This window comes from Lepisosteus platostomus, chromosome 5 (genome assembly GCF_059453375.1).
Source record: "Lepisosteus platostomus isolate fLepPlt1 chromosome 5, fLepPlt1.hap1, whole genome shotgun sequence".
Lineage (NCBI taxonomy): Eukaryota > Metazoa > Chordata > Actinopteri > Semionotiformes > Lepisosteidae > Lepisosteus > Lepisosteus platostomus.
Window position 1 is genome coordinate 62,112,777 of NC_142615.1, and position 52,464 is coordinate 62,165,240.

General features: G+C 42.3%; 2 long non-coding RNA genes, 1 other non-coding gene and 2 pseudogenes across 3 annotated transcripts; 3 read left to right on the forward strand and 2 right to left on the reverse strand.

The window, feature by feature from the left end:
* Positions 1-7,077: 7,077 nt before the first annotated feature.
* Positions 7,078-7,196, forward strand: LOC148670758 (5S ribosomal RNA; annotated as a pseudogene).
* A 535-nt stretch (positions 7,197-7,731) lies between these two features.
* LOC148670759 (5S ribosomal RNA) lies at positions 7,732-7,850 on the forward strand (annotated as a pseudogene).
* Positions 7,851-18,801: 10,951 nt separating this feature from the next.
* Positions 18,802-19,947, reverse strand: LOC148670760 (uncharacterized). Its single transcript, XR_015937169.1, has 3 exons — positions 19,887-19,947; positions 19,664-19,750; positions 18,802-19,193 (listed from the first exon to the last, which is right to left on the reverse strand). It is a non-coding gene; the product is annotated as an uncharacterized LOC148670760 (long non-coding RNA).
* Positions 19,948-20,152: 205 nt separating this feature from the next.
* LOC148670761 (uncharacterized) lies at positions 20,153-22,850 on the forward strand. The gene is made up of 4 exons (XR_015937170.1): positions 20,153-20,235; positions 21,529-21,686; positions 21,774-21,887; positions 22,567-22,850. It is a non-coding gene; the product is annotated as an uncharacterized LOC148670761 (long non-coding RNA).
* Positions 22,851-27,808: 4,958 nt separating this feature from the next.
* trnal-uaa (transfer RNA leucine (anticodon UAA)) lies at positions 27,809-27,891 on the reverse strand. Its single transcript has one exon. It is a non-coding gene; the product is annotated as a tRNA-Leu (tRNA).
* Positions 27,892-52,464: the final 24,573 nt, after the last annotated feature.

Here is a 52,464-nt window from a genome sequence, read left to right on the forward strand (position 1 = left end):
GTTAGTGTGGTCCCACTAATGCCAGGGTTGCTGGTTCAATCCCCATAGGGGCCAGGAGATTTCCTTATCCTCTGCCGACACTGTTTGATCTTTTCGTGGTGGAATCTGATGCAAAGATGCCATATACGTGTACTTCAGACGAAACGAGGGAGTTGCAGGTTAAAAGGAAAGTGCGAGGCAGCGGACTGCCGCTATTGCGCCCAGTGGGAGCAGCGTGAGGAGGCCTCCCACAGCCACGTCCCTGAACCTCGACATTGGGCAGGTGCTGCACTGGAAGGTGGAGCTGAAAGGACACCAAGTCCGTGAAGGCGCTCTGTCTCAGCACTGTGCACACTGTGGGAGGCCTTGGAGGTGAGGGAGGGGGTGCTGCGCCTGGGCTGGCGGGTGCCCTCCAGCGGCGAGTTAAGGTGGCAGTTTGTGGTGCCGCGGCCAGGAACTGCGCGCCCCGGTGGATTTGGCCGCTGGGAGAAGTGCTGGTACAGCCAGCAGGGACGGATTATGAGCGGGACCTGCAGCAGTGGATGCTGCAAGTACACAGCTTCGCTTGAAGCAGCCTGACTCAGGCGGGGGTACAGCAGAAGCGATACTACTGTATGATCTGCACTGCAGGGGGACCCCTCTTAGACCTGGGGACCTCATCTGGGTCTACAACCCACGGTACCGCAAGGGCCTCAGCCCGAAGCTGGTTCTGGCCTGGAAGGTACCCTGGGAGGTCCTAGAGGTCGTGGGGGAGGTCTGCTACTGTGTCTGGTTTGGGAAGCAGGGGAGGGTGGTGGTCCTGCACCGAGACCACCTGGCACCCTTCAGGTCTCTCGAGGGGGCGCTGGAACCTGGAACAGGAGGACGCAAAGCAGCCTTGGGAGCAGCCAGGTCCAGATTTCACCGGGCCGGGGGGGGCTGAGGGGCCAGACCACCAGACTCCACCTCAACGCAGTGGATGCACTCGTTGGGTGCCACAAAGGCTGCAGGATTGTATGCTTGATGTAGACGGGCTATAATCATTAATAAGTCGATATTACCATGAATCTTTAATAATGACTAACAGCTCCAACTTCCAAGAAAATTATTTTCACCTGTAAAATTTTATCTTCGAATGGGTGGCAGGATAATTCATTTATAGACCTGTTACATCCTCAGTTAAAATATTTCCAAAATACAAAAGAGATTATTTGGAGAATTTAGAAGTAAAACAGACAGATTGCAGGCATTATTAGTTTAATGTAATGCAACAGGGTTCAGGTGGGCGCCCTTGCCACATTAGGTCGGCCCCGCACCGCCGGGGGCTCGAACCCAGGACTCCCACATCGCTCAGCAGGGACCCAGACCGGTGAGCCAAAGAGAAACCTCTCTACAGCCCAGTAGCTGTAGTCCTGCTATCACAGGGAAGGGCGGCAACGTCACCGCTCTGGTAAGCCGGCTCTTACACAGTGCCTGTCGGCCATATGCGTTACATTAACATCTGATTGCGCCGCAGGGTCTCTGACACATCACTTTTCTTAAGTCAGGTTTTTTGGTTGAAGAATAAAATAAATGCTGGATTTGTTTTGCCAATTGGCAGTATGTCTTCTGTATTGATAAGGAAGATTTGTTTTTCATCTTTGCAAGTTGTATGAATTTCTTTAAAATTAATGAGTGCTTGCGTTAATCTAAACCAAGACAACTGCCCTTAGCAATGAACTCTGTACCATGAAACACAAAGAAAGGCTAGGATAGCATTCGGACCCACGATTTCCTGTCTACACCAAGAGAAAAAAATGAGAAATGGCTTTTATCTGGCACTTTTCATGTGCAAGGAGTTCAATGTGCTTGACATCTCCCGAGGGTGACAGACCTGTGGGTTATTTGCGAAACTGCCTTTCCCTCCATTCGAACATCAGCAAATGTTGTGTTAAGAAGAAATGAGTTAACATGGTATGTGATCTAATTTACCAGAGCATGTGTTTTTCTATTGGCATTGTAAACTCTTGTGAATGTGTGCATAGATACCGTTAGTGGTTTCAATATAAGACTATAAAATGTCTTCTTTGTGTTATTCTGTATTAATTTGTGAAAAGATAATAAAGTTCTGCATTCTGTTATGGCTATAACGGATAACTTTGTGCTTCAATTTTGAGAAAGAGTAACAATAAAAGACATTTTGCAAGTTACTTGAAGATCTAGATAAAAAAAAACATGACGGTGAATGGAGGCATAAACAGGGCTCAAACCCTCAACAGACAAGTTATGAGACAGATGCCTTACCACTTGGCCATCATGCCATCATCATGCCATGATCTCTAGCTAGAAGCCAACTATATATGTTGAATCAACGCAAGTAATATTGTTGTTGTAATAGAGGCACAATCGGTAGAGCTCGCAACCCTTAAGTTCAAGATCAGGGATTCAAGGGTCCTTTTGTTTGTGTCCTTTCTGATCCCTTTTAATAGGACAGTGCAGGCAGGACGTGATAGCGTACAGTGACCCCCAATGTCTTATGACTTTGCGGGATTCAGCTTTCTTTCCACTTTGAGCCTCGATTCAGATATTTTTCTGAAATCATCGGGCGAGCAGGAGTTTGTCTAAATTGAGGGAGATCTGCTCAAAAGTATTAAACACTTCAGCGTTTATTGTTCAAACACCACACTTTGTCAAAACACTTCTACTTCTTAAACTAATAAGTAATGGTTTTTGAGCACGCATTGTAATTTTAATGCTGTTATTAAAAAAAACTTAAATTCACATAATGGAATTTGGACGGCGCAAAGTAGTCTAGCCCCTGTACAACTGTACATGCCCACTGATACGAGCTTAAAACTACAGTAGCATGAGTAGCACTAATAGCAACAACGTGTTCAACATTTCTCATGTCTTCTGCAGAGCCATCTTATCGGAAAGCGCTGACCGAGATAAAAGAGGACTTGTGGCTTCAGATCTGTTTTACAGACCGCTGCGTTGCTCTGTTCATGCAGACTATACGCTTTAAATTTATGTCATTTACTGCGAGCGTTCCTTTTCCAGGTTTTTCTGAAATTCCTCGCATTTGAGCCAGCACTGAAATATTTCATTCAGGTTCGTCGAATACATCATGGAAATGGTATTTCCAACGGAATGCTGTCACACATGAAACCTTTTTGTTATTTGGTTCTGCAAGTTTGAAAATTAGAATGAAATAGCAGCATCAAACCCGCTAATTCTCACAAATTGCATTGTGCTGCACCTTTCTTCTGCTGCTTTTATAATTCGGGCTTCAACATTTGAATGCATACCTTACTTTTGCTACTCACATTCAAGTGTTCATGAAGCTTTTTCCTGTCCATTGTGTTCTTGCTAAACAGTTTCTCTGTTTTCCTCCTATTGTGATTGTCAGTGAGCACAACAAGAGCAGTGTCAAGACAATTAAAAAAGACAGGGTAAAACGCTTGACTGTGGGGAGTGGGATTTGAACCTGCACCTCTATTTGTGGTTCACTGTGGTTCACTGGAGTCCCAAAGCTTTAGAAATGGCTTTATAACCTTTTCCAGACTGATAAATCTCAATCACTCTGTTTCTCATTTGTTCCTGAATTTCTTTGGATCGCAGCATGATGTCTAGCTTTTGAGGATCTTTTGGTCTAATTCACTTTGTCAGGCAGGTCCTATTTAAGCGATTTCTTGATTGAGAACAGGTGTGACAGAAATCAGGCCTGGGTGTGGCTAGAAAAATTGAACTTTCCAAAGATGTGATAAACCACGGTTGATTTATGTTTTAACAGGGGGGCAATCACTTTTTCACACAGGGCCATGTAGGTTTTGATTTTTTTCCCTTAATAATAAAAACCTTCATTTAAAAACTGCATTTTGTGTTTACTTGTGTTATCTTTGTCTAATATTTCAATTTGTTTGATGATCTGAAACATTTCAGTGTGACAAACATGCAAAAAAATAAGAAATCAGGAAGGGGGTGTACGGCAATGCTTGTTAATAAGACAGAATTAAGTGTTGCTGTGCTTTCCTAAATGAGGCCCCATCTCTCTCTTCATCTCTGTGGTGCAGCCACAGAGAAGCTATTCATGCAGGCTGATTTAAGATGTTTTCTTTTGATAAGGGACAGCTCCCAAGTGGGGATGCACTTAGCTAAGCCTGGCTATCATGATCAATGGTCATCCATTGGCGCCTATCTGTCTAGGGAGTGCCAGATGGACATCTGGACTGCATTCCTAAGTGTCAGGAGTAAGTGACTCATATCTCACCTTGATCAACCAATCAGGGACTGGTAGGGCCGAGTAACCCACGTGGGACTCTGGTGCCCATAGAACTTTCAGCCAATCAACGAGCTGAAGTTCCTCCAGGTAAAAACAGGCAACACAGAGAGCCTGGGAGATTCAGAAGAGATTCAGTGGAGAATTCTGTGGACTTTTCTAAAGGGAATTCAAAGGAGAATTCCAGGGCAGGATGGCCCAGGAGCAGAAGGCTCCCAAGGGCAGGTCATTCTCGCAGCGCGCCTCCTGACCATCCTGAGACTCAGCCCGGACAACCACGGAACAGCCAGTGTGTCCGAGTGCCAGAACTTTCCTTTGTTCGAAGAGTCTAGAGCGGAGGTTGCCAGAGAGTAACCAGAGGATCCACCCGAGGTTAGCACCAGCAGCAAGCCTCGTGAACAGGTCGGAAATGTGGACAGCTGAATCACTATTCAGAACTAGCTCTTCATCAGTAACGAACCGGTCCTCTTCCTGACTTGCTGGGACCCACAGTCATCTTTTCTCCTGTGCGCAAACTGTGCTAGTTAAAGCCAACACTAACTAGCCGGTCAGTGAGCATCAGCAGCGCACCGTCACAAGCCGCACAGCACAGCCTGGCACACAGCCAGAGAGCGCGAATTGGACTGCAACATCCTGAAACTGTTTCTTTGTGCCCGCAGGAGATCTGAATCCCCAGAGATTGGATGAGTATTCAACTTCACTGCATTACAGCTCGAGAATTAAATTGTTATCCCAACCAGTTGATATCAATTTAATTCCTAAGAGTTATGTACTTGTTTTGAGTATCTAATCTAGAAGTTATAACCAAGTTCATTTACGAAACGGTCTAAATGAATGATATACTGAACGTATGTCCTCTTGATATATGTAACACTTCGTAACTGACTGAATATATACCTTTTGTATTCTGATAACCCTCTCGATAAGATCTGTTAGGTTTACATGCATATTCTATGTATTAATAAATGTATCCTCATGTATTAGTACCTATCTGTGTGTGCGTTGTTTGAGTTATATCGCATGGTTGGATTCTAAAGCCATCAAAAGAATCAATTTTGTGATTTACTGCTACACTTAATAATTGTCCCAGTAACTGCCCAAATCCTACAGAACTGGTGCCTTCAGAGAGCACACTACACTAGCATTGAACTGTGTGTTGGATGCACATGAATTGAAGGAATGGGCAAACATAGCTGATGCGGATCCACAGATCCAACATATTAAGATGTTTATAATTAGAGGCAATTTGTTTAAATAATTGGGTATGGATACTGATGTGCAACAGAGTTGGAAAGGCTGTTTCCTTAAGCCAGCACTATAAAATATTTTATTCTCAGTGAGATGCTGCCATTTCATAGTGGGTTTCAAACACTGTGTATAGTTCCATCCACACAGTGCCTTTACTTCCATCCGTTTCTAATCTCTTTATCCAGTACAGAGGATTTGGAGCCTATCCCAGTAAGCAACGGACACAAGGCAGAATACACCCTGGACATAGTGCCAGTCCATCACAGGACAGACAGATACAAACACACACACCAGGGCCAGTTTTCCCATTAACCAATTAACTTACCAGTATGTTTTGGAGTGCGAGAGGGAGTCATATCACACATATGGAGAAAAACCATGTAACCCAGAGAGAACATGCAAACCCCATACACACAGGATGGCAGGAATTGAACCTAGGACCCCAGTGCTCCAAGATAGCAATGCTAACCACTTTGCCACCATTATAAATGGATGGACATCTTAGTTATCTTTCTAGTTCACAGGTTTGCATGCATAATTAAATTTTGAAAGCCACTGAGACATCAGGTACTACTGTTGTATTTATGAAAAAGAAACAAAACAAAAAGCATACTAACAACTGTGCCATCCTACTCTTTAGTTAATACAATTTATTATTTATAAACAGTTAACATTGTTAGCAAAATATTTTGAATTATATTTAACCCTATTTTTTCTTTAGTGCAACAACTTATTACAGTGCTAAATTTAATATTGATTGCTAATAGTTTATGCTAACACCTAACGTTCTTAATTAGATGTATTTAACACAGTGAACTAAGTGTAACATACCATTCAGAAATACAATCGAGAATAGTTTTGTGGTGTTTGTATGGATGAAATGTTTCTAAAATGTATAACGTAACAAAATTAAAGACGTTTAAAATCTGTAATCTTTCCACTTGTAATGTCATTAGACAGAACAAGAAGTTTCTGCTTTGTCTAAGGATGGTATCAAAAAGTAGTCTAAGTGGTGAGAAAGCTGTGCTTAATGATAATTAAGTGACTTAAAAGTAAAAAGAGATGCTTCATATTGCTTGATTATTTTAAAAACTAAGTTATAAATGCAGACGCGATTGCTGCCATAAGCACTCCAGGCAGGAGAACGTTCGTTTTGTACTGGTGCGCTCCACACCTCCTCCTTCTTTCGGTGCCGCGCCCCTCTCTGACGGAGCGCAGTGGGCGGTACGCTATTTTCAGAGCCTCCGATTGGGAAAAAAAGACCTGCTGATCACTTTCACACAACAGGAAGAGAAAAGAATGGGATTTTTTCTTTTCGAAACGTGTGTTGTCTTTATGAAATTCGTGTATTTTAAACGTTTAATTAAGAAGTAAAAACCTTACAGCGTACACAAAGATTCTGAGCTGATCACGAGGAAGAAAAATCACCCATTTTTCGCGCATATAAAGTGGTTTTTAACTCTCTAAACCTGTTTTTATATGTTTTAAAGTCGTGCAATGTCTAAGTTAAGCAGGAACACATCATTATATCTCATTTTTTATTTATTTTTTTTAAAATTTAAAAATCGTTTGCCCAGCCTACTATAAGAAGGGTGCCAGCGAGCCTTGCTCTCACTTACGGCCACACCCCCTTGAGCACGCCTGATCTCGTCTGATCTCGGAAGCTAAACAGGGATGGGCCTGGTTAGTACTTGGATGGGAAACTGCCTGGGAGTACCAGGTACTGTAAGCTTTTAAGCGCAGGAGGCGCCCTATCCCCGCTCGCTCGCTCATTCCCCTGTTCACACGTGCAGTGCGGCTTTTCCGTCTGTTTATTTGTCAGCTTTGGCGAGACACGGGTGCTTGTGTATTAGCGTGAGCGTTTTTTATTCTGATCATGAACAGTTTTACAAGTCGCAAAGGATCGAGGAAAGGTTTATTGCCAGCTGAAAAGAGACACAGCGCTTCGGCTGTGGAGACTTGTTCGGCTGGCGTTCGGGGAGTCGCGGTTTTCAGAATTGTATTGAGATCGTTTTCCACAGAGCTCAGATGTCAAAGCACAGCAGCAGCTCTCCACAGCGATCCTCTATAGCGCCCTTTCTCCCGCAGCTCCGTCCTCATTGGAAGGAAGCAAGAGTGAAAGGCTGAAGTGAAATAGAGCGTGGACGAAGGCAGTGAAGAGAGAGAACGTGGGAAGAAGAGAAAAACGCAAGGGAAAAAAGCAGCGTCGTAAAAGAGGTGACGGAGCTGTCCTCTCAATAAGAAGGGTGCTAGCGAGCCTTGCTCTCACTTATGGCCACACCCCCTTGAGCACGCCTGATCTCGTCTGATCTCGGAAGCTAAACAGGGATGGGCCTGGTTAGTACTTGGATGGGAGACCGCCTGGGAATACCAGGTGCTGTAAGCTTTTAAGCGCAGGAGGCGCCCTATCCCCGCTCGCTCATTCCCCTGTTCACACGTGCAGTGCGGCTTTTCCGTCTGTGTATTTGTCAGCTTTGGCGAGACACGGGTGCTTGTGTATTAGCGTGAGCGTTTTTTATTCTGATCATGAACAGTTTTACAAGTCCGCAAAGGATCGAGGAAAGGTTTATCGCCAGCTGAAAAGAGACACAGCGCTTCGGCTGTGGAGACTTGTTCGGCTGGCGTTTGGGGAGTCGCATTTTTCAGAATTGTATTGAGATCGTTAGCAGTATAAAGCGACACCTTTCGTCAAACTTTTGACAGGTACCACGCCCCCTTTTCCAGCCAATGGTCGTCCGCAGTGTTTGGTTGTCCCGCCCCCCAGCCATCCAATGGCGTGTTGTTATTTGTGCATGTCCTGCCCCCTCAGGAGCCAATGGTGTGGGTCGGAACCCCCACCGGCCGGTCGCCCCGGCGCCTCAGGGTCCCAAAGCCCCAAGTCGGCGCATCCCTCGCTTTAGGTGTGTGCAAGTGTGTATTGGTTTGGAAGGGAGCCATGTCTGCCGCGGGGTTGAGTGCGCTCTATTATAAAGCTAGGAAATCGGGCAGTTACTGCGGCGCGGGGAGTCTGTTGCGGGCCGCGAGATCCCGGGGTGTGAGCGGCGCCAGCCGCGGCCGGGTGGTCGAGTGGTTGTCCGGCCAGGCTGCTTATACGCTGCACAAGCCGGCGCGCGTACGTTTTAAGAGAAACAGGACGCTGGTGTCCGAAATGGACTGGCAGTGGCAGGCCGACTTGGTGGACATGAGAGAACACCACGAGTTCAACGACGGTTTCTGTTACATCTTAATGTGTATAGACATGCAGTCTAAATATGCTTGGGCCGTGCCGCTGAAAACCAAGACTGGTGGGGCCGTGACAGACGCCTTCCGAAATATACTGCAAGAGGGGCGTGCTCCTAAAAAGCTACAAATGGACGTGGGTAAAGAATTTCTTAACAGGACCTTCCAAAATTTTCTCAAACGTGAGAATATTGAACATTTCGTTACGGCCAGCGATGTGAAGGCTAGTGTGGTCGAGAGGTTTAACAGAACTATTAAAACAAAAATGTGGAGGTACCTGACACACAAAAACACCTTTCGATATGTCGACGTCCTTTCAGATCTTATTTACTCTTATAACCATAGTTACCACACGACTATTAAACGAACCCTGGCTTCTGTTACGCCCGACAACTCCCTTGAGGTGTGGAGAACGTTCTATGACGAGCACTTTAAGAGAAAACCGTCAAAGTTTTCATTTAATGTGGGTGATCGCGTGCGGGTTTCCAAAATAAGGGGAGTGTTTGAGAAGGGATATGAACAGACCTTCACAGATGAAATTTTCATTGTCAAAGAGCGGTCCGCGGCTCTGAGACCCTATTACAAACTGCAGGACTACGCAGGCGACGATATTAAGGGTTCCTTCTATGCCGAAGAGCTACAGAAGATAAACCCAGATGTTGAGAACGTCTACCGCATCCAAACAATTTTAGCAGCCATTTTGTTTTTGTGGCAAAAACTAACAGCTTTTGGTAAAGTGGCGCGGCTGGAGCGATAAATTCAATAGTTGGGTGAAGGCTTCTGAGGTCCGAGACATATAGAGGTGGTGAAAAATGAACCCCAATGGTTTCTATGTGACGCTGGCTAGTAATTCATCCTCAAAGATGTTTCCAAAGAACACAAACACGTGCTTCACAGAGCATCTGGCAAAGGCGATTGACCTGGACGGGGGCTGGGAAGTGGGCCTGGTCGAGCTGCACTATCCGCATACACTAAACACTTTTGATGAAGATGAAGTTTTTCTGTTCGTCAGCGAGGAGCTCAAGACTATCTGGACCCGTACCTTACCGAGAGGGTACTACGGCAACATCGAGCAGCTCTTGCATGAAATGAAACGGGCTGCTGAAAAATCCAAGTTAACGGCTGTAAGTCTTAAATACAACCCCATTAGCCGGTCGGTAAGGATTGTTAGTGATAAACGGTTTGTTATGCAGGTGCGTAACCGCCTAGCGCGGATGTTGGGTTTCAATTCGGGTGTCACGGGTGTAAAATCACCGCACCCCGTCGATATGACTGGCGGTTTTAACACCATGTATATATACACCGATATCATAGAACACCAGTTAATAGGTGACGTCTACGCACCGCTTTTGCGTTGTGTGCCCTTCAGAGGCATGGATGGTGAATTCGTCACAGTATTGTACGACAAACCCCATTACGTGCCGGTGAGCATCGACCATTTTAACAACATCACTATTGAAATAAAGACAGATCAAAACGAAAACGTGTAATTTGCATTTGGAAAGGTCATCATCAAGCTGCATTTCAGACCTGTGAAAGCGACAAACATCTAAAAGGATGACGGTCATCAAGAGCTACGGGGATCCTTCTCTGTATACGCACTACTACAAACAACAGGCTGGTTATGGATTACCAGGATTTTCAGGGCTACCGGTTCAGTACGGTGCTGGTATCGGGGGTATTTTCAGAGCGCTATTTAGAAAAGCTGTGCCTTTTCTGAAACGCGGGTTAGAAATAGCTAAGCCGCACATGGCATCGGCAGCTAAAAACATCGCCAAAGACGTGGTTGGCAACGATACAAGCGCGGTCATGTCTAAGGTGGCTGCACATCAGCAGGAAGGTTCGGGTCTAGCATACATCCGCAGGGTTGTCAAGAGAAAAAGACAGACGTCATCATCTCACCGTCGGGGGCCTCCGAAACCTGATAAAAGAACGGCTAAGCGCAGACAGGCAACTCATAAAAGCTTCAGGTCGACCAAGAAGAGCGTGACACACCGCAATCAACGAGACACGAAACAAGACATATTTTAAACATGGCTTTTGTTCATGGCGGGTCTGCAGAATGCGCCAAGTCGGAGCTGGACATATTTAAATCAGCACCTACCCAAACAAGCGTCAAGAAAAGCTTGTACATAGAAGTTCCACCCCTCACAGCCCTAACGGAAAACGCACCTCTGGAGTTCTACGTCGCAGGCAACGGAGAAGATTATTTAGATTTAAACAACACGCTGCTCTATTTGACCTGTAAAATAATGGAAGAAGACGGTCGGGACATTGATGCGGCAGCCCGTGTGAGCCTGGTGAAGTACCCCATCGCAGCCATCTTCAGCCAGGTTGACATCACCGTAGGAGACCGATTGATCAGCCAGACTAACAACTGCTATCCTTACAGAGCCTTTATAGAGTCGGTCCTGAACTACAGTGAAGAGACGCTGAAGGCGCAGTATTCAACAGGGCTCTTTTACAAAGACACAGCCGGGGAACACGAGTCCACAATTTTGGATGGTCCCAATCAGGGGTTCCGAAAAAGAGCATCATACACGACGCAAAGCCGAAAACTGGAGCTCCTGGATCACATTCACGCCGACCTGTTTTTTCAGGACAAACTACTACTGAATGGCGTAGACCTGAAAATAAAACTCACACGAAACAGAGATGCTTTCTGCTTAATGAACAACGCCAGAGAACACAAACTGAGCGTACTCTCTGCATCTTTGTTTGTGAAAAGAGTCAGAGTGTCACCCGGGGTCAGACTGGGACATGCCGAAGCACTCCTGACGGCCAACGCTAAATACCCCATAGACCGCGTACAGATGAAAGTCTTCAGCCTGCCTGCCGGGAGCCGTGTGTGTAACCAAGAAAACCTCTTTCTCGGACAATTACCCAAAGTGGTCATTTTGGGGTTTGTGGACAACGCGGCATTCAGCGGCAGTTTTACCCAAAACCCCTTCAATTTTAAACACTACAACGTTAACTTTCTGGCTCTCTACGCGGACGGTGAACAAATCCCCACTAAACCGCTTCAACCAGACTTCCAGAATGGACATTGCGTCCGTGAATATTTTAATCTGGTGGAAACAGCCGGGAAGCCTCTGAAAGACAAACCACTTCTGGTGGACCGCGAGGAGTACGCGCGCGGTTACACATTGTTCGCTTTCAACCTCAGCCCCGACGACGAGTGCACAGGACATTATTCACTTATCAAAACGGGTAATCTGAGAGCTGAAATACGCTTCGCGCTACCGCTACCCACTACAGTTAACATGGTTGTGTACATGCTGTTCGACAACGTGATAGAGCTAGATATGAGACGTCAAGTCATTTATGACTTCAGCTAAAAAGCACTGGAGGCCACACAACCTGCACATAAAGATGAACACCAAACAGCTGGAAGACATTCTAACCCGAGACCGCTACACCCGAGACAGTTTTCTAGGCGTGTTCCCCAGTGATGCCCTACCACGCGAGAGCCTGGCGTGGCCACTCTGAGTTTAATAGTTAATACTCACCCACACGACCGCCCCGGTGAACACTGGCTGGCTATTTACTTACCCGACGACGAGGGCGCAGAATTTTTCGACTCCTACGGATTTTCACCCGAAGCCTTTTCTTTCCCAAGAACATTATTGATTTCTTAAACAGAAATGCTAATTCCATATTTTACAACAACAGACAATTGCAAGATTCTTTTGCGGTGACCTGCGGTCTACATCGCGTCTTTTTTCTATACCATAGATGTAAAGGTTTATCTTTTAGAAACATTTTAGAACTTTATTCTACGAAAGCAATCCAGAATGACCGCATGGTGGAAATGTTTCTGAAAAACCGACGCCGTGTGAGACGGAGACCCCGATACCCTTTTAAGCCATTTGAAAATACGAATGTTCAATTATGCGGGTGTTTACGACAATTTAAAACGTCATAAATGTTAATCGACCGTCTAAAATAAAAATGAAATCGAACCATTTCGATGTCTGTGTGGTTATTATTTAAAAAGAACACAAAACATGAATTAAAATCAATACAATATTTTTATTATACATTCGCTGTTATAGCGCTCAAGCTTTTTTTAATACATGTTACATCCAAGCCATTTTCTTACAAACATTTTTAACTATATTGCTCACGCTTTTTAATATACATTTCAAGTCATTTATCACAAACACACATACCCAGAGAAAAAATGTTACAAAGACAACCATGTGGGTCTAGGTATTAATGATCGTCTCCTTTCAGCGGTTATCTTAGAGACCGGGTCGACCGTCGACAACTCTACTGGTTGTTTTAAAGTTTTGACTGACGCTGCACACCCCAGCGGGTCAGCCTTGAGTTTTTCAAGTAGCTCTCGGTTACCAGCGTTGGCTAGCAAGGTGCCCGGCACGTTGGTTTCTGCCATAGCCTCCATGAACACATCCCAACCTTTTGGCTTCTTACCGACCGCAACTGCTTGCTGCTGCGTGACAGCCCTGACAAGACCAATCATGTGAGAGCCCTCAACGGGTGCCCCCTTGTACACAAATTCCCCCTTTTTCATTCCAGGCTATTAATGGTTCATTGCGGGCCATGGTCTTTAACAATATCTTGGCATTTCTCCGGAACCGCTGAGACACTCTGTCCAAAATATACCCAAAGTCACTGTCGCTCGATGTCGGCGGTTGTGCTAACGTGAGTGATAGCTCGGCGGGTGCATTTTCCGGTAGTACAACAGTTAAAGTCCCCTTTTCGGAAGTCTCCTGGCGTACTAATGTCAAATACCGTTGTAACACCTGACTGTACAATTTCACTTTTTCATATTCGGCCAGATGCGAGTTCTGAAGAATGTCTCGCATTTCATCATCCAACCGACGGGTTGTTATTTTTTCGAACCCAGACCGCTCTCGGAGTCGATCGAGCTGTTTCTGAGGTACCAGGTGCATTTTTTCAGCGTGCTCCAATATTGACGTTGTAGAAGCCCCGTAATCAATGGTACTGCAATACTCAACAGGGTCCCGATAAAACCGCCGGACTGGTTCACCAAGAGTCTCTTTCTTTTAAGAGAAAGACCCTTTCGACTCAAAGTCTTTATAAGCTTACGCTTTCTCTTCAGGGTCCCAAACTGCTTAGCAGATAACGGTATGTTCCCTTTCAAGGTATTCAAGGCGATTTCAGCTATGGCCTGTACAAGATCATTTGTAGCCCTGCAGAGAATAGCTTTCCACTGCTTGGGGGCGGCTTTTACCAGAAAATGTAAGAGAGTCAGGTTTCTCCGAACGCGTGAAGACATGATGACGCCCCGAACGTGTTTTTTCGACTGAGTCTGTGGTTGTGAGATCACCGACTTTTAGATTTTTTAAATACATAAGCCGTGGGTACATCTGGGGGGAAAAGACCTGTTCGCAAGCGATAGTCATCTGGGGTGTCGGCATTTAAATCCACCAACAAGTAACCGAAAGGTTTTTTAGTAGCGTCATCGAACGCTTCCAAAAAAAATTTGGCTTTACCGGGGTACATCTGCCGGGACAGGGTTGTAATCTGTAGTTTATCTCTAGGGTTTTTAAACAGCACCATGTACTTTGTATTTAACGCGATGGTTCTACTTTTCCAGCCTTGACAAAACACATTTTGGACGATATACATGATGCTGAGGTTTCGGTGGTGTACGTATTTGGTAAAAGCTTTTTCTATCTCATTATTTTCACACGCAGACTCCATCAAATCAACAAATTTACTCTACCCGGCGGCAGTAGCTGGTCGTCGGAAAACGACGTCGGTAGTCCTTCTATAAACTGAATGTATGGAAATTTCACAAGCAACTCAGCGTATAGAGGTTGCCAGCAGCTGTAACACCAGACTGTGTTTTCGGGTTTAAGAGTCATAACGGTATCACCGTTCTCCAAGAGCTGTTTTATAAAATAACTTTTACCGCAATTCGAGGGTCCGGACAAAATGCATGAAAAAGGGTGTTTTAACCTGACATCCATCGTGTTAATATCCGTAGGGCAACGATGTCAAATTTTCTTGCAGCACCCGCTTGTCGTACACCACCTTCTGGGTTTTCTTTAAGGTCTGGGTCTCAATGCGCCAATCCTTTTTAACACGCACGATCATCGGCTGTTGAATAGAAATGTGTTTAAATTCCCGGCACTCTGCATAAGGGTTAACGCCATAGTCAAAAACCAAGTCCCGCAGACTCTTAAAGTTAACTTTTTCACAATTGTTCACATTGAGCGTAATGCCTTTTACCTTTAAACAGGCTTTCCCTCCAGACAGTTTGTAACCGTACGACTTGGGTCCTGTTGATACAAACTCGGTGATGTGTTGTCCAGCAGCGATTTCGCTGGTCAGCTCACCCAAGTAGTCACCCAGTTCCGGATTCCACTCACCCTCCCGGCTCACAAAGATAACGGAATCTGTGTCGTGGTACAGACAGCGGCCTTGCAAAGCATTTAGCAGATTGTATAACTCCAAGCGGGCATAGGCGGTTGTAAAGCTAGCGATGAAAATGTTAGTGTTTGAATGGCCTGTATAGTGGTGTTTAGTGTTTCCACGTAACACAGGCTGTGTTTTCATTGATAAACTCGCAGGCTGACACCTCATGATATGGCGTAAATAAGTACCTAAACAATTAATCGGGGTTTCTCACAATGGTGGTCTGTGGTACATTGTCTCTTTGTCCATACTTCCCCCACAAACTGTTCAAGGCAATTTTTGAAAGCTGTCTTTTGGCCGGATTCTTTTTAATGTTGACGGGGTCCAGCCGGACACCCTCTTTTTCATAATATTCGCTGATATATCTTTGTTGTTTCGCGACATCTGTACACCCCTCTGGAAACCCCAAAGCTTCCTGTTTCCCTTTCAGATGCAGTTTGATGTAGTCGGTAAAAAGATCGTGTGAGGTCTTTTCGAAATGCCAAATTTTGTAAATTTTACACACTCAATACCCCAGATCTAAGGCCATCTGTAATTCAGGGGTGCACCAGACACCAGTCAAGGCGCGATCTTCATCACCGTGCTCACAGGGGGTGGTCTGTTTTGTTTCAGCACATGTACGACACAGTGTGAAAAACAGTTTTTTGTCAATTTTGGTTAGAAGAACTGGAAAGTACAAATGTCTGGGTGGGTAAACTTTCACCTTCGCAAAACCGAAATACTGTTTTAAATCTCCAAAGTTGTTATAAATTATTCGGGGGGTGCCCTAGTAGGTATTTTTTAAGCTTTTTCACAAACGGATACAGACTGGTGAAATCATAGTAATGAATTTTTTCACCGGGTTGTGCAATGTAATGTAAACAAATAGCATTTGTTCTCCCCCTAAAAAGCGAATCGCGAGGTTGCAGAGGCATAACCATTTTCAACAAGCATGTCTCTGAACTCGTGCTCCCACAAAACACGCACGTTAAAACCTCTCATTTTGAGAAAATTAATTTTCACCATCGTCTTTCTGTACAACTAACCAAAAGTAGTGTTTGTCAGAGGATTAAAATCGTTTTCACAATTTCAAACGCTACAACCGTGAAAAAAGCAACCGTTGAACTCAAAGGCTGTCTGCACTCCGTCATTTACGGCATAACCATCCAGAAAATATGGCCCTACCTTGAACTCACCGGGTGTGGTTAACGCGTGTTGGATTTTAACGTGCTCTGTGTGATCGATGTGCATAAGCCACTGAATGCTGGGTGTAGAAAATCATTTTTGCTGGCGGTGGTAATTGTCATGGGGTAGCAACGCTATCGTTTCTTCCTGTAAAAACATAAGTCTGAACATGGCCATGCAGAAACTAGCGATGGTCACAAACTGAAAGGGGTCGATGCACACGACGCAGACGGCCCCTGACTCAGTCACGCGTGTCTGTCTGGTCATAGTCATAGTCATAGTCATGACCTCGTCCTGGAACCTGACACAGCCTTCTCTTAGAATTGCCACATCCAGCTGGCAGTAGCGTTTCACCTCTCTCTGTAAGTTAAACACACTTCCCTTGCATTCTTCATACCAAACCAAAAACTCAGCTTTCTCGCTCGGCAGCATGTAGTTAGCGCCAAAAAGTTCTGGCGGCAGCATCGGGCCGACATAATTTTGGTTTTCTGAAATGTTCATCAAGTGTGGAAAATGACCCTTAGCCCCGGGGAACCCCATAGCTGCTTGCAGTTTGCTTAATTTCATAGGTAGAAAGTTCAGAGAATCGATAAATCTGATGTTCAGAGCTTTTACGGTCATACACATTATCTTACCACCCTGATTAATTAGTTCAACGTCCATCATTTCAGCTAACAACTGTCTGATCACTAGGTAATTGTCATATCCCTTGCCATTGTGCGATATGAACGTATGGTTTTTGAAACGTCTATCGATAAATTTACACACAAAATCCTTTAGGCAAGTTTCACCATAAAATTCCCAGCTTCGTTTATTGTCAATATGAAGGGCGTGGACGTAATTTGGTATGTGTGTCCCCGTTTCTTGCATGCATTCAAAGTCGAAAAAAATGTAATTGTTTGAAATGTTGGGGTTGTCCAAAGGCGGTATGTAGCACAAATGTGTGTCTGGGGTGTCGATCACGTTGTTACAACGCGAGCACAGTTTCTTTACATTTGTGACTAGAGAGGTTATAAACCTCACATTTCTCACAAAAGACCCTGCGCTCACACTTACTAACACCTGACGATGCATTTCGAAAGTGTCTCGCCAAACACTGAGAGCTAAGACAAAAGACCTTACAGGCCGGGCAATTCTGAATTTCTGCATCAATTTTGCAACACTGGGGATCTAAACAGGTTTTACAAGCTTTAACACAGGCGTGTGCGTTCTTGTGGCTATACGCCACATGGCAGTTTGTGCAAAAATACGCCGACCCCACAAAAGCTTTAATATTTAAAACCCCATAAAAATGCTGTTCATGCAGTAGAACAAAAAGTATTTTAGAAATTTGGTGGTGTGGGCCCCGTTGTAAAATATTTCCAATCACCCTGGTCGTGATACAAAATTTTAATGACCACCTTTAAATGTTTTGCAAAAGCGGTAATGTCTGACAAACTAATTTTCCGATTCTCTGGAAAACCCAACTCTTTGTGCATTCGTTTAGCGCCCTGTAACATTTCCCCATCGGTACAACCTTCATTTAACAAACCGTACACACACCCGGCGAAACACAGATTACCGCCCGTGTACTGTAAGTTGATAAGGTGTGCTTTTTTCTGAGCAATTACCCGGCTGTACAGAACGAATTTAAATCTTCGGCGGGCACCCCCCTGCATATTCCTAACTATCGTTACCACTAATCGGTGTCACGACCACCAGGCAGTCAAGACCAACTCGTAAGTGAGCTAATCAGCCCCAGCAGCGGGTGATTAATTACAAACGCCGCCGCACGAGTTAAACCACCTGCTCACACTCACCGTGCGGTGCGCACTGCTATTTATACCATCTTCACCTGCTCCCCGCTCCCCCCCCCCACGTGCCTGCGTCTGCACTGGATCCTTCGGAACAATCGGAGGCTGTCATCGTGAGAACCTCTGTGTTGCTCTGTAAGAGGTCTGAGATGTGGCTTAAAAAATCAGCAGCATTTAATTCTCCGGGTTGTCTCCTGCGTGAGAACAAGGGTTTGTTAAAACCACCTGCAGTCAAACGCAGCTGTACAAAATCATTCACCCCGATGTTTGGAGAAAGTTCATCCAATATTCTCTGGACTGCACCATGCACAGTGTCTATAGCCTGTACATACGAGGCTATTCTGTGGAGATTAACAAAATGAAATTCTTCATGGTGCTCTGTTGCTCTAAAATAATTATAAGCCCTGTTATAACTACGTATACGCTCCAGGAAAACTAAGGGGTCTCTATTCGCCCCTGCACCGCCACCAACCCGATTCAGATCGTTCAGTACAACCGGTTCTCGGTTACCGACATCCTGTTCTGCTGCAACACCCTTGGGCCTTAAGTTATTTTCTACCACTGCATTCTCATTGCGTGGTTTGGGCGGCCCTTTGGAAATCTGATGCCTCTCTCTGAATCTTTGATGACGCAACAAACATGCTTTTGCCAGTTTAATTCTTTTATTTATGTACAAACGATGGTGGCAAGCAGTCAGTCTTTTAAACACTTTTTAGACTGCATGCTTAGTCATTTATCACCGGGGATTTGCACCAATGAAGCATGAAATATCATCATCATCATGGTCTGAAATCCTGAGCTTAGAGCGGCATCTTCTGTAGAAATTATATCCAAGAGGTTAGCGGTGAAAACCTGGATCTGTTTTGGAAACAAGGTCTGTACACCGGCTAAAACCGCTCTTAGACGCTCTAAAGCTTGTTTTTTGGACACCTCATTAGTGATTGCCGTTGATAGTGACTGTGTAATACCGCGCACTGAATCTAGCACATCATCCAACACCAAGTCTTTAGGTGGGTTATGATTTCTCTCCGCAGGCTTGACACGTCTGGCTTTGGTCAGGGTCTTGACAGCTGTCTCCAATGCAGTCACCACCTTAGGGTCCGACGTTTCCGCCACATTTGTTTCGCCGCTCGTCGATACAGCTGCTGTGTGAAAAAATAAAATACTTTTTAATACCACGCCAATGCTCCACATCTCAAAATTGGAAAACTACGCTGTGATAAAAATAAAAGACTTTTCAACACAACAATCAATGAAATCTAAACTGTCAAAATCAGAAAACTATGATAAAAACGATACACATGTGGTGCATCCTTACACAAAGGGCTGTGGGTGAATGGAACAAATTACCCGGACATGTTGTTACACCGGTTTCCTTGACGGCGGTGGTGGCGCTAATGGGTCAAGCGGCGTGCTAACGGCCTATAGACCCTCGCACAGACCAGTCGCTTTTAACTTTAAAAGCTAAGCAGTTTTAAAATAAGGTTTTTTAACACTCCCAAACAGAAAACTACGCGAAGTAGGATCTTTCAGCGAATTAACATCCTAACAAAAGAAGTAACGTTTGCCCTAAGTGGATCATAACACATCTTGACCACGCTTAAATTATATTAACCTTTGCTTGTTGGTTTCAGACGTTTTGAGCTCGTTGACCCAGTTAACGTGTTGGCTCATCGCAGTTTATTTTTTGAAGGTCCGGGGTCTGCACGGAGTGGGAAAATACCATTATTGAAAGAACTCAACACCGCAAATTACCAAAAAATAGAAAAACGGTGGGGATTTTTATTATAGACATGTTTAAATGGCCATGCTAAAAGAATGTTTTATATAATAGCGACCTCTTCTCTCAGGCGATCTGATAATATGCCCCGCACCCCCTGGTATGACGTGAACATCTGCATGTTTTTTGCGGTGGGATTGTAAACCCCAAACAAGGTTTTTTAAATGTGTAGCGACTTGTCCCTTCGCCCGCGTCTGTGGAATAGACACATACGAGTTTTGGTGTGGAGTATGTACCCCGGTGTCTTTAAGACTCACATGGTCGTAAAGCGTTATTCAAAACATTGTCGTAAATACTCACCAGTGTTGGGCTGCGCCATAACTGGCCTTTTTACAGCTGTGGTTTTCGGGGCTAGTGGAAATGAATGGATACACACAGTCACGACCACATTACGGAACAACTCCCTGGTATTTCCATTATAATAATTCAATATTACCTAGTATACAACTATTATACAACGTTTTGTAACTATAGCAAACATGAGACATGCACCATGACGTTGTAATTGTCTCACAAAAAGCCGGATATACATACCGCTGAAATTCGTGGAGTCTTCGTCTATCAAGTCGAGCAATGTTAAGTCTGTAAATAGAATATCTTCAGACTGTTGAAATTGATCGGCGTGATCCATTCTGACGAGTTAGGCGATAACGTGAGACTGTAAGAAATGGAATGCAGCCAAAACTTCGCCTGTTAAACCGCTGGTACTTATACACAAACCGATAAACTCTTCTAAGAAACCCCCCTACATAAAACCATTAATCTTCGGTATTGTTGGGTGTGCACGTACTGGGCTGTAGAAATTAAGAAACATTTTAGAAAACGTTTTAGTCCAATATAATGTTAAAATCTATATTTATATCTATATCTATATCTATATCTATATCTATATCTATTTTAAGGCATACAACGGTGTCTAAATTTCATAGCTGTTAAAACGTGTTGAAAATGTGCCACGGTGTCTGTGTTTGATTCACCAACAGACCGCTAAGAATATTATCAAGCAAAATGTTTTTTATTAACGCTATAAGAAAATGTATCTGTTCTTTATAGGGACGTGTTCACAAACCAAGCTTGACGTTTTGAGGTTTTATTTTTTCGCGCTGCGCTGTTATGAACATTTTTGCGTGAAATACATGTGGTGCTTGTAAATTAGAAAACTTTACACGAATTTAAAGTGTTTGTTAACTTTCCCAGGGGGTCAATTTTACCCCCACCCTCCACTCTGCATTCCAGAGCCTTTAACTAAGCCCCCCACACACCGCACGTCTCCAAAAATCACAAATTATCTCTACTAGGTGATTTTAAAACTTTAAGACCAATCCGTTAAAGTATGAAGAACAACACCCCATCATTTGTTGCCTATTAATACCTTAAAGACTTTTACGCTTGCGATGTGTGGAAATTTATCTCAAACTTTCGAAAAAGCTGTCGCGAATGTGTTATTAAAAATAAACTGTGTCTTATTACATTATTTTAAAAACTTTAAGACCAAACCCGCGTGTTTAAAATTTATTTTCTGGGAAACACAACATTTGTGTTTGGGTTGTGTGTTAATACTTTTAAAGTTTAAAACTTATAAACTGATATGTGAATACTTTTCGCTCTCGATAAAACAAGGGGGGGGGGGTCATCACAACATTGGTTGTGATGCTTTTTAAAGCATCACAACCAATTGAAAAATGTCTTGTGTTATGTAGGCGTGGTTACACCATTGGCGCATATTCTTAAACGCTCCGGACTGACAGGGTCGCAGCGCGTCCTTGGCGCTGTCAGACACCGCCCCTTGTTAGGAGCTGCGGAGATGGCTTCTTTGTGTGGAGAAACAACGGGGTCTGCTACTCTACAAAGTGAAGAGGTAGGCGGCTAAAATATTTTTTCTGATCGTGGAATTGTTGTATCGGTGCTTAGCGTATGTCATTTTAATTCTTGGTCTTCTTTTTAGCAAAACCCGACCCCACCCTCTGCACCCTGTGACAGCGGCGGGGGTGTGAGTTCAGCTGGGGTACCAGATGTTGAAGAACTGCCGGGTGCTAGCGATGATACCACGCTACAAATGGTAAATATTAACGAAAAACCTTAGCTCAAAAGTTTTTTAAGCCTTTCTTTTCTTTTCCTTTAATAGAATAAAGAGGATGTGGACGGGTTAATCTTCAGCCTACCGGCACAACTGAATGTTTCGTGTCTATGCTTGTGTGTTCGGCCAAATGTTAATAAAGCTGATGCCCAACCAGGTTTAGCTAACGATGTCCCTAATGAGCCCGATGTTATGCCCCAGATTGTGAAAGCAGTAGTTTATTGCATCTTCAAACACTGTTTAAAGGGGGTACTGGTTGATGACTGCCCGGCCTGTTTGATTGACCATCCTGGGCAGCGGGGTCACACATGCCTGTCTGTCGGCTACACAGATGGGTTTGAAGATGTGACGTTTGCCGCTTTAGAAATTTATAAGTCTCTCAGTTTAGCCTGAATTTTATCGACTGTTCTGTACACCGCCAGGTGTCTGGGTTCGTACACCATTAGAAATGACACTGAGCGGTGCATAAAACGGTTGCTGAAAAATATAATTGAGGACCGCTCCCCATACGAGCATGTACACACCATACTTGAACAGCTGGATGAAAAATTAGTAGATGTGACTTTTGATGCGTTGCAAAAGAAACACTATTCTTATTTTTACAGATGCAAAAAAAAAGATCTATGTAAAATATGAATACAGATTTCATTCTGTTTTACAGACCCGGGTGTGCCATCGTCCGAAGAATGAAGAATTTCGAATGTATACGTCTGAATTCTTACTAAGAGTGCTTTACACACTTCTCTCTACAAAGCTTGATATGCAAAACAAAGAGTCGAATGCTAATATCCTTAAATTTGTTAAAGAGATAGATGTGTATGTCAAGAACTTGAGTGAAATTATTGCAGATCTGATGTTTTCAGATCAGAAATGGAAGCCTGGGGTGTAGGGGAAGCCTACAGTGTGTATTCCAAAATACATTGTGTTTTGCACAGAATCTGTGGTAACACCATCCCGCTGAGTACGCAGGCAAATGTTTTTGCCCTGCTAGATCGGATCGCCCAGTGTGGTTTGCATGGCTTTAGACATGGGGAGCGGAAGGGGGTTATGAATGCTTTTTCAGATGCCTCAAAGTTTCTCAGCAATGTTGGGGTGGTGGTTACGTGTACCGAACTAATTGTCCGCACCAACATTTAATTGTTAAATGCAAACAGGAGCCGGTAACGCGTGTGTGCTGCGTTGTTTCAGTGTTTGAAACACCTACTGTTGAAATAAAGCGGTTCACATTTCACATGGTGTTTGTCCTGCGAGTTCTTTCCGTGAGACTTTACGCAGTCAGTGTGTGTGTGCTTACAACCCTGCTGCTTTTGAGACACGGCTTGTGCAGCGTATAAGCAGCCTGGCCGGACAACCACTCGGCCACCCGGCCGTGGCTGGCGCCGCTCACACCCCGGGATCTCGCGGCTCACACCAGACTCTCCGTGCCGCTGTAACTACCCGATTCCCTAGGTTTATAATAGAGCGCACTCAACCCCGCTGCAGACATGGTCCCCTTCCAAACCAATACACACTTTCACACACCTAAAGCGAGGGATGCACCGCCTTTGGGCTTTGGGACCCTGAGGCTCCGGACCGACTGGCCGGGGGGGAAGGCGGGAGTTCCGACCCTTAACAACACACCATTGGCTCCTGAGGGGGCGGGACATGCACAAATAACAACACGCCATTGGCTGGCAAGGGGGCGGGACAGCCAACCACCGCTGACTCCCATTGGCTGGAAAAGGGGGCGTGGTACCTGTCAAAAGTTTGACGAAAGGTGTCGCTTTATACTACTCAGAACACATGTAAGACTTACACACAGCTTTTAATATGCTGTAGTGAATTTGCAGGTATCCTGGGGAGGGAAGAGAACTGATATTAAGGAAATACATATTTAAAGGGGATGTAAGTATTAAATGTGTTTTGTCACATCTGGGTGTTAACTGAATAACTTTTTAGCATTATTTATTGTGTTTTGACTCTATACTTGTGTTTCTCAGGAGACAGCAGAAATATTGATGTTTACATTTATATTCACATTCCCGGTGATATTGACTTAGGTACTCCACTATTTACTTGTAGTTTGACTGGTGTCAAAAGTTGAAAATCTCTGCAAACATCAAGATGGCTAAGGACGTGGAAAGAAACTCAATCACATTTAGAGAAGGTAATCTTTAGATCGGATTAATTCGAAGTGTGTCTCTGGGTGCGTTTGATCTACCAACGTTGTGTTTAACTGAAGGACACCCTGACTGAGTGTGCCATAGAAACTGACATTTTTTGTATTTTTTCTACATTCACAGATTTTTGGCTAAAGTAAAAAAAAAAAATCGTTGTCATTTTCTTGCCAGCTGGCAGTAATTCTTTTGCACTGATAAGAAAGATGAGCATTTTATCTTTCGCAATGTGTGGATTTCTTGAAAAACAAGTTGTGCCAAAAGCGAAATGAAAACTTCATTTAAACATAATGCAGAAGCATATTGTCTGTAACAATAAACGGTGGGCGAAGACAGGAAGTAATGCACTGCTGGGATTTGAACCCAGGATCTCCTGTTTACTAGACAGGCGTTTTAACCAACTAAGCCACAGCGCCGGCAAAGCACTGTCCTTTTTCAGCCAGTTGGACACACTGCTCTGTTATATCTTCGTTCGGTGTGCGGTGAGCCTGCTCACTGAGCAAGTTGAGAAAGGATGTGAAATGGCTTTTATCCGCCAATTTCATTACCAAGTTGCTCAATATGCTTTTGATTATCTACAGGGTGTCTAGTGCAACACAGGCGATGGACAGCTGGGATTTGGAGCCAGGATTTCCCGTTAACTAGACAGGTGCTTTAACCAACTAAGCCACGGCGCCGGCAGAATTCTCCTCTTTTACTGCCCCTTGGACACACCGCTCGGAGACACCTGCGTTCAGTAAGCTGAGTCGGCTGGCTGAGCATGTTGCCTCCTTTACATTCGGGCCCCGACACTAAGAGAAACGTACAGAAATGGCTTTTATCGGGCACTTTTCATGTCCAATGCGCTTGACATCTCCCACGGGCGACAGAGTTCATTTACGACACTTTTCCTTTCTTTCTTTCTTCTTTCTGTACTCTTTGATGAAAAAAAAACGAGTAATCATGTAAGGGAAAATGTCTTTTTTCATGGAGAAAACGTGCACTAGGAAATGTTGTGTTTAGAAGAAGTGAGTTAACATGAAAAGTGACCTAATTTACCGGAGCAAATGCTCACCTAGCAAGGTCTGCTTTACTACTAGAGAGACGTAGAGTGAAAGATGTGATAATTTCAAGCCGTTGTGGAACAAAACGCTATTTTCTTTTAATTATAAATGAATTAGAAATTCAGAGCGACACATAAAGGCTTTGTCTGCTTAAAAGTGATGATTTTTAAAAACTGATAAAAATTTGGAAAACACGTTTCTCACGTAGAAATTTAAGATGGGGGTGGGGTATTACTAGTAGTGGCGCTGAACTCACCATGGTGCAATTCATTTACGTGACGGACTAGTGGTTTAATGGATAACGCGTCTGATTTCGGTTTATTAGATTGTCGATTCGACTTCTACCGGGGTTGTGTGATTTAAATCAGGCTCCTCAGAAATAGAAGTCCGTTATGTAAATAGACCGCACCTGAAAGCAAATGTTGGGTCTGGTTTCCTTTCTTTCCTGCATGAAATAGCAAATCGTTACAAAAAACACCAGCTAATGTCCAATAGCGTTAGTCATTTAAGCAAACATGAATATACTGTAGGTCTTGGTACATGGGAGTGGATTTCAACCACAATTAAAAAAGGACAAATTGTAATTACAGGCTTCAGACACTTTTTCATACAAAAGTGACCAAACACTCCCTAACTTTCAGGTTTGCTTGAACCTGTAACAAAAACGAGGTCTGAAACTTCCATTCTCTGATGTTACTGTCTCTAAAGTCGGACATGATGTTACGCAGATGGGCAGTTTTACATCTATAGATCTCACCCCCTACAGCCCCGATATTCCTGGACAGGATACTTACCACCAGCCTCGTGAACTTCTCATCTTGACCTCTCCCAGGAGGAGCACAATTAACACAGAATCCTCTCTCCATTTAGCAAATAACACAAAACACTGCTTACCTGTCAAGACAGAAAACCGGGCTGCTCCAGGTGAGGCTTGAACTCACAACCGCGGCATGACTCCACTAATCATGTCATTTTACATGGCCTGAACCTGGAAAGAGATTGGAAGCCGCGAAGTTATGGTGTTTTTTTAATACTTGCCTACTCTTTCAATTTTTCCGTCAAGTCTTTTATTTGGTAGTACTTTCAATTGATGTTAATCCTTGTCCCGATGCACGTTCTGGGCCATGGTGCATCTTGAATAATGTTCTTATAGGCTTCAGTTTGGAAAAGTGCGCTCTTCAGAAGCTACCAAAACCGCTAATGGTTACATAACACTTAATGCAAAAGCAACGTTCGGGTTTGAAAAAAAATATTACTTGCTATGAATACAAACACTGTTACAGGAGGCGTGTTAGGGATATTTTAGCTTAGATCATCAATTCATCTTACATTTCTTCTCCATCTATATCAACAGCGTAATCGCTACTGAGTGCTAAAGGCAGGTCCTGGCAATACAATCTTCTTTAGAAAACATTTTTAAAACTATTTCCACTACCATACGTAAAGTAAAAGATAGCGATTGCACGCAACGAATAAAATCTCTTTTCCAGGGACGTTGTAGTTAGATGCAAATTACAATCGAAAATGTATCAGCTTTAACATTTTCTTTTGGATTCACAGGACAGTCAGCATGAGTCATCAAAGAGCCTGTAGTGGCAAGAAGTTTAAAAGCGCACTAGTGATCTGTCTTTGGTCAAAGGAATTGCTGGAGCAGTAGGACGCAGAGCAATATCTTGCAGCTGTAGACGATGTTTGGGGAAGAGATAATTCTGTTTTCAGCACAGGGAGTGAGAATGAGCTCAGTCCGGCTCCCAGCAGAATCCATTCTGGTTTGGTTACTGTTAGACTGTGCGTCTGAGGCTCTTTGGATCGCAAAACATAAGTTCACAATACGATAAAAAACACAGAAAGCACAAACGTAATAATATAATGATACAAAATCAATACCAAATCATAAAGCCAATTAAGTACCTATCCTTTGAAAACAGTGACATTTGTATCTACTTTTGAATTACAAATCAGACAGCGTAGTCCCTTAATTCAAAGATCAGATCTTGGCCAAAACAAGACAACCAGATGTTAGCTGAATTCGGACCAAGAGCCTCTGCTTCATCGTTTATTGAGCTTTTGATCAACGTCTGAGTGAAAAAGATTCGCTATTTTAACTATTTGATTAAAGTTCACAAAAGCACCTTCCTTCGAGCTGGGGTCGAAACAGCGACTTAAGGATTCCTAACTATTTCTAATACAGTCAGCCGCACTACCAACTGAGCTATCGAAGGGATTTAAAGTGCTCCTCTCTGGCACATATTGCCCAATGTAGTGAAACATTCCGGGTACTTAAATTCCAGTTTGACATCAAGTTTCCAACTCGTTTCCTTAGACTTGTTTACCTTGAATTTAAGCCACAAACCAGGATTCTACTGTATAATCTTCCGGGGATGTTACAAAATGTTTGATGGGGCATCAATCATTACAGGCGGAAATTCACTCCTTTTTTTTTCTCGAGGCATCATATTAAATGATCCATTTCATTTGGATCAAGAAGAGGATCACCATGAGAAATAGAACAAACTGTTTGATTCCGTCTTTATTGGGAGCTGTATCACAGCTAATGCATGTAAAGCCTTCAGTATGCGATAGTGAGAGCTCAGTTATGCCAGGGAGTGGGAGTGAAGAGAACTGAACTGAAATTTAGCAAATTCATATTTAAATAGAGTGTAAATCATCAAAGTGTTCTGTCACTTAAAACTTATTATAACACTACCAGGAGTGGGGATTGAACCCACGTGGACATTTGTCCATTGGATCTTAAGTCCAACGCCTTAACCACTCGGCCATCCTGGTCTACAACGATATGCTCTTCAGTTGTTTAGCATTTAAATATGATTCAACAATTAAAAAATATTAAACCACAAAACCTCTTAGAGTTGCGAGAATACTTCCTTTGTGTATAAAATACATTGTGAATGCTTTCTTTACTTTTTCGTTTTTATGACATTTTTTTGACCGAGCACGAATATTCTTTTGTCCATATCTTCCCAATGGAAGCACAGAACGCCGTCAAACCAAATGCATTTTAAAGACCACGACTTGTGGATATTTCCACAGCCTTTACATCAAACTCACTTTACATCAGTGGGCTAATTATCTTTTTTTAAACCTCCGGTTTTTCATCAATGCATAATTACGCACTTACTGGAACCCGGAGGACCGCTGTGTACAGACGTTCACAACGCGAGAAACACTGTTCAATACGGCTTCGTGCGAAAAACCTGTATATGACCATAGGAAGCAGAACAGCGCAGTCTCCAATTACCCAGACTGTAAGCACAGAAATAAAGCTTTGTTTGATTTCTGAAACCCTTCCTTTACGACCTGTTTTAATTCAGTTAAGGGTCAACTATATTGACAATACTACTGACAGCAGGAAGATTAAAATATTCTTTACTCAGCAGCTTATTAAAAACAGCTCCCATGATGTTCAAACCGTTTTTTTACACAGAACACTGACAGCTTTTCGTTCTGAATCTCTTTTTCTTGTGCTTTTATTTAATATGGCACAATGCACTGGGATAGGGGTATTCTGTTCACAAACCAATAGCATTTAAATCACAGCACCCACAATGCTGCAAGTAAGTGTTTTGCACACTGAGCAGGTCTTCTGACTTTTCCCAGCTTTGTGTTGGGTTGTGGAACCTTTATTTTTTATGATTTTCTGTAGATAACACTACAGGTATACACTGGGATAGGTGGGTCTTTTTCATGGCTCAATAGTAATTCAAATACAACAGCCACACTGCTGAAACCATATGTTTTACATACCAGACAGGGCCCCTAACTCATACAACCTTGCTGTGGCTGTGGCCTCTTTCTTTATTTTTTTATGATTTTCTGAAAGTAACACTACAGGTAATACACTGGGACAGGTGGGTCTTCTTCATGGCTCAATAGTGTAGTGGTTTGATGGGTTTACAATTATTAATTGTAACAGTAATCACGAGGTTGTTCGTTGTAGCTTTTAGAAAATCAATCGTCAAACAACTAACAACGCACACACACGGGTTCGATACACGAGATACAATTATTAATATAAATTGTGCACCAAAGATATACTAGTCTGCCTGGATACGAGCGGCAGACCTTACTGTGAGGGTTATCAATATACAAGGTATATAATCTCGAAGAGATGCAAACACAAAGAGATACACAACAGAGAATATATGTCAATATATATCGTTCGGTTACCAAATCGCTAACCAGTGTTATTACCCACTGTTACTCTAAACTCGGAAGTAAATACATTACTCATGAATTAAATTGATAACAACTTGTGTTGAGGTACAATTGAATTCTCGAGACGCAATGTAGAACATGGGGTTTACTTATCCACTGTGTATGGATTTGGAATCTCCCGCCACGAACACCAAACCAGCTGACAGGCTCTGTTGCAGCCTCTGTTGCAGCGGTTGTCCAATGGGCGTTGTGTCGGCGTCCTCTGTCTACCGGCCAACCAGTCAAGGTGCAGCTCGGAGTAGGATGGGCGGAGGAATCTGACTGCGGCGCGCAGGGCAGTTGTTGCTCTGAGGGGATCTACCAGGAGTCCGGCTGGCTAGTAGAAAGTCTCTATGCACAGAGTGTGACCGCGAGTCCTCACAAGTCACTCTTTTGCCCGGGAAGAAGCTGGTTCGTTCCCGGTCCAGCGCTGCTTCTGAATAAGCTATTCAGGTTGTCAACGAGGGTCCAACTGTAGGCTGCCGTTGACCAAGCGAAGCATTCACGTTGGTAGAATTCTGAGTACGTACGGGATCCTCGGCCTCGCGCTTAGAACAAAGTCCAAGTCCTTTTGCAGACAACAGCAGTTGTCACGTGATTGTCTCTGAGGATGCGCGAAAATGGCCAAGGAGAGCCCCGATCTGAGCTTGCGCTCCCTTTTTGACCAAGACCCAGATGTGTGCTGATTGGTTGAGAGTTTGGCGGGCATTGGAGACCCACATGGTATTACCACGCCCTGCCAGTCCCTGATTGGTTGGTCAAGATGAGATATAATTCACTTACTCTTGACACTTAGGAATGCAGTCCAGATGTCCATTCGGCACTCCCTAGACTGATAGGCGCCAATGGATGACCATTGATCATGATAGCTAGGCTTAGCTAACTGCATCCCCATCTGGGAGCTTGTTCCTTATCAAAAGAAAACATCTTAAATCAGCCTGCATTAATACTTTCTCTGTGGCTGCACCACAGAGATGGAGGGTGAGATGGGGCCTCCTTTAGGACAGCATACCAACGCTTAATTCTGTCTTATTAACAAGCATTGCCGCTACAATAGCAATTCAAATACAACAGCCACACTGCTGAAACCATATATTTTACACACCAGACAGGCCCCCTAACCTCATACAACCTTGCTGTGGCTGTGACCCCTTTCTTTATTTTTTTATGATTTTCTGAAGGTAACACTACAGGTAATACATTGAGATAGGTGGGTCTGCTTCATGGCTCAATAGCAATTCAAATACAACAGCCACACTGCTGAAACCATATGTTTTACACACCAGACAGGCCCCCTAACCTCATACAACCTTGCTGTGGCTGCGGCCCCTTTATTTATTTTGTAATTATTTTTTCAATATGGCACCATTAGACAGCCGGTACATAGGGATAGGGGGGTGGTATTCACGAGTCAATAGCTCTTCAAGCACAACAGCCACAGTGCTGCAACCAAGTGTTTTACACACCAGACAAGCCCCCTAACCTTATACAATCTTGCTGTGGCTGTGTCCCTTTTCTTTATTTTTTTATGATGTTTTCAATATGGCACCATTAGACAGGCGGTACATGGTGATAGGAGGGTGCTATTCACGAGTCAATAGCTCTTCAAGCACAACAGCCACAGTGCTGCAACCAGGTGTTTTACACATCAGACAGGCCCCCTAACCTTATACAAGCTTGCTTTGAGTTGTGGAACATTTCTTTATTTTTTAATGATTTTTTTTTTACTGTAATCAAGTGTTGTGCTCATTAATAATAATAATAATAATTGCTTACACTTATATAGTGCTTTTCTGGACACTCCACTCAAAGCGCTTTACAGGTAATGGGGACTCCCCTCCACCACCACCAATGTGCAGCATCCACCTGGATGATGCGACAGCAGCCATAGTGCACCAGAACACTCACCACTATCAGTGAGGAGGAGAGAAGAGAAATGTAGCCAATTCAAAGATGGGGATTATTAGGAGGCCATGATTGGTAAGGGCCAATGGGGAAATTTGGCCAGGACACCGGGGTTACACCCCTACTCTTTTCAAGAAACGCCATGGGATTTTTAATGACCACAGAGAGTCAGGACCTCAGTTTTACATCTCATTCGAAGGAAGGCGCCTGTTTACAGTATAGTGTCCCCATCACTATACTGGGGCATTAGGACCCACATGGACCGCAGGGTGAGTGCCCCCTGCTGGCCCCACTAGCACCTCTTCCCGCAGGAACCTTAGTTTTTCCCAGGAGGTCTACCATCCAGGTACTGACCAGGCGCACACCTGCTTAGCTTCAGTGGGTTGCCAGTTGTGAGTTGCAGGGTGATATGGCTGCTGGCCATAATCAGCAGCCTTCAGTACTGAAGCAGGTGTGAGCCTGGTCAGTACCTGGATGGGAGACCTCCTGGGAAAAACTAAGGTTGCTGCTGGAAGAGGTGCTAGTGGGGCCAGCACCACCATTAGGCAGGCCTCCTGACCTTTCACAGTCATGCTTTGTTGTGTGAAACTTTAATTATCTTTTTAGGATTTTTTGAACATGGCAACTTCCACCGAGATGGGTGGGGGGTGTCGGGGTGCTCTTCAATAGCTTTTTCATCTATACACACAAACGAATGTAACCAAGACACTCAGAACCTGTCACGCAGGGGCTGACTGCTGAGGATAGGGATCCAATGCGGTGCCCTTGGTAGGGTTGGCGCGAGACACAGGCGTAGTCGGAGAAAACAGGCAGGGGTCCGAGTCCGGGAAGGCGTATTTCAAAGAAAACTCAGTCTTCACTCAGGTTGGGAGATTGTCAACAGAGATCTTTAATACAATCAGCTGAAGGGGAGCATATCACAGAGAAAGGGTTTCCCCTAGCACTCAAGACATGCTCACTAGACTGAAGTTATACTTTCCTTTTTTATACATTAAAAGTAGGCAATACTTTAACATATCAAAGGAACATACAGGGAAAGGGGCAGTGTCAGAAGTCAAACAAACAGGACGGGGGGTGCCATTTGGCATCCTAAAATCTGTTTCAATTTTCTCTGGTTGAATGGGTGTGAGGAATCACAGGCTTTAGTTTGCACCTAAGACAGTGGTCTTAGGTGCGAACAGAAAACCTTTCCCACGCATAGTCACTGTCCTGACCTTTTGACTCGGTCTTCCACACGTAGCACAGGCGTAGGCACAGAATCGACAGGCGAAGGCGTAGTCGAGGGACTGGCAGGGGTCGGAGTCCGGGAAGGCGTAGAAGTTGCGTCGGTGTGGATTCAGAAGGCAGAGGTGTAAACGAAGAGACAGGCTGGGGTCAGGATCCGAGAAAGCGTAAAACAGGCGAAGGTACAAAATCGAGTGGCTAAAGCGGTAGTCGGAAAAGCGGGGTCGAGGTCCAGGGGAGAAGTCGTAGTAAGGCAAAGGTGTAGTTAGTACGTAAGCTCCGATTCTCAATTCTCAAGAATCTCAATCGTGAGCAATGACCGGGGGGCAGATGAGGGTTTAAGTAGAGGACTGATTGACACGTGCACGTTTGGTACGGGGAGAGCTCGTAGGAATGCGGGAGCGCTTGCCTGCGTGAGGGAGATTCGTGACAAAACCAACAGAATCAACCTGAACTCACAGAAAAACAAGAATGCCCCCGAGACACCTGCACCCCCCCGGACCACTCTGGTATCAACACCCCCAAACCCATCCATACCAGCTAACAAGACTCAGAATCGGTGCAACCCTCCAACCTGGACCAAGAGCAGGATGGGACAAGAACCTGCACCACACTACGCACCCCTCATCCAGACCAGCAGGACAGCCAGACCACAGACAGCACCATCATGTAACCCCCCTGTTCATTCCAACAGAAAAGCCGAACTGACCCCCACCAGCATGGCGACGCTGCAGCTCTGGTCACACCAGCAGGCCCAATGGGCTCAGAGCTGGGGGACATACAGATGCAGCCATTCAAAATGCGTGGGCGATACCGCATTATTTTCCGGTACGCTGTACGCAGTCTACCGCAAGTTACGGGTAAATACTGCGAGTTACCGGTAAATACCACTAGTTACCGTAAATTCTCCTATAATATGACAAGCAAAATAATAGTATCCGGAATTTCGGCAAGCTGGAGCTAATAAAGCTCAACCTCTCATGTTTGAGCTGTGGCCATCAAAGTCTTTAACGAAGATATTACTAATAGTATTAATAATGAATGACCTTGGACAAGCTGTAAGTGTAAACTCAAAGTATTGCCCTGGTCAACATTCTTTTTTTCATTGACCGTCTTTGCAATCACGCATTTGTTTCCAATCATGGAAAGTACAGTAATTTTTGAGAATCGATTCACCATGCCTTTCACATGCTCATAAAAGAGATTGATTTAGGAACATAAACATATTACTGTATGAAAACTGTACTGTATACAGTATGTATATGTATATTTAATGTCTTAACTGTGCCCGTTTAAGTATTGAATATTCAAATCTAATTTTACCACTGAAGGGAAATCTTAGTAGCTGAGCATAAAAAGAATAGGAGCATACTGCAACGCGTGTGAAGGCCATAAACAATATTAATTTTGGAAGATAAACATACAGTATATGGCTGGTCTCGGTACTTTCTCGGTAAAGAAAACATACACGAAACATGGTTTCATTATGACCAGAATCGGTCTTGAGATATTTTTAACTTGATTTACAGTATTTGAGAGGTATGTCTTAACACCGATACTACAGTACGTAAATACTGCTCACGTATATGTTTCTAGGTTTATATTACGCATTTCATACGGTCAAATTACTTTTGAGCAACTAATAAGAAGTGCGAAACGGTATGCCCAGGGCGTTTTAGTTTCGTTTTACTGGGACTCTGCTTTAACAATGTCGCCGTGGATTAATTAGAGATATCAAGTACATACAAGTCATTTTTTAAATGTTGTAGTTCGTCTTGTAAAAATGTTACGAGTACATCATCTATCAACAATTACACAGGTTCTGTTTCCATATTGCGGATTTGGGTTCCGTAATATTATTTTCTAAATTTCACGTTGTGAATATATGATTTGGGCAAACAGAGCCGCAAAGAAATACACTATGGCTTGTTTTTTTTTTGCAGTTTTATCTAGAACAAGCGATGCTTAAACCTTTGTCTGATTCTTGTGAAACTATCCACATGACAGTTACAGTACCTAGGAGTTGACTTCAGTGATGTCACTGATGGGATGTTTCTAAAAATCCATCCTCTGTAAAACGTCTTCTCTAGTTGTCCTGCATATGTATTCGTTAATGAAGCTGTGTGTTCTGAGACTGGATCTCTACATTTCTGTATGAACCAGCTTAGAGGGCTAAAGACAGCTTGTGTTTAAATTGAGTGTAAGGCAATTTATGCTTCTAAAGTCATGGTCAGCATTTATTATTGTACTGTGCTGTAAACTTGTTCTGTGCCTAGTCACATTATTTTATAGCGTTTTTATAGCGTTATCAAATCCGGTGGCGCTGTGTGTTAGTTTCCTGACTCCCATGTCACATGGTCTGTGATTGAAACCTGTGAAACCGGTTTAATTCGTCACAGCCAGCACTCAGGCAGAGAGGGGGTTGTACTCTTAAAGTAGAAGAAGGCGAGATTTCCAGCGAAAGACACCTCCCCCTAATAATACACCCTCATACGATTCAAATTGTATTACAGCATTGTAATTACACATTGTAATTGTATTACACATTGTACACATGCTTAAAAGAGAAGAGAGAAAACGCAAGCCTTCTTCAGGTGTGAGGGTCTTCTGCTCAGAATGAAACGCTAAAATGTAATGTAGGCTCTGAATGGGTTCAATTATGATTTGGGCTTGATTAAGGTCGCTGCCTTTCATCTAAAACCCTACTTGAATCCTTCTAAACTAAAAATCAGTGTTAGTGAGTTTTAATAAAGAGGTATCCAGGTAACAGTGAAACGGGCGGACAGTCTGGGGAGATCGCCCGTTTTCCATGTAAATAGTTCCCTGGTTCCGCACCCCTTGGTGTTTCTCTCGCTCTCTCTCGGGTCACCTGATCATTAGCTCGAAAGATTTCAGTGCTTTGTGTATATTCTAATGGTAGTGGGGGCAGGGTGTGTGGGAACAGGTTTGGTTGAAATTGCATTGGAGATCTATGTTCTTCACACCTGAAACATTTTCTCTGAAAGCATTTTCTTCGCAGTTTAACCGATCTTGTTACAGCATGTTACAGTTTACTATTATTAACCATATTAATTTTAAGTGCTTAATGCCATTTTTTGACCAGGCACGAATATTCTTAAGTCCATATCTTCGCAAGGGAATCAGTGCGAATTGCAATACTAATTAAATTAAAACTACTAGCTACTAACTAATACTAGCTAATTAAAACAAACCAGAAACGTGTTGTTCTGTCTAATGACATTACAAGTGGAAAGATTACAGATTTTAATCGTCTTTAATTTTGTTACGTTATACATTTTAGAAACGTTTCATCCATACAAACACCACAAAACTTTTTTCGATTGTATTTCTGAATATTATGTTACACTTAGTTCACTGTTTTAAATACATCTAATTAAGAAAGTTAGGTGTTAGCATAAACTATTAGCAATCAATAATATTAAATTTAGCACTGTAATAAGCTGTTGCACTTTCCCCCGCATCTTGTAAAAATATATTTTCATTGTTCAAATATACATTAAGTCTGACTATCATATAATAAGTTAAATACAAAACTAAAGAAAAAATAGGGTTAAATATAATTCAAAATATTTTGCTAACAATGTTAACTGTTTATGAATAATAAAATGTATTAACTAAGGAGTAGGATGGCACAGTTGTTAGTATGTTTTTTGTTTTGTTTCTTTTTCATAAATACAACAGTAGTACCTGATGTCTCAGTGGCTTTCAAAATTAAATTATGAATGCAAACCTGTGAACTAGAAAGATAACTAAGATATCCATCCATTTATAATGGTGGCAAAGTGGTTAGCATTGCTATCTTGCAGCACTGGGGTCCTAGGTTCAATTCCTGCCATCCTGTGTGTGTGGGGTTTACATGTTCTCTCTGGGTTACATGGTTTTTCTCCATATGTGTGATATGACTCCCTCTCGCACTCCAAAACATACTGGTAAGTTAATTGGTTTATGGGAAAACTGGCCCTGGTGTGTGTGTTTGTGTCTGTCTGTCCTGTGATGGACTGGCGCTATGTCCAGGGTGTATTCTGCCTTGTGTCCGTTGCTTACTGGGATAGGTTCCAAATCCTCTGTACTGGATAAAGAGATTAGAAATGGATGGAAGTAAAGGCACTGTGTGGATGGAACTATACACAGTGTTAGAAACCCACTATGAAATGGCAGCATCTCACTGAGAATAAAATATCTTATAGTGCTGGCTTAAGGAAACAGCCTTTCCACCTCTCTTGCACATCAGTATCCATACCTAGTTATTTAAACAAATTGCCTCTAATTATAAACATCTTAATATGCTGGCTCTGTGGATCCGCATCAGCTATGTTTGCCCATTCCTTCAATTCATGTGCATCCAACACACAGTTCAATGCCAGCAAGTACACATAATCTAAAATACAATCCTTATTTCAGTATCTATGTAAACATATAGTCTGTTAACTTCATCTTCATCAAAAGTATGCCTAACCCCATTAGGAAGTGTTCCTGTTATAAGTGTATTCCTCAGCTTTCCCCAAATTATCTTCCTCTTGCCAACATCTCTAGTCTTTTATCCTGCAATAACTCAGCCAACACTTAAATCTCCATAAGCTGCTTGTGTTAATTTCTTTAACTCACAAATATCATGTGTAAATACTGGCCATGTAATACTCTGCATTGTGGAATAATAGTTTATTTTAAAGGGAACTAGAGAAACTAAGAACTAGAGAAATCAAGAAAGGCTTTTTTTCTAGAATTAATAAATGCACATCCTGTTCACTGGGGAAATTAAATCCACACTGAGCAATCTTCGATATGTTCAGAATATGACAGCAAGAATCCTATCAGGGATGCATTATACCTGTTTTCAAGTCCTTGCACTGGTTACCTATCAGATTTTGAGTCAACTTCAAAATCCTTATCCTCCTTATATACTGTCCTACAACTGTTATTATTGATGACCGAATTATTGTACTTGACATGACTTCATTCAGCCTTTCCTGAACGTCTATGACAGGCAGAGAGAGTGCTGTTTCTGGTGCGATCTTTTGCAGCTGACATTTCACTGTTTTAAACGAACAAGAAATTAGATTGCTCATAAATCAGTTATTCTATATAAACACAGTGTAATTGCCCTCCAAAAATCCTCTTTTTCTTGTTCGTTTTAGAGACCTTGATCGAAACTGATTTTAGATGTCAGAAAGGATTTATTTTCTCTGTATTTCCTACATTGCTTTGTCGAGATTTTAACTTTATATCTAACTTTATATCTAGGCTCAGATTTCAACTATAAATCGTACAGTAATTAATAGCAGTAAATACTGATGTTTTGCGCCCTCTTACCACAAAAATATATGTTTTGTAGTTGGGATTAACTTTATTTCGTACGCGTAGCTACTCCGATTCGGATATCGAACAGTTAAAGATGGCGGCAAATCAGACACCCAGAGAGAGGGGGGGGCGTCTTCTCGCCTCCATAACTAAAATGCCAAATAGGAGTGGCTTAAGCGACATACACAGTCGTGTAACTGACAGTTTGAGGTAGCCTATCGTGTAAATTTCGCTTTGTTGTTGATAGGTTAAGCTTTCGAAACTCTGCCCCAAAGTCATGTGACTGATTTTTCGCCCTGTTTCGTTGGTTAAACGCAATGATCACAAGCACCACCATGGTAACTGGGATGTGTAGTTTTTAATTCCATTTGAATTATAACTGTACGTACTGTCTTCATATTTGACCAGGGCTTTAAAGAGAAGGCGCGCCAAAAAATTTCGGTGCCGTCGTCTCCATTTTAAAGGTACCCCCGTGCTGGAAGAATTTGACCTCGGAACGTTTGCCCAGCGTAGTTATAGTGGACATAAAAACAAGAGTTCGCTGGCATTATATCCTAGAAGACACAGACCGGCGCCAGACCGGTAAATGCTTGATGAACTAGGGATTGGACAGTTTCCAAGTGCTTGTACAATCGATGGAAATGTTCAAATAAACGTGCAAAAGAAATAAACAAAATAATAATTTATTTCTTTATCATATTGGCTAGCTAATGTCCTCTCTTTGCTAGTTAGTGGCTGTGTTTCTGCGTTGGGTAGCAATGGGTGACTGTTCTCAGGCGGAAGATGTAAACAGCTTAATTTTTGTGTTAAATAATTTTAAAAAATTAAAATTCATTCTATACAGCAATCACATATTTGGGTACCGTTTCATAAAACTTTCATGCTTAAAATGTTTAGGGAGAAATGGAAGACTGGTGTGTATTTTTTCTTTAAACTATCAAGACCAGCCATACACAGTACAGTTTATGTACATACAGAAATGTTTATGTTCCTAAATTAATATCGTTTATGACCTTCAGATGCGTTATGCTCCTCTTCTTTTTATGCTCAGCTACTAAAATTTCCCTTTAGTGGTAAAATTCCATATAAATATTCAAAACTAAGCGGATTGAAACGTGCACAGTAAAGACATTAAATGATTAAATCTTTTCACTACCAACCAATGCACCACGAGTGCCCCTGTCGGTCATTTTGGCCAGCCAATCACTTACCGCGGTGCCCTCCGGTGCCCTGCGGGTTGGTTACTGTACCGCGGGTTTTTAACGCTCATTTTTAACCGGGGTAAAGTTAGCTTGAAGTTCGAAAACGATTTTGGCACGCCTGTAGCTCTTTCACGAAATCTCTTAGAGTTACAAAAACACTTGCTTTGTGTATAAAATACATTGTGGATGATTTCTCAGCCTTTACTTTCTCGGTTTTATGACATTTTTTTGACCAAGCACGAATATTCTTTTGTCCATATCTCCGCAATGGAAGCACAGAACGCCTTCAAACCAAAAGCATTTTAAAGACCACGACTTGTGGATATTTCCACAGCCTTTACATCAAACTATCGGTGAGCTAATTATCTTTTTTTAAACCTCCGGTTTTTCATCGATGCGTAATTACGCACGAACTGGAACCCGGGGGACCGCTGTGTGCACACGTTCACAAAGCGAGAAATACTGTTCAATACGGCTTCATGCGAAAAACCCGTATATGACCATAGGAAGCAGAACAGCGCGGTCTCCAATTACCCAGACTGTAAGCACGGGAATGTTTGATTTCTGAAACCCTTCCTTTACGTCCTGTTTTCATTCAGGTAAGGGTCAACTATATTCACAATACTACTGACAGCAGGAAGATTAAAATATTCTTTACTCAGCAGCTTATTAAAAACAGCTCCCATGATGTTCATACCGACTTTTTACACAGAACACTGACACAGCTTTGCATTCTGAATCTCTTTTTCTCATGCTTTTATTTAATATGGCACAATGCACTGGGATAGGGGTATTCTGTTCACAAACCAATAGCATTTAAACCACAGCACCCACAATGCTGCAAGTGTTTTGCACACTAAGCAGGTCCTCTGACTATTCCCAGCTTTGTTTTGGGTTATGGAACCTTTCTTTTTTTATGATTTTCTGAAGATTACACTACAGGTAACACACTGGGGTAGGTGGGTCTTCTTCATGGCTCAATAGCATTTCAAATACAGCACCCACACTGCTGAAACCAAGTGTTTTACACACCAGACAGGCCCCCGAACCTCATACAACCTTGCTGTGGCTGTGGCCCCTTTCTTTATTTTGTAATGATTTTCTGAAGATAACACTACAGGTAATATAGTGCCATAGGTGGGTAGTCTTCATGGCTCAATAGCATTTCAAATACAACAACCACACTGCTGAAACCAAGTGTTTTACACACCACACAGGTCCCCTAAACTTATACAACCTTTCTGTGGTTGTGGCCCCTTTATTTATTTTTTTAATAAGAATTTTAGTTTTTCAATATGGCACCATTAGACAGGCGGTACATGGGGATTGGGGGGTGCTATTCATGAGTCAATAGCTCTTCAAGCACAACAGCCACAGTGCTGCAACCAGGTGTTTTACACCAGACATTTCCCCTAACCTTATACAACCTCGCTTTGAGTTGTGGAACATTTCTTTATTTTTTAATGTTTTTTTTGACTGTAATCAAGTGTTGTGCTCACTAGGCAGGCCTCCTGACCTTTCACAGTCATGCTTTGTTGTGTGCAACTTTAATTATCTTTTTAGGATTTTTTGAACATGGCAACTTCCACCGAGACGGGTGGGGGGTGTGGGGGTGCTCTTCAATAGCTTTTTCATCTATACACACAAACGGATGTAGCCAAGACACTCAGAACCTGTCACGCAGGGGCTGACTGCTGAGGATAGGGATCTAATGCGGTGCCCTTGGTAGGGTTGGCGCGAGACGCAGGCGTAGTCGGAGTAAACAGGCAGGGGCCTGAGTCCAGGAAGGCGTAGTACAGGCGTAGGCACAGAATCGACAGGCGAAGGCGTAGTCGAGGGACTGGCAGGGGTCGGAGTCCGGGAAGGCGTAGAAGTTGCGTCGGTAGGCAGAGGCGTAAATGAAGAGACAGGCTGGGGTCAGGATCCGAGAAAGTGTAAAACAGGCGAAGGTACAAAATCGAGTGGCTAAAGCGGTAGTCGGAAAAGCGGGGTCGAGGTCCAGGGGAGAAGTCGTAGTAAGGCAAAGGCGTAGTTAGTAGGTAAGCTCCGGGAGAGAATCTCAATCATGAGCAATGACCGGGGGACAGATGAGGGTTTAAGTAGAGGACTGATTGACATGTGCACGTTTGGTATGGGGAGAGCTCGAGGGAATGCGGGAGCGCTTGCCTGCGTGAGGGAGATTCATGATAGAACCAACAGAATCAACCTGAACTCATAGAAAAACAAGAATGCCCCAGAGACACCTGAATCCCCCTCCTGGACCACTCTGGTATCAACACCCCCAAACCCATCCATACCAGCTAACAAGACTCAGAATCGGTGCAACCCTCCAACCTGGACCAAGAGCAGGATGGGACAAGAACCTGCACCACACTACGTACACAGGTTTGTATTTTTGGCTGAAGATGAAAATGTCTAACATAGATTGTTTTGGTTCTAGCAAACAATAAAAATAGTTGTTAAAATCCAAACACACATAATGAGATCACTCTCTGTCAGTATGTGTAACATTCTGGGTCTGGGCTCCTCTGTATTTGGGCTAAAGAGAGTTCAACAACATTATTAAATGCACTGACATCATAATCTGACAAGATCCATTGTTTAGGGGAGACTTGACCACCCACTGTCCCCCTGGTATCGTGAAGCTCATTGTCCTTTAGCTTTCCAAAACCAGAATCACTTGGGACTCCGGGGGGATCGGTGTATGCAAAATATGAATTCCTTATGCAAGAAATTGTATATGGTCAATATAGCGATCATATCTTATCAGCAGATGGTAATCTCCAAGGAACAAGTAATAGGTTTATTCCACGCTGAAAAATGATCAAATGATTGATGAACCCAAGTGATTTGAAAGAAATGTTAAACAACTCAAAGCGAGGTTGTATTAGGTTAGGGGAGCTGTCTGGTGTGTAAAACACCTGGTTGCAGCACTGTGGCTGTTGTGCTTGAAGAGCTATTGACTCGTGAAGAGCACTATGTACTATCCCCATGTACCGCCTGTCTAATGGTGCCATATTGAAAAACTCATAAAAAAATAAAGAAAGGGGCCACAACCACAGCAAGGTTGTATAAGGTTCTGGGGGCTGTCTGGTGTGTAAAACACTTGGTTTCAGCAGTGTGGCTGTTGTATTTGAAATGCTATTGAGCCATGAAGTCGACCCACCTGTCCCAGTGTATTACCTGTAGTGTTATCTTCAGAAAATCATAAAAAATTAAAGAAAGGGGCCACAGCCACAGCAAGGTTGTACGAGGTTCGGGGGCCTGTCTGGTGTGTAAAACACTTGGTTTCAGCAGAGTGGGTGCTGTATTTGAAATGCTATTGAGCCATGAAGACGACCCACCTACCCCAGTGTGTTACCTGTAGTGTAATCTTCAGAAAATCATTAAAAAATAAAGGTTCCATAACCCAAAACAAAGCTGGGAATAGTCAGATGACCTGCTCAGTGTGCAAAACACTTACCTGCAGCATTGTGGGTGCTGTGGTTCAAATGCTATTGGTTTGTGAACAGAATACCCCTATCCCAGTGCATTGTGCCGCATTAAATAAAAGCAAGAGAAAAAGAGATTCAGAACACAAAGCTGTGTCAGTGTTCTGTGTAAAAAATCGGTTTGAACATCATGGGAGCTGTTTTTAATAAGCTGCTGAGTAAAGAATATTTTAATCTTCCTGCTGTCAGTAGTATTTTCAATATAGTTGACCCTTACCTGAATGAAAACAGGGCGTAAAGGAAGGGTTTCAGAAATCAAACAAAGCTTTATTCCCGTGCTTACAGTCTGGGTAATGGGAGACTGCGCTGTTCTGCTTCCTATGGTCATATACGGGTTTTTCGCATGAAGCCGTATTGAACAGTATTTCTCGCTTTGTGAACGTGTGCACACAGCGGTCCCCCGGGTTCCAGTTCGTGCGTAATTACGCATCGATGAAAAACCGGAGGTTTTAAAAAAGATAATTAGCTCACTGATAGTTTGATGTAAAGGGTGTGGACATATCCACAAGTCGTGGTCTTTAAAATGCATTTGGTTTGACGGCGTTCTGTGCTTCCATCGCGAAGATATGGACAAAAGAATATTCGTGCTTGGTCAAAAAAATGTCATAAAAACGAAAAAGTAAAGGCTGAGAAAGCATCCACAATGTATTTTATACACAAAACAAGCATTCTCGCAACTCTAAGAGGTTTCGTGAAAGCGCTACAGGCGTGCCAAAATCGTTTTCGAACTTCGAGCTAACTTTACCCCGGTGAGCACACTATGGGGGATTTCCGGTTATGTGAAATACCAGCAGTTTAATAAATAACGCATCTGATTTTGGATCATAAGATTGTAGGTTCGACTTCTACCTGGCTCGTGTAAATTTTATTCAAGCTCCTCAGTAATAGATGTCTATTATGTAATGAACCGCACCTGAAAGCAAACATTGGGTCTGTTTCCTTTGTTTTTCAGCATGAAATAGCAAATCATTACAAAAAGTACCTGCTAATGTCCAATAGCGTTTTTTTTTTTCAAATTACATTTTCAGGCTTCAGACACTTTTTAATAAAACAAAAGTGTCCGGAAACTCCCTAACTTTTAGGTTTGCTTGAACCTGTATTAAAATAAGTTATTTGAAACTTCCGGGATTCCATTCTCTGATGTAGCTGTCTCTAAAGACGGATGTGATGTTTCGCAGATGTGAACTGTGCCTTCTCTCTTGTGTTTAAGGGTATTCGCTGTGTGAGATCCTAACTGTATGTCCAGTAGGGCTCTATTTTGTTTAGATTATCTATGTGGTGTACAGATAGAACTCAACTACATGGTGTGAATTCTGTGTTTAGGACGAGCAGAACCTGAAAAACGAAAAGCAGACCTCAATGTAATTTGAACATGCAGCCTTCTGATCTGGAGTCAGATATGCTACCTTTGCGCCATGGCTATCAGCACCTTTGAATTTCCCAAAGGAGACAAATCAACTTCACAAAAAAAAATCTCCTGTGAAGAGCGCCGCTCTTCCGAAGAGAGTCTCTTCATCCCAGACCACATTTTATTCTTCCTGCACAGCTCTTGTGCAGGTGTTGTTCTCAATTACAGATCCAGGAACACTGATTTTTTTTCCCTATTTTTTTCACTTAAGTACCCCATGGTGCAACCGTAGCACGTCTGACTCTAAATCCCCAAGTTCATTTTCAAAGTATATCGGAGTCAACTGATACTGATCAGGTTCTGCTGCTACTGAACCCGCAGTCTTCACCTTAAAGTTCAATTCCCCAAGCCTTTTGACCTTATATGTCCATCCCTTCTCGTCAAAACTCGTATTTTCACAGAGTACCCTTCAGAAATCGCAGTATAGAATGAAAAAACTCCAGTAGATCTCGGCCGCTGTTGGTGATTTTCCTTTAAAAATAAATGAATCTCTGGAAATTTTACGGAGTATCACTTTCACTGAGACCGAGAAGTGTTAAGCTGTACATGAGTTTTTGTGGTTCGGTTGTTAACCAAAAGGGTGGTGGTTTGAGCCCTCCCAGGGACACTATGAGCCTTTTAATGTACACACCCGTCTCACTTTATCTCCATGGCCGGTCTTGTACCGCAATCAAATACAGAGCCCGCAGGGGGCAGTAAGCTTGCATATATAGCTCACTGTGTATATAATGAAGAAGTAGAGGTTAGTTTCTCATCTGCGCATTACAGAGCCTTACGCAACTCGTACTGTACCAACAGCTAGGGTTTGATCCCTGCACGGGCTATTAGTTGAAAAGCCATTGTAAATGACGTGTAAGAGATTTATAGATACTGTAGATCAGTGGTTCTCAAACTGTGGTACGCGTACCGGCAGTGGTACATGGAGTGCCACCAGGTGGTACGCCAAATGACCCTAGAACTGTGTAGTGTGCACTGAAAAATCGGGATGGGTTTTCATATTTTGTATTTTAATACGTGTCAAATACGCAGCCTACGTACTACGATACAGTACGCGCTAATACTTCAGTGGACACAAGAGATACTCTGTAATTCTATACCACTCTATAGGAATGCGTGCTACGGATGCAAGTGACCAATTGTATTTAAAAAAAGCTACTGCATCTCCAGCAAATAGGGAGAACGAAGAATGTGCGTGATTTTGGAACTATGCCAACATTCTAAACACAGCAATGCATAGAAATACGTGCTACGAACACCGGTAATCTTGTGAGCACACGAAAGCGTGATAACAGAAAAATATTTAAGAACTGTTCGAATTTGAGAAAAATACACCGAGCGTCTCTGTGTTTCGCTCCCATGCGCATGAAATAAAAACTTTAAATAAATACAGAAATAAAAACAGAAACGCGGAAAAATGCAAGCTTTCGGATTGCTAAAGCAGGTAAGCTACACTATTTTTGAAGAACCTTATTTACTGTTGGCAAAAGAGCTGACACGTATTATGTGTGGAGAAAAAGCTGCTAAACAGCTCGACCTGCTGCCCCCCTCCCCCTGAAAGACACAGTCATTCATAGAATTATTGAAATGAAGGATTATATCAAAAGTACACTGATAGAGCGCGTTAAGATGAGCAGATGTTTTTCACTGCAATTAGATGAGTCTGTAGTCGATTTGGCCAATTTGCTCGTTTACGTTAGATACGAGTTTGAGGGTATGTCCCATGAAGACTTTCTGTTCTGTAAACCGCTACCAACAGGAACTACAGGAGAGCACATATTTCAGCTTCTGAATGAATTTATCGAAGAGAATGGCCTCGACTTGATAAAATGCGTCTGAGTTTGTACAGACAGTGCTAGAGCAATGACAAGCCGACATAACGGTGCAGTTGCACGAATTAGAGAGGTTGCTCCAGAAATTAATGTACGCATTACAACATCCACCGCGAGACCTTTGCCGTCAAGAAAATGCCTGACGATTTAATATCTGTTAGACTCTGTTGTGAATTGTATCAAGGCTTGAAAAATTAATTCACATCTCCTTTGCTCAACTAAATAGGCTCACCCCTCTCACTGAAATGGTGCTTTTTTATTAGTTGTTGTTAATGTTTTTTTTCTGTAAAATACTTTGAGAAGCCACCTTTAAAGGCGCTATATCAAATAAAGTTCATTATTATAATATTTATTATATGTATGTGTGAGTATGTGCATGTACACTCATGTTGGTCATTGAGAATTTCTGGGGTTCCTATGAGATGATGACTTGTAGGTGGTACTTGGATGCTTTGGTTGGATTAGGAGTGGTACTTGGTCCAAAAAGTTTGAGAACCACTGCTGTAGATACTTTATTGATCCCATGAGGGAAATTAATAAAGCTTATCCAGCTGGCTTTTATGTTTCACACTAAATTGCGATCTTGAAACCAAAATAATTAGAAATATGGAACACAACCGTTGTTCTCCAAGAAGGAAAGCTGTTTAACGCTGACGTCACTCCTTTTTATTTAACCCAGATTGTGAAGACAACTCCCTCCTATCAAAGGTAAATGTTGCACAAAAGTTGGAAAGCACACTCTGAATCCATCTGTACTGTATATTTGATTCCGCGATCCGTTCAAGGCTGCTTGGTGCTTTCGCAAGCAAGTCATTTCAGGGAAGAAACTCACTTTAGAGAACTACTGGTGCATTTTCACTCATTGAATTTGATCTTTGTACTCTCTTTTCATTCTCAGCTATAATATTTCAAAATTACAGTTCGGATTTGTTGGAAAACTTCACAGGCATTATTAAGTTAGGACTGTACAATTGTATTTTAATATCTTGGTATATTTACCTTCATTTTAATATGGATTTAACCATAAATGTTGTACTTTTGTTGTACATTTTAACTGAGGACGCACGACGACTATTATACCTTGTGATACAGATGCAGCCATTCAAAATGAGCGGTAAAAACTCGCGGTACAGTAACCAACCCGCAGGGCACCATAGGGCACCGCAGGGCAAGTGATTGGCTGGCCAAAATGACCGACAGGGGCACTCGTGGTGCATTGGTTGGTAGTGAAAAGATTTAATCATTTAATGTCTGTACTGTGCACATTTCAATCTGCTTAGTTTTGAATATTTATATGGAATTTTACCACTAAAGGGAAATTTTAGTAGCTGAGCATAAAAAGAAGAGGCGCATTACGCATCTGAAGGTCATAAACGATATTAATTTAGGAACATAAACATTTCTGTATGTACATAAACTGTACTGTGTATGGCTGGTCTTGATAGTTTAAAGAAAAAATATACACCAGTCTTCCATTTCTCCCTAAACATTTTAAGCATGAAAGTTTTATGAAACGGTACCCAAATATGTGATTGCTGTATAGAATGAATTTTAATTTTTAAAAATTAAATTACCACGAAAATCTTCTGCCTGAGAACAGTCACCCGTTGCTACCCAACGCAGAAACACAGCCACTAACTAGCAAAGAGAGGACATTAGCTAGCCAATATGATAAAGAAATAAATGATTATTTTGTTTATTTCTTTTGCACATTTATTTGAACATTTCCATCGATTGTACAAGCACTTGGAAACTGTCCAATCCCTAGTTCATCAAGCATTTACCGGTCTGGCGCCGGTCTGTGTCTTCTAGGATATAATGCCAGCGAACTCTTGTTTTTATGTCCACTACAACTACGCTGGGCAAACGTTCCGAGGTCAAATTCTTCCAGCACGGGGGTACCTTTAAAGCGGAGACGACGGCACCGACATTTTTTGGCGGGCCTTCTCTTTAAAGCCCTGGCCAAATATGAATACAGTACGTACAGTTATAATTCAAACGGAATTAAAAACTACACATCCCAGTTACCATGGTGGTGCTTGTGATCATTGCGTTTAACCAACGAAACAGGGTGAAAAATCAGTCACATGACTTTGGGGCAGAGTTTCGAAAGCTTAACCTATCAGCAACAAAGCGAAATTTACACGATAGGCTACCTTAAACTGTCAGTTACACGACTGTGTATGTCGCTTAAGCCACTCCTATTTGGCATTTTAGTTATGGAGGCGAGAAGACGCCCCCCCCCCCTCTCTGGGTATCTGATTTGCCGCCATCTTTAACTGTTCGGTGTCCGAATCGGAGTAGCTACGCGTACGAAATAAAGTTAATCCCAACTACAAAACATATATTTTTGTGGTAAGAGGGTGCAAAACATCAGTATTTACTGCTATTAATTACTGTACGATTAATAGTTGAAATCTGAGCCTAGATATAAAGTTAGGTATAAAGTTAAAATCTCGACAAAGCAATGTAGGAAATACAGAGAAAATAAATCCTTTCTGACATCTAAAATCAGTTTCGATCAAGGTCTCTAAAACGAACAAGAAAAAGAGGATTTTCGGAGGGCAATTACACTGTGTTTATATAGAATAAGTGATTTATGAGCAATCTAATTTCTTGTTCGTTTAAAACAGTGAAATGTCAGCTGCAAAAGATCGCACCAGAAACAGCACTCTCTCTGCCTGTCATAGACGTTCAGGAAAGGCTGAATGAAGTCATGTCAAGTACAATAATTCGGTCATCAATAATAACAGTTGTAGGACAGTATATAAGGAGGATAAGGATTTTGAAGTTGACTCGAAATCTGATAGGTAACCAGTGCAAGGACTTGAAAACAGGTGTAATGCATCCCTGATAGGATTCTTGCTGTCATATTCTGAACATATTGAAGATTGCTCAGTGTGGATTTAATTTCCCCAGTGAACAGGATGTGCATTTATTAATTCTAGAAAAAAAGCCTTTCTTGATTTCTCTAGTTCTTAGTTTCTCTAGTTCCCTTTAAAATAAACTATTATTCCACAATGCAGAGTATTACATGGCCAGTATTTACAAATGATATTTGTGATTTAAAGAAATTAACACAAGCAGCTTTTGGAGATTTAAGTGTTGGCTGAGTTATTGCAGGATAAAAGACTAGAGATGTTGGCAAGCAGAAGATAATTTGGGGAAAGCTGAGGAATACACTTATAACAAGAAGACTTCCTAATGGGGTTAGGCATACTTTTAATGAAGATGATGAAGTTAACAGACTATATGTTTACATAGATACTGAAATAAGGATTGTATTTTAGATTATGTGTAGTTGCTGGCATTGAACTGTGTGTTGGATGTACATGAATTGAAGGAATGGGCAAACATAGCTGATGCGGATCCACAGAGCCAGCATTTTAAGATGTTTATAATTAGAGGCAATTTGTTTAAATAACTAGGTATGGATACTGATGTGCAAGAGAGGTGGAAAGGCTGTTTCCTTAAACCAGCACTATAAAATATTTTATTCTCAGTGAGATGCTGCCATTTCATAGTGGGTTTCTAACACTGTGTATAGTTCCATCCACACAGTGCCTTTACTTCCATTTCTAATCTCTTTATCCAGTACAGAGGATTTGGAGCCTATCCCAGTAAGCAACGGACACAAGGCAGAATACACTCTGGACATAGCGCCAGTCCATCACAGGACAGACAGACACAAACACACACACACCAGGGCCAGTTTTCCCATAAACCAATTAACTTACCAGTATGTTTTGGAGTGCGAGAGGGAGTCATATCACACATATGGAGAAAAACCATGTAACCCAGAGAGAACATGTAAACCCCACACACACAGGATGGCAGGAATTGAACCTAGGACCCCAGTGCTGCATGAAAGCAATGCTAACCACTTCGCCACCATTATAAATGGATGGATATCTTAGTTATCTTTCTAGTTCACAGGTTTGCATGCATAATTTAATTTTGAAAGCCACTGAGACATCAGGTACTACTGTTGTATTTATGAAAAAGAAACAAAACAAAAAACATACTAACAACTGTGCCATCCTACTCCTTAGTTAATACATTTTATTATTCATAAACAGTTAACATTGTTAGCAAAATATTTTGAATTATATTTAACCCTATTTTTTCTTTAGTTTTGTATTTAACTTATTATATGATAGTCAGACTTAATGTATATTTGAACAATGAAAATATATTTTTACAAGATTTTACATTAAACACTTAAAATTAATATGGTTAACAATAGTAAACTGTAACATGCTGTAACAAGATCAGTTAAACTGCGAAGAAAATGCTTTCAGAGAAAATGTTTCAGGTGTGAAGAACATAGATCTCCAATGCAATTTCAACCAAACCTGTTCCCACACACCCTGCCCCCACTACCATTAGAATATACACAAGGCACTGAAATCTTTCGAGCTAATGATCAGGTGACCCAAGAGAGAGCGAGAGAAACACCAAGGGGTGCGGAACCAGGGAACTATTTACATGGAAAACGGGCGATCTCCCCAGACTGTCCGCCCGTTTCACTGTTACCTGGATACCTCTTTATTTAGAACTCACTAACACTGATTTTTAGTTTAGAAGGATTCAAGTAGGGTTTTAGATGAAAGGCAGCGACCTTAATCAAGCCCAAATCATAATTGAACCCATTCAGAGCCTACATTACATTTTAGCGTTTCATTCTGAGCAGAAGACCCTCACACCTGAAGAAGGGGGAGGTGTCTTTCGCTGGTAATCTCGCCTGCTTCTACTTTACGAGTACAACTCCCTCTCTGCCGGAGTGCTGGCTGTGACGAATTATACCGGTTTCACAGGTTTCAATCACAGACCATGTGACATGGGAGTCAGGAAACTAACACACAGCGCCACCGGATTTGATAATGCTATAAAAACGCTATAAAATAATGTGACTAGGCACAGAACAAGTTTACAGCACAGTAAAATAATAAATGCTGACCATGATTTTAGAAGCATAAATTGCCTTACACTCAATTTAAACACAAGCTGTCTTTAGCCCTCTAAGCTGGTTCATACAGAAATGTAGAGATCTAGGCTCAGAACACACAGCTTCATTAGCAAATACATATGCATAAAACATACATAAAACTAGAGAAGACGTTTTACAGAGGATGGATTTTTAGAAACATCCCATCAGTGGCATTACTGAAATCAACTCCTAGGTACTGTAACTGTCGTGTGGATAGTTTCACAAGAATCAGACAAAGGTTTAAGCATCGCTTGTTCTAGATAAAACTGCAAAAAAAAACCAACAACCCATAATGTACTTCTTTGCGGGTCTGTTTGCCCAAATCATATATTCACAATGTGAAATCTAGAAAATAATATCACGTAACCAAAATCCGCAATATGGAAACAGAACCTGTGTAATTGTTGATAGATGTACTCGTAACATTTTTTCAAGACGAACTACAACATTTAAAAAATGACTTGTATGTACTTGATATCTCTAATCAATCCACGGGTCCCAGCACAAAACGAAACTAAAACGCATACCGTTTTGCGCTTCTTATTAGTTGCTCAAAAGTAATTTGACCGTATGAAATGCATAATATAAACCTAGAAACATATACGTGAGCAGTACTTAAGCACTGTAGTATCGGTGTTAAGACATACCTCTCAAATACTGTAAATCAAGTTAAAAATATCTCAAGACCGATTCTGGTCATAATGAAACCATGTTTCCTGTATGTTTTCTTTAAAGTACTGAGACCAACCATATACTGTATGTTTATGTTCCAAAATTAATATCGTTTATGGCCTTCACACGCGTTGCAGTATGCTCCTATTCTTTTTATGCTCAGCTACTAAGATTTCCCTTCAGTGATAAAATTAGATATGAATATTCAATACTTAAACGGGCACAGTTAAGACATTAAATATACATATACATACTGTATACAGTACAGTTTGCATACGGTAATATGTTTATGTTCCTAAATCAATTTCTTTTATGAGCATGTGAAAAGCATGGTGAATCGATTCTCAAAAATTACTGTACTTTGCATGATTGGAAACAAATGCGTGATTGCAAAGACGGTCAATGAAAAAAAGAATGTTGACCAGGGCAATACTTTGAGTTTACACTTACAGCTTGTCCAAGGTCATTCATTATTAATACTATTAGTAATATCTTCGTTAAAGACTTTGATGGCCACAGCTCAAACATGAGAGGTTGAGCTTTATTAGCTCCAGCTTGCCGAAATTCCGGATACTATTATTTTGCTTGTCATATTATAGGAGAATTTACGGTAACTAGTGGTATTTACCGGTAACTCGCAGTATTTACCCGTAACCTGTACATGCAAGACATCTGTAAACGAAGATGTAATTACAGTCAAATTGGCAATTAACAGAAAACCACAATTGTATAATATTATTTCTCTATGTCGATGATCAGTTGAAGGATTTGAAGAAACAGCAGCGATAGCAGGTGATTTTGATTTTGAACCCATCTTTACACCTCAATAATCCATTTGTCCTCGAAAAAAGAAAAGACAGGCATGTTTTGAGTCTCATAATGATCATCTTCTCGATCCAAAGAAACATATAAATTTGATTCCTTCCGTAGTATTTTGGATTTTCTTACGAAGATCTCACGAAGTATTGCCAGGATCTATATTTAGCGTTCGGTAGCGATAACACTGCTGATATTGATTGAGTAGAAATCTATGATGTATTGACAACTTTATCTGAAGCGAGAAGTCCTAGAACGCTGCCTATGAAGTGTTAGGATTCATACCAAG